At 36.6% G+C, this 72,089-nt stretch overlaps 1 protein-coding gene across 2 annotated transcripts; it reads right to left on the minus strand.

The window, feature by feature from the left end:
• Nucleotides 1-7,248: 7,248 nt before the first annotated feature.
• Nucleotides 7,249-54,656, minus strand: MMRN1 (multimerin 1). 2 transcript variants are annotated; one of them, XM_084870020.1, is made up of 8 exons: nucleotides 54,023-54,656; nucleotides 44,317-44,436; nucleotides 40,440-40,546; nucleotides 30,936-31,040; nucleotides 29,526-29,699; nucleotides 20,395-22,383; nucleotides 9,511-9,657; nucleotides 7,249-8,077 (listed from the first exon to the last, which is right to left on the minus strand). In XM_084870020.1, exons 1-8 carry the CDS (start codon nucleotides 54,568-54,570, stop codon nucleotides 7,656-7,658), a joined length of 3,612 nt encoding a protein of 1,203 aa, XP_084726146.1. In that variant the 5' UTR covers nucleotides 54,571-54,656; the 3' UTR covers nucleotides 7,249-7,655. The 2 variants fall into 2 exon arrangements, with proteins under 2 accessions (XP_084726146.1, XP_084726147.1); XM_084870021.1 differs by having other exon boundaries at nucleotides 7,251-8,077; nucleotides 9,511-9,654.
• Between the last annotated feature and the right edge of the window lie 17,433 nt (nucleotides 54,657-72,089).

Consider the following 72,089-nt stretch of genomic DNA (forward strand, 5'->3'; position numbering starts at 1 on the left):
TGTTCCCACTGCTGCTGTTCCCACCCACTGAAGGCACGGAGAATTGGGGCCAACTCCAGCAGTGGGTGTAAGGGCAGCTGCTGTCCCCATTACCCCTTATGAGCAGGGGGAGGTAGAGAAGCCCTCAAGGGTGATCAGGGCAGGCAGCTGCCACTTGCATCTGCTGAATGCCAAGTGATCAGGACCTTGCCAGGCACCAGCAGCAAGTGCAAGCTGTGGCTCTGGTGCTGGCTGTGGGTGCAAGTGGGACTAGCACTGGCAACAGGAGCAAATAATTTTCAGAAACCACCAGAGGCTTGCCTCAATGACAACAACTGGCACCCTGCCTTGGTCTGGTGCTCTCCCCCCCACCCCCCCCCCATTCAACCTCCTGCTCACCTGCTCCACCATCCCGTCGTGGCCAACACCCACCAAGTTCCGCACATATCCCCTGGTGGTCAGCACACATCATAGCAATCAGTTGTTCGGTTGTTTGGTTGATCCGCCATTTTGTCTATTTGCATATTAGCCTTTTAGTATATAAGATTATCCATCTCTCCACATCAAATCATTTTTGGAAATGGTTAGGTAAGGCAAATAAATGAATTTTTCCTACATATGTTTTCTAGCAAATTGCTGTCATTCCTAATTCACAAGTTTCATGTAGATTATGAATAGACATGTGGTCCTCTTTATACATATTCTGCACAATTAATGCTTTTGTGATAATGACGACAGCAAGGTAAACGAGGGGAAGTAAATTACAAAAAAAAATTTTTGGAAACTACCTGCAATTGTCTGTATTCTGGAAAAAGAATCTAGGGAGTTAATTTCTTCTTAGTTGCTAAAGTAAGCAAAGCAGAATAGCATTTATAAGAACATGAGCTCATCGGATGTGTCTGTCATATAGTACTTTCACTCTTGAGTGGACTTAATACAATATTTATTTTAATCAAAGACATAGAAAATTCAAATAAGTGAATCCATTTTTTTTATTTAGATTCAAATACAATGAAAATATACTGGAACACACACACACACACACACACACACACACACACACACTGATTTCTAGGTTGTGCCATGTAGCATTTTCATTGTGATCTTCAATGGGGTGGATATAAATAGCTACCTGAATCTAACTACTAATAGGAAATCACATTACAACCAGGATCTGTTCTAGACTGGTATTCTTACAACTATGGATATAACATTTTTAAAAATTCTAAATATTATTTCATTAAACACTTGGTATCTGAAAAAATGTTTGACTAAAAAGCCTGGGCTTTGATAATTTATGAAGCAATCCATGAATAAATGTAATAAAAACTTCAAAATTTGGACTTTTTCCAGAGTTTGGAGACTGTTTAATTAGGATGCCAGCACAGAGAGATGAACATGACTGTGATTGTTTTCTCTAAACACAAACGCGGTATAGCTTATTGAAGATCCTCACTGAGCTGTGGTAAAAGCTCTCAGGGGAAGGTGCTTTATAACACTCCTCAGCTCATTGACGAGACCCTGGGCTTGAAATCACTGAGGCAGCACACATCTCTACCTTTAACGGAGGAAATCAACCCAACATTCTGAGATGAGTGGGCCTATCATTTCTGCTTTAATGTGTCCCACAGGCGTGCAGCAAGGATAGAGGACAGGCAAACAGCTTTGACCATTAAGATAAATTGTTACATTAAAAATTGCCTTTGATAAAGACAAAGAATATTTGTTACTCAATTCGTTTCTAATGTGAAAAAGTTGACAAAAAGAAATTATAACATCTTTTTTAAAAAGGTACCAAGTTGTCTATTCATTTTCTTCATACTTGAATTAAAAGTGCCATAAAAAACCTTGTTTATATCATCCTATATAATAAAAGGATAATATGCAAATCAACTGAATGGCAGAATGACCGGTCACTATGATGTACACTGACCACCAGGGGGCAGACGCTCAATGCAGGAGCTTCCCTCTGGTGGTCAGTGCATTCTCACAGGGGGAGCACTGCTCAGCCACAAGCCAGGATGACAGCTGGCAAATGCAGCAGTGGTGGCAGGAGCCTCTCTTGCCTCTGAGGCAGCACTAAGGATGCCCAACATCCCCCAAGGACTCCCAGACTGATAAAGGGCGCAGGCCACACTGAGGAACACACACCCCCAGTGTACAAAAGTCATGCACTGGGCCACTAGTATAATATATAATACCATATATTACATACATTATATATCTATAATAATAAAAGCATAATATGCAAATCTGCCAAATGGCCAAATAATGAAATGACCATCTGGACAACCTTCCAGACGACCTTCTGGACAAAGCTGGGGCTGCAAGGGCCAAGCCCCTTGCACGAATTTTGTGCATCGGACCTATAGTATTATGTACATTGAGTGGCCATATTATTATGGTCTCTGAACACATAATAATCTTGCCACTCAGTGTATGTTCTATATAATAAAAGGCTAATATGCAAATTGTCCCCTTGACCAGGAGTTTGACCAGCAGGCAGGCCAGCCAACTGCCCATGTCCCCTCCCCCTGGCCAGACTGGCTGGACCCCACTCATGCAAGAATTCATGCACTGGGCCTCTAAAATATATAGAGTGGCCAGATTATTATGACCACCGCATTCATACTTTGTTGGGCCATCTTTTACCTTAAATACTGCAGTGATTCTTCTTGGCATTGACTCCACAAGATGTTGAAAGATGATGCGATGAATCTGACACCATGCCTGATGAATAGCACTGTCCAGTTCTGTGAGATTTGATGGTTGTGGAACCAGCTGCCTGATGGCTCTTTTAACATTGTCCCACACATGCTCAATTGGATTGAGATGTGGTGATTGTGGGGGCCACCTAAGCAAGGGAAAGTCTGCCTCATGTTCTTGAAACCACTCCTGCACAATACAAGCGCCATGCTACTAAGGGTACTGAGTTTGATTCCTGGATACATATGGGAGACAAATGATGAATATTTCTCTCACACATCAATGTTCCTCTCTCTCTCTCTCTCTCTCTCTCTCTCTCTCTCTCTCTCTCTCTCTCGATTCAATTTAAAAAAAAGCCTCTTAGTTATTAGAGGCAACTTGTCATTTGTGTATTTTTACAAATACTTATAATATTAATAATTAAAATTTCAAATACCAAAGCATCATTTAATGCTAAATGTTTATATCTAATTACAAAATCAATTAACTAAATTGTGCATGGCAGGGACAAATATTGTCAAATCATTTACTTCCTTATGTTATGCTAATATTAAAGAAAAAGCAGTACATTGAAATCACTGGAATCTATGTTGAAATGTATATTTGTAAGATAAAAATTCCCTTTATTCTATGGGTCTTTGAAGAAATAGAATGAAAAAACATTTTTAATTGTGATCAGGGACTACAGAAACTATCAAAACTTGACAAATATTTTGAAAATAGCACATTTACACCAAACAGAATAGAAATTGTCAGTCACTCAGCTTCCATTTGTCAGCATCCAGCTTATAACTTCCCTGGCTGCGCAAGTCTACAGAGTGAGGCTGGGGTATCAATGCCTTGCTATTTTGGCCAATATAAGACGTTCTGATGGATAATGCTAAAGATTGTACTACTCTATGGTATATTTGAACATTGCTAAGAGAATAGATCTTACAAGTTCTCATTACAAGAAAAATATAACTATGTGACGCGATGGCTGTTAACTAAACTTATTGTAGTGATCATTTCAAAATATGTACGTATATCAAATTGTCACATAGTACACTAAAAACGAATACAATATTTTGTAGGTATTTCTCTCTTTCCGTGTCCAGCACAGCTAGAGAGCAGGTCCAGTTCCTCAGTAGAGGAGGCTGGGGATTGAGAAATAAAAGAAAGAAACAGGACACAGAGATAGAAGAAAAAAGCTGGGACCGGGTGGGATCACCGTCCTCTTCTGAGACCCACAGCAAATCCAGCGAGTTTATTTTATATCCCAAATACCAGGAAGTTTCACCAAAAGGTCAAGACAAAAGGAGATTATTTGAATTCTTGAGTAGGCCTGAACATTCCTGGTGCTTGACTGGATTCACATATCAAAACCCTCTATCCAAGACACCTGGACAAAGGTAAGAGTCTGTGCTGATAACACATTTGCCTTTTTGGTAAATATGTTCCCAGGGCGTGGTTTTGCCTGTGGCCTTGGGTTCAGCTGACAATAATTAAGAATGCCCATGTGCCTTCCCAGGCGCTGTCTACAATGTTTTATGTCAATTACGTATCAAAAAATTTTTAATGCTCATCTCACACATGCCTGCAGAGGTGGCTAAGGTTTGTCAGGTTGCAGTTTGAAATCTTCTTGTGCAGTGATTACGAGTTTCCTATGTGTTGCAGGGTGTTTATTCCTCTTGATTGGTTGGCAGTCCTCTACTCCAGCAATTTTCAACCTTTCTCATCTCATGGAGGAAACAAACGAATGACTAAAATTCTGTGGCACACACACCCAGAAATATGTTATATTTTTTGCTGATCAGGCAGAAAAATAAGCATAATTTTGATTCATTCACACTGAACAGCTATTTTTTTGGTGGCTGTTGTCATTTTTAAATTTGACAATCATAGGGAAAAGAGGTCAGGACCCCTGATTAAATAGTTAGGCATTGCATGTTTTAAAAATTCTTGCAGCACACCTCTGTGCCTGATGCGGCATACCAGTTGAAAATCCCTGATTCCAGCCCTGGCTGGTGTGGCTCAGCTGGTTGGCGTGTCCTCCTGTCACAGGTTTGATTTCTGGGCAGGGCACATACCTGGGTTGTGGGTTCAATCCCTAGTTGGAACATGTATGGGAGGCAACTGATCAATGTATCTCTCTCTCTCTCACATCAATGTTTTGTTTCTCTCTCTTTCCCTTTTGCCCTCTCTGGAACCAATAAAATAAAATTTTTTAAATGTATTAAAAACCAAATAAAAATTTAAAAAGAAAAGAAAATCACTGCTCAATTCTATGAATAAACCAGAGTTTGGTTAACTGTTCATTTGTTGGTGGACATGTGAATGGTACCTAATTTTTAGCTATTACAAATAAAGCTTCTACGAATATTTGTATACAAGTCTTTTTTTTTTAATTTTAAATTCTTTATTGTTTAAAGTATTATATATAGTGTACAAGTCTTTAGACATATGCTTTCAAATTGCAGCAAATTTGAAAATTTTTCAAATATCTGCTTATAAGGAAATACTATGTTCATTTTCAAGACCGGTAACATTTAAAAATTGCGAGTTTTGATGAGGATGTGTAGGGGATGAAGAGTACTATTTTATATGAATGAAATGGAACTATGCGTTGGTAGAAATCTTTTTGGAGGGCAATTTGATAGTAGCTATCAACATAAAAATATATGCTTATTCTTTGTTCAAGAAATTCTCCATAATTTTCTCTAATATTAGAAAAATTACTCTGTATGTGCCTATTTCTCATCTGTGGAAAGCAGACAATAACATGTAGCATGTACCTCATAGGCTTAATATGTAATTCATACCATGTTTCCCCGAAAATAAGACATCTTCCGAAAATAAGACCTACTTACAGGTTTCCTTCTGAGTGAAACATAAGGCATCCCCCCGGAAATAAGGTCCCCCCTAGGCTCTGTCTCAGAATGCTATTGCTAAACATGAGAGATAGGTCCACTGATTCTGAAAGAAATGGAGTCACAAGAAATTCACCAGGAAATTCAGGAATTGGATTGTTATGATGATGTTCCAGAAGAAGATGACATGATTGTCATTGAATAAATGAGTAAATTCTTGATACTGTAGGATTCACAGTTTGTCTGGTTTGTGTTGACAACTACCGTACTACCTTACCATATACAGGTAATAAATTTCCTTTATTTTCATTTAACAATAAATGTGTACCATATTCTTCTTCATGGAAACATAAGACATCCCCTGAAAATAAGACCTAGCGCATCTTTGGGAGCAAAAATTAATATAAGACACTGTCTTATTTTTGGGGAAACAGGGTAGAAACATTAAATAAATTAGTTCATGGAAAATGCTTGCATACCAAAAATTTTTCATTATTTTTACTATTTTTTATAGGAATCAATTCTTCAGAAATACTTTGTCAAATATGTAGGAAGTTATTTTAAGGGTGTTCACTACAACAATATTGTTATAATAAGACATTGGAGACAATCTCAATGACCTCTGATAGGAGATTAGTAAATAAATTGTGGTATATCTCTAGGAGGCAATATAAGGAAAGGATAGATGTGTGTACTAGGGAAGATATAGCCTCATTCTAAATTCTGCCTCAGTCTGTAGGAGTTGTGGAAATTGGTCATTTACTAATCTCTCTCTGTCTCAGTTTCTTCAACTATAAAAATAATGACAATACCCACCTTATAAGAGTACTTGTGGGAGATCAAGGAGATATCACATATAAGTTTCTTAGAAGAGAATCAGGTCATAGTGAACATCCCATAAATCATAGCATTACATCTGAGTATTTTGTACCATGTATAGGTAAAGTTCCAGGCAGGTCTGAATGTGCTGCTGCAGAAGGACACCTAAGAGAAAGGTCTTATTTCCCCCTGTAGGGATTGTATAGTGGAGACAAGTAAAAGATCCACTTACATATGCTTAGGCTTGGGTGCAAATGTTCAAATAGTTGTCAGTTATTACTTTACTAGTGCCCTGGTGGATGAAATTCATGCACGGGGATAAGGGTTGTCACTCAACCCGGCCTGTACCCTCTCCAATCTGGGACCCTTTGGGGGATGTCCAATTGCCGTTTCAGGCTTGATCCATGTGGCATTGGGTCTAAACCAGCAGTTGGACATCCCTCTCACAATCCAGGTTTGCTGGCTGCTGAACATTCGCCTGCCTGCCAGCCTGATCACCCCCTAACTGCTCCCATGCCAGCCTAATAGTCCACAACTGCCCTCCCCTGCCAGCCTGGTTGCCTCCAACTGCCCTCTCCTGCTGGCTTGATTGCCCACAACTGCCCTTCCCTGCTGGCCTGTTCACCTCCAATTGCCCTCCCCTGCCAGCCATCTTGTGGTGGTCACCTTGTGAAGACGTGATGGTGGCCTAGGCTGTTATCGTTTCATGTTGCGTGTAACGCCACCTAGGCTTTTACTATATAGGAAACTCTAATTATAGAAAGAGAACATAGTTAAACATATTTCAAGGGTCAAATTCAACTTGCTTAATTTTGATTACAAATGAAAAATTTAATATATAAGACTGATCAACTCAACAGTAAATAGCAAATATCAAAATTAAAAAGAAACACTTCTCAATCTTAGAGTAATTTATTTGAATTTATATATGCAGAGAATAACACAGTTAATGTTTTTGGCTTTTTTTTTTTTTGGAAAGACTACTGTGACAGATAATACTGAGTGATTACCATCTTCTATTACTTGACATTGAAATGACTTCACATGAGAGAAAACATAGTTATGCTAATACATGCACTTTATTTTCTGTTATACTAAATCTCTTTAGGAGCAAGAACCCCTTCATATTTAGGTTATCTAAAAAATATATTCAAATAATTTGTGAAACAAACAGTCTTAAATTAAAAAAAGAAGCTGATTTTCATGTTAATGGAAAAACTAGAAAAGCAGTTGTGTTTGCAAAGGTAAATGAAAACACTGGCTGCTTCTCAGTCGGGGTGAGAGTCTGCCTTTCAGGCTAGTTTACGTACGGTATAACAAGTAACCACTAAAGGTAGTCGCTGGAGGAAATTTGGCGGGAATTGTTCCTTTTACAAGTCGCAGCCACACTTCCTGCCCGTAATTTAACTCTAACAAGGCATCCCCAGTCAAAACCCTATCACAATGTACGTCACTGTTAATATTTTCAGACTCAAATGTAAGCTTGTCTCTCCCATCCACCACCAAGAATCCAGAGAGATGAGCACTAAATGACTCAATGGTATACTTGAAGACATAGACCCCTAGATACGGAATTCTGAATTTCCCAGTTCTTGGAGTATATGAAGATCCGTAATTGACCTCCAAATTATTAAACAGAATAGGGCCAGGTGTAGTCATTCCATATGTATGAGATGCAAAAAATGCCACCATTGGTGCGTATCTGTAAGAACCTTTGGAAAAATCTGTAAAAGGAAATAAATGGAAAGAGTTAATTTTTATGTTTCTACCTTATATCTTTATCTTTTGTCTCAGTTACAAAAAGGGACTAGCAGAAGTAAAAGGTCATTCGTTGTATTTAACAAGGGCGGGGGTGAGGGGGGATGGGGCGGAGGGGTGTCTGGATGTCTGCCTCTTCTCTTGGCTGAGTTATCAGAAAGCACCGGCTCTGAGCCTCAGTTTCCCCCTTCAGATCAGGACAGAACTGGAATGATAATAACATTCTACCTCCCTCATAAAAATGCCTCAAAGATTAATTTGCATATTGCTTTGATCTCTCCAGGGATAAAGGAATTCAAAGCACTCGGTGATTATTATGGTATGCCAGAATGTTTTAAGGCCCCTTGAAGGCCCTGAAGCTGACATGAGGCAGAAACAATTTTTCCAGCACCTTGTCAAACAGTTTCTAGAGGCTAAACGAAAACCAAATGAAGTCATTTCACGATAGAGAAGTAGACAAAAGGAATTTTCTATGTAATTAATGCCAAATGTACTAACAAAGGCTGAGATTTAAAAATAGACTTAAAAAATGTACTCTTCACTATGCAGCGTATTAAAAGCCTGCTTTGAAGTGTTTTTTTTTCTTCTCTCATCAAAGAGAATGCATTTTAAATGTAAAAAGAAATCAGAAATGGCACATTCTTCAAGTAAATTTACAGCAACCGATCATTACAAAGGTAAATAGACAGAAAAGGTATCTTATTCTACTCAGTACATTTTTAAAAAAACATATAGTTTATTGATTTTTTACAGAGATGAGGAGAGAGGGATAGAGAGTCAGAAACATTGATGAGAGGGAATCATTGATCAGCTGTCTCCTATACAACATTACTGGGGATGTGACCACAACCAGGGTGTATGCCCTTGATTGGAATCGAACCTGAGACCCTTCAGTCTGCAGGCTGACGCTCTATCCACTGAGCTAAACCAGTTAGGGCTACTTAATACATTTGAGCATGTGCTATCAGTCCTAACCTCATCAAAAGGCACTATTAGATAGACCTTCACGGAAGATATGCTGTAGTGATAAGCGCTTATGAAAGTTTCATTTACATGGCCATGTCTGATAGGAATCAAAGGTGTACTGTATAACAACTTGTTTTAGGAGATAGAGATTTTCTTTTAGGATGCACAAGGAGGGGAAAAAAAAGTTGCCTCTATTATACCAATATCGAAAATTTCAACAAGTGTACATCAATATGAATTTATCTGACAAAAACAAAACAAAAACATTTCCACTTATAAATCATGTGCAGTATTCAGTAGGTTTCCGAAGTAAACGGAATTAATCTGCAAATGAGGCCAACTGAAGCAGGCTAAAGCGTTCCTTCTCTAAACATCTCTAAAAATGTTTGTGCAGGAGACCCTGAGTGAACCCACGGGGTGGGTGCTGTCTTACCTGGAGCTAACGCGTTTTCGTCCACCTGCTTGACGGTGCAGTTGCGACCAGTGAAGGGGTGCCTGCAGGCGCAGATGAAGCTGGTCCTCCCGGTTATGCACGTGCCCCCGTTCTGGCATGGGGACTTACTGCACTCTTCTTCTGCTACTGAAAAGGAGTCCACATAAAAGAGGGTAAATGCAACTTACTTCCTGTTGGCTTCAAGCCATAATTTGCAACAGAATCAGAAAAAAAAAAATATTGATGACTAAGAAATAAGAAAAATGGGTTCCCAGGTCCAGCCGCCACCAGTACAGTCACAGGACTTCATACAAATCCCTTAACTCTTCCAGGAGCTCTCTTTCCTGCTTCTTGGAAGTGGGAATAATTCTGCGATCCATTGAGTTTATTTGTGTGGAACTATGAATATTTGGTCAGCTGTAGAACAGTATAGAATAGCTGGCCCACAGAATCGCGTGTGTTTGGAACTGGGTGATAAAGGTAATATTTCAAGTCATCGGAGAAACAAAATGTCTATTCAATAAACTGTGTGCAGATATTTGGATATCCATAAAAACGTAAATTCCACATGTTCAAAAATACTATATGTTAAAAAAAAGAAAAACACCTCATATAATGCTATTACTGTTAAATAAAAGAAATATCTATGTAGAGATTTTAAATTTTGGAAAACTCTTTCAAAGCCAAACAAAACAAAAACCAGAAGCTGTACAGAAAAATCTTTAAGTTTGACCACAAAAAGTATTAAAACTCATTTGCAATAAAAGCCACCATTATCAAAATTCAAAGATAAGTGGCAGATTAAGAAAAAACAAAATAACAGACACAACCATCTAATGACTAATATCCATAGCATATGAAAAGTTCTGAACAATGAAAAAAAATGCAACCCCTTAAAAAAAGGGAAAAACTGGGCAAATGATCTGAACAAATCACTGAACAAAAACATGAAAGCTCACAAAAAATTCTAGAAGCTATTCGACCTTAGTATTAATGAAGAAATGATACCACCATCACTATTTTTATAACAGGTGGCAATATTTAAAAAGACAGAAAACATTCCATCATGGTGAAATGAGAGAAATTGAGCATTTTTACAAAATGCTGGCTAGAGCTTAAATTGTTAGAACCTTTGAACAGGACAATTGGGCCATATTTATTAGAATTTAAAAGGTTAATTGGCTTTGAATCAGAAATTTCTTCTGGTAAAATATATTCTCTAGACACACTTCCTAGATATACAAAGATAATTGCTCAAGAACGTTCTTTATGCCATCATTTGTAACACACCTAAATGACCAGTGATGTGGGACTTGTTAAACGAATTACAGCATCTTTTCACTAAGAAATATTAGACAGAAAGAATGAGGCAAATTCCTCAACACACTTGATTTACTGAAGACCATCAGTTCACTCATTAGAGTTTCACTTATTTAGAAAGCCTCAAATTCTGAATATGGTTATAAACATAATACATAATTATGTAAATGCAGAGAAAAGGTGGGAAGAACACATATTACTGGCCACAGTTATCACTAGGGCACCACCTTGTGGCAACAGTGTAAACACTTTACAGTCTACTCATTTCAACAATTTTTAAATTTAGGGTTATTTGCCTTGTTTAACATTTTTTTCCTCTTCCTCAAGAGTGATCTATAAATACTTTATATAGATTCTGCTTCATATTTAAATAATTAAATGTCACATAAAATGTGACTTATACGACTAGAAGTTTTTGGAAGAAAATACATATTACTTATGCAATTAGAAATTGATTTAAATTATTTTGGTATATTTTCTGAAATATCCCATAAACTACTTTCCCAACAAAGATACATATAAAAAATATTACATGTGTAATGTATTTTAACAAATGTTTTAAACCAGCCTAGACTTCTGCAACCATGTGAATAGGTTATTAAACCCTTCCATTTGCTGTTGGTTATCATTCTAAAATCAAGCCCATTATTTGCTGGCTTTAAAAATCTTTAATGACTCTCCATTACCTATAGAAATATGAATTCTTTATGTCAAAGCACTGGCTTTGTCTGTTTTCACATAAATCTATCACAGTGATCAACTCCCAGGATAGTATTCAATTAATGTATTTCACTGGAAATGAATCCACTGTGAGGTGGAGTTGAGGGAATACTGAATTATTTATGTGGCCTGATTAGTGCTGTAATTCTTATTTTCCCAGAAGGGAAAATGCCACTGTCACCTGTAGACTTGACCCTGCCCATGAACCAGGGATCCATTTCAGAAACCAAGAAATCTGCATTGCTATGAATTCTCTGTGATTCTCCAGGACCTGGGCCATTGCCTTTTCTTTAATGTTCAGAACGCACATTTCATTTTTTTGCTCTTGTGTTCCATTACCCCTAAAAAACAGGATCTTGCCTTGTTCTCCTTCCTTGAGTCATTTCAGAGGATGCCATTTTGCCTTTTTTCCCCCCTCATTTCCTCTGTAGGATCATTCATCTAGACTCTAGATTCTAGAGTAAAAATCTACTTGATCCAATTGGGGCTCGCACTTTCTCCTATTGCTGTGGAAGCTCAAACTGGCTGAGACCACACCTGGTTTGCCTTCTAGGATATCTGTCATTCTGCTGGGGTACCTCCCCCACTGCTCTGTAACCTTCTGCTGCTTGTGTTTTAAGTTGCTTTTCTTGCCTTCCTTGACGTTTTAGGTACCTCTGGTCTCTGAGCCCAATATGATCCACATTATAATGAATAAAAGTATTCCTATGCTTGCCAGAACTGAACATACTATGAGTTGAGTCAAATCAGAGCAAGCTATGGTAACTATTATCATAAAGATGATATCACACATCTGTTAATGTTCCATAAGAATTAAATGTTCCTTGTCTATTTTTGTACCTGAATCACATTGTGTCATAACAAAATGTCTATGTTCTGATGTCACAGATGGTCTTTCAAATTCCATATTTATTTAATTCATTTTAATAAGAATTCACTATTATTATTGATAATTAAATGTCTTATTACATTTTACTTACCATCTCTAGTATTTGTTCTAACTCTATATGCAATGTTTTAACCACCCCTCCCAGCTTTTTTATATTTCCCAAAGTTATGTTTTATGTGTTCATCCAAGTCATCAATACAAATACTTTATGAATCAGTGTCAAGTGCGCAGCTTTATATCACACAACGGAAGATTGGTTGGCACTGATTTGTCAATTGAAACTATTTGTACTTTGTTATACAAGCTACAAATCTATTTTTATGAATCACCTGACTTGCATTTTTCTACTTGATTTCTAAGATACTTAAAAATGGTTAGGTACCTTTATAAATTTCTGTGCATATCTATGCTCAACAGGCAACTTGCACTTGAATTAACAACAAAAATAAGACTTAAATACAGCATCATTTTCCTTTTGACATCTTCCCTATCCCAGTCAAAAGGCTTAATTATATATAATTCTCTTATCGTCTGACCTGGGAAATTTGCTTATTAAATTTGCCACACTACAGTATAATTGCTCCCATGTCCAACTTTAGTGCAAGCATTTGTGAGGTCAGGGCTCAGGTCTTTTGTTTCTTAAACTTTGTGTTACTCCTGAATAGCACAGCACCTTACATACAAAAGTGCTAAATGTCTTCCTGAAGTTGAATAAACAAAGTAATGAAAGATTAACTAGATAATCACATCAGTCATATCCAATACTTTATCCCTTCTTCAGTTTCTCAAAAATTACAGGGTTTTTTAAAACCTCCAATTAATATTTATTGTGCAATTTCAATAGTTATTTGTGGAATCTTGGTTTAGAATGAGTTTTCATAGCCATTTCAACTGCCTAGTTTAAGCAAAAAGAAACAATTTATTTAGCTATCTATAAATTTCATGATGTTTCTTCAAACATCAAAACACTAAAAATGTTGATGATTCATATTATAATTTTACAAGTATTCTAAAATTACACATTTGTTACATGTTATACATTTTATAGAATAATCAAAATTATTAGATTATCTGGAGAAAAATGACTGAAACTAACTTCTTTCAATATATCTATGATCTCTATAAAATTAGAAACCAAAGACAAAATAATGATAAAGGATTTCTCAATCGCCAGGATTGTGTGAACTTTAAGAGGAGACATGAGTTAGTGTTTTTGACATTGACACTGCCTGGGTTTCGTAGCTTACACGAAACATGATGTCACTGGCATGGTTTTCTAGAGACCCAATTCATTTCAAGAACACTACTTTCCACAACTTCTCCACCTCAGGCTTCAACCCTCTTCAACTCTTTCCAGTCCATTTATTTTCGTTAATGCAGATCAGTACAACTTGTAGAATAGTTCTGCCAACTCAACATTCTACTATCTTGTGCAAGTAGTATAACTAATCTTTCAAAATGTATTCCCCTGCTCTGAACATGACTAAAATCACATTGCCATTGTCTTAGAATGTTTTAGAAGTATCAATTTGTTCAGGCTTTTGCTTTCTAAACCTTCATATGTGCTTAAATTGCACTCTTCTATTAATCCTACTTCCATATTTCATAAATGTTCGTGTTAAATTTGAAATGATTGGAGAGCTCCCTACATTTTCAAATCACTCTGCCTTTGCTAACATTTGCCATTCTTATTATAATTACTTGCTTGATGTATGAGCTCCATTGAGAAGAGAGACTGTGTTGAATTTACCACTCTATCCACTCAGTATCACTCAATACTCATTCAGAATTTCTTCCATAGGTTTCTGATAAATAAAATGAAGGGGCACATTGTATTGATATCTTCTACTTCATTATTATTTTCATTTATATTATACACAATATTAGAGGCCCGATGCACAAAGATTCATGCAAGAATGGGCCTTCCTTCCCCTGGCTGCCAGCACTGTCTTTGCTCCAGCCAGAGCTGCCTTTTTGCTCTGGCCTGAAGCTGCCCTTCCTATGCTGCCCAAAGGCCTGGAGCAGCTGGGGTGGCTGGGGCTGTGCATCCCACCCCACTTCCAGCCACTAGGTGCCTGTATATGCAAATTAGCTCACCATCTTTGTTGGGTTAATTTGCCTATTCACTCATGACTGGTTGGTGAGTGTCACAAAGGTACAGTCAATTTGCATCTTACTCTTTTATTAGTATAGATGTCATATATAACATTTTTATATATTATTTTACTTTTATTTATTATTTATTTTAACACTTAATTTATATTTTATTGTTTAGTTCCACTTTAGCATCAAGATCATAATTTTTAAAAAATATTTATATTGTTGAAACTGGTTTGGCTCAGTGGGTAGAGCATCAGCCTGTGGACTCAAAGGTCCCAGGTTTGATTATGGTCCAGGGCATGTACCTTGGTTGTGGGCACATCCCCAGTAGGGGGTGTGCAAGAGGCAGCTGATAGATGTTTCTCTCTCATCAATGTTTCTAACTCTCTATCCCTCTCTCTTCCTCTCTGTAAAAAAATCAATAAAATATAAATTAAAAATATTTATATTGATTTTAGAGAGAAAGGGAGAGGGTAAGGGTGAGGGAGAGAGAGATAGATACATGGATAATGAGAATGAATCATTGATTGGCTGCCTCCTGCACACCTCCTCCCCCCACCAGGATTGAGCCTACAACCTGGGCATGTGACCTTGACCAGAATCAAACCCATGACCCTTCAGTCCACAGACGATGGCTATCCACTGAACCAAACTGCCTGGGGCAAGATCATCATTTTTATTTCTTCATTTAAACAATAACTTTGCAGAAGGCAGGTAACTGATCCCTACTTAGAGCAGAGCAGAGTTTCCAACAGATTAGTGAGGGAGGCTGTCATTATTTATTACAAATAAATATGTTGCCAGGCAGGACTTGAACTTAGGTTTCCTGGTTCCAAAATCAGTGCTCTTTAGTCATCCCAACTGCCTTTATGCAGAGTCACAGAAATTAGAAATGGTTTCAAAGTCATATAAAACACTTAAATATTCACTAGGCACTTACTTATTTTTCTCTCTTAAAATGCTTATATTCACAGCAATTATAATTTTAAAAGTTACATTTGGTATATGACCAAATATTTTATAGAATGTAATCTTCCTTAGAAGAGAAGATATATCTTAGGGGAAATGGTTAACATAAAAAGGCAATGGTCTCCCAGCAGGAGCCTGGTATCCTCAGCAATGACGCTGCTGATGTTATATTACAATAGGATTCAGCTCCCTTTGGAAGGCAAGCAGACAAACCTTCTCTGCAGGGACAGGTCTGCCAATTGCTATACAAACAAATCTTCAAAGATTAATTAAAACCCTCTTGGTGTCTATTGGAATATTGTTTAGAAAAAAATCCAATATTTAGACGAGAACCAACCGGAACAGCTTATCGTCATTGTCTTAGGAAGATCATAATTAGCATATCTTGAATGTAGGAATGGTTCAAATGGAAACGATAGGGATGAACACTCTAAATTTTGCCTTTCTGTGAATAATTGGTGGTGACTTGCAATGACAACTCCCTACTGGTCAAACCACAGAAAAGTCAAACTGAGAAGTAGCACCTTTAATTCTGCCTGGTCAGTGCAGAAACAAGGGGCCATATTTGGATCCTCTAGAGAAAAAATTCTCTGGGAACATCAACTCTGCTGTATGGAATATTCAGATGTGGTCCCACTCTTGAACAGATACAATGCGTCCAACAGAAGCAAAAGGAAGAGAAAGGCAGGTGAATATGCTCCACAATCTCTTTGAGAACAGAGATTGAAGACTGGGCCCTGAGTCCAACAGAGCAGGAGTCAGGCTCAATCACCTACTACGTAGCTGCATGACCTTAGATAACTTTAAGTCACCCATCGGAGGGTTAGTTTACTCATCTTCAAGTAAGAATAATGATAGTTAGCTCATAGGTATTATTAAATGAAGTAATGTGTAGAATATAATCTATACAGTGCCTGGGATATACTAAGTACTAAGTAGTATCAAATATTATGTTATTATGTTATTATCTACTCCCTGTCCTCCTCTCTTCCTGTCCTCTCTGTCCTCTTCCCTGTCCTCCTCCCTGTCCTCCTCCCTGTCCTCCTCTCTTCCTGTACTCTCTGTCCTCTTCCCTGTCCTCCTCCCTGTCCTCCTCTCTGTCCTGTCCTCTCTGTCCTAGGCTTCAAAATAAATTAGGTATTAAAATTAAGATTAAACATGTTTTGTCTTTTAAAAACATGTTTCTATGATTTTTCTTCCTACAAATTGCACATACTCGGCTATAATCTGAATAATATTATCATGAAATTTATGATAATAATCAATTATCTTGTGGTGTTAGTTATATAGGGGTGCAATGTAGCTGCATGGCATTTATAATATAATAGCAAAAGTTAAAGAAAATACAGCCAAATTTATCCAGAGTATCAGTGTGGTCCACCCTGGTATTAAATAGGGTATCAAAGGCAGTAGTTGGTTTTGCAATTTATTTATTCTTGTAGGAGAACTTAGCCTGAGTTCATTGGTTTAATCACTGTGAACAGACTTTACCTGCTCAGCTGTCTAATGAATGCCACCAGTGTTATAGCCCATGGAAACAGGGCTGGCTTAATGAACATGAATAGCTTTGTACCCACTTAAAATTACGTTGCTGGTCCTACATACAGTGACTATCTACCCAAAGCATTAAAGTGAGTCAATGTATCTTTATTGCCCTAACATTGTTTTTTGTTGCTGTTGTTATCTTTACTGAAATAAAAATAAAGAACTGTTCATTAATTTTTAACTACAAGCCAAGGTCAGGAAGTAATTTTATCAGGGCATCATTGCAAAAAAGAATCAGAGCTAGGCTAATTATTAGTCTATTAAGCCCCAAAATTATAAGCACCTAAGATGCATTCTTTACACTATAAAAGTCTACAGGTTCTTATGCCCTATTAAACTTTTTAACTCCATTAATTTTGAATTAATATTCAAAATTTTATACATACTGCGTAGATCCATGTATTTTTTAGTTTAGGGGGGAAATGATGCAGTTTGCCTGATATATGATTGTATATTCTATAGAGCTTAAATGAAACTCATTTGCAGTAATCACAGGAAGAGCAAGGATTAAAATAGTATAGAAAAAGAACAACTCATAAAAGCATTATTATAGAACATCTGAATATTGAAGTACTACCTTTCTCCTAGAAACATATACATCTAAATCATTTGTTCTGATTCCACTGCACAAGGTTAGTTCTCCTGGGTCAGATGAATTTAAAGGGAACATAAAAAAATACAATAATTTAAATAGTCAAGAGACAATTCAACTTTGTATTTTTTGTGATTTTTAATATTATTATAAAAGCTTTCAGAGATTAAATGAGTCATCTTACGTGAGGATAAAGACCACCCTTTGTAATTAAAAGGCAACAAAATTTACCCAATTGAGTATATAATTTAACAACAGATATACATGGTGGAGGCAAAAGTAGGTTTGTAGTTGTTGATATGGAAAATAATACAATAATAAATAGTAATACAAGAAAGAATTCTGTATTTCACATACTCACAACTATAAACCTACTTTTGCCCCACCCTGTTTATGAGGGGAACACTGACATTTTCTTTAGTAGGAATCAGTAGCTCTTCTTTTCACTATGGAAAGATTATTTAATATTACTCACATGCCAAACATATTCCTAAAACACTTCTTTCATCAGAGAGACTATTTGTTTATAGGCATTACACTGAATTTCTCTTTCTTCCCAAAAATATGGCCCTTCTTCAGTGTTTATAAACATCTGTTAATGGTACTGCTGCTCTCTCATTTCCCAAGTTCAAGACCTTAAAATATTCTAGCTCTCTCCTTCCCCAAGTGCCCAGCATTCAAGCCGTTAGCAGCTCACATGTTTTTGCAGTGATGCAGTCTGCAACATATTTCTACCAATAAGCTCAATAAAACATCTACTGCACTCTCATCAATTGAAAGGAAGAAACACAGTTTCTTCGGAGAATTGAACTGACTTAAGGATCTACAGAAACTTACAGGAACAAATAGGACCAGAATCATCATTGGTTGAGCCTCAGAACATTAATGTTTCTACTGTCCCTCTTCTGTTTCTGTTGATTTTACTTTCACAACATTCCTCACCACTGTTCAACTACCTCTTCCTTTGATCTGTCTCTTATTGCTCTTGCCAGTAATGTGCTAGCTAGTATTTTTAACTTCCTGTTTTGCAGTCAGGCTACACACTACTACTGCTGCTAGCTTCATGCTTCTGAGACCGTTCTTATCACACCCAAGCTTCTGTGCCACATTTTCAAAGATCACTTTGTCTAAATGCCTTGTAAGTGCTATGATCTGAGTGCCCCCACCCCCCCCAAAAAATTTAATATGTTGAAATCTTAAACCTCGAAGTTTATATTTGGAGCTGAGGCCTTTGGGAGATGCTCATGTATGCATGCCTCTATTAGGTCATTAGGGTGAAGACCTCACGAATGGGATTAAATTCTTGTTTTTACTTTGTTTTAATAGCTCTTTTTACTATTTACTGTTGTTCCTTATTTTTATTTATTTACTTATTTTTAATATGGACACTATTGTATATGTCCCATTTCCCCCTCTTTGTAAACCTCTACCCAGCCCCTGACCCTCATTTCCTCTGGCTATCACCATACTATAATATTGCCTGTGCCTATGGGTTTTGCATATCTGTTCTTTAATTAATCTCTTCTTTCTTCTTTCATCCAGTCCTCCCATACTCTTTCCCTCTGGTAGCTGTCAGTCTGCTTCTTGTATCCGTGCCTCTGTTTCTATTTTGCTCATCAGTTTGTTCTGTTCATTAGATTCCACATGTAAGTGAGATTATATGGCATTGGTATTTCTCTCACTGGCTTATTTAACTTTGTGTAATAATCTCCTAGTACAGGTCTATCCATGCTGTTGTAAAAGGGAAGATTTTCTTCTTTTTTAACTCTGTGTAGTATTTCATTGTGTAAATGTACCACAGCTTTTTACCCCACTCCTCTACTGAGGGGCACTTGGGCTGTTTCCAGATCTTGGCTATTGTAAATAATGCTGCTATGAAAACAGGGGTGCATATTCTTTTGAATTGGTGTTTTTGGATTAGAGTTCTTATAAAAGAGACCCCACAGACGTCCCTCACTGTTTTTACCATGTGAGAACACAGTGAGAAGTCACCAGCTGTGAACCAAAAAGAAGGCCCTCTCTAGAATGCAACCAGGCTGGCATTTTGGTCTTGGACTTTATAGGCTCCAAAACTGTGAGAAATAAATATATTTTGTTTATAAATCACCCAGTCTATGGTATTTTCTCATGGCAGCATGAATAAACTAAAGATACTTAGTGGGACATCCATGGTCTTCTGTGATCTACAGAAATGGAATTCCTGCTTACTTATATATTCATTCAATCAACAGAGTTCCTGTTGTATAACAGACATTTTGCCAGATAATGCCAAAATGAATAAGATATATTCTTGTCTTACTCATCAAGGAGTTCATGGTTAACAGCTTTCTTTAATTACATGTTCGAAGAAAAATGTTCTACAGGAGCAAATTTGATTATTTTACAGGTGTCTTATCAGAAGAAAGTTATGAAACATGTAGACTATATTTATACATATATATATATGTGTGTGTGTGTGTGTGTGTATATATATATATATATATATATATATATATATATATATATATATTCTGAGCACTTATTTTGTAATGAAGCCTAATTTACATAGGATAGGATCAGATTCAAATAATACTTCAATGATCTTAGAATTACATAACTATAATACTTACCCAAGTTCCAGCAACTACCTTTTTTTTTCTTCTTTTGCAACCGCCTTTTATATCTTATGGTGTTCCTAAACCATACAGATCTACTAAGTAACCTTTGAATAGAAAGAGAGATTGAAAGTGGCTTTTCAATGATAACTTACCAGGAGATAGAATGTTGTCTGTGTTTCTTTGGGTTCGGCCGATCAGGACAGTGCTAACATTCACGGCTGGTTTCTTAAGCGCATTGTTTTTCTTCAGCGATAATTTTACTTGCTTCTGAGTCTTGAAAACATTTGCAAGTCCACTAGACAATGACTGGTTTATATGCCAAGTTAAATTTGATAGAGCAATTTGAGTTTTTATTTCAATTATTGACTCTACAAATTCGGTAAGACCTTTCTGAAGAAGTTGAATATCTGGTAGGGAATCATTTATCCAATGAGGTATGGTAGCATTCAGTTTTGATATACGTGCAGAAGCATTGTGACACATTGCTAAAGCTTCATAGAGAGTTTTGTTAAGTAAAGAGAAGTTAACTGAAAGATGGATGGATTTTGCTTCCAGTGCCTTAAATCTAGAATTTAATACCTGCAGTTGAAGAGCCTGGTCTCTCTCATTTGTGGCCACATTGCCTTTTTTTAGTAAAATATAATAAGGTATGAGCAACTTGGTTACTTTAGACTCAATGTCCTGCAACCGAGTTTCAAAATTTATGGAAATCTTTGTGGCTGAGAGTACTTTTTCCTCCAAATGATTCATGTTTTCCTGGTATTTTATCAGTTGGGAAGTGGTTTTATTGACCATTTGATAAATATTTTGGAAGTTGAACTGACTTAGTTTTTCATCTTTAGGAATATCTGCAAGAGCCTTGGCAACTTGCAAAACAAAGTTATATCTCTGATTGTCATTGACCAAAATCTGAATAGAATCATTCAAGTGTTGGAATTGAGGAATGAATGCCAAAATAGTTTCCATATTTTGGCTACAGTTATCATGGAACTTGGGATTGCACTTTATTGTACTCACGGCCTCTTTTAACATATAGTTGTCTTGAACGAAATCAATGGCATTATTTATAATAGTCATTGTCTTATTTAGGCCATCTTCCATTTCTAAGGCATGTTCATTGATACGTCTGTCTAAGGTATCACTATGACTCTGTACTTCATTTCTAAGTAAGTTGTATCGTTTTGTAAGTTCTTTGACTAGAATATTTAGACTATTGACAGCCCTAATCAGATTTTCCACTTTCTTCCTTGTAGCTTTTGCTTCTTTTGGTTGTTCAAATGTTAGTGTCTCTCCAAGTGATGGTCCCTTCTCAAGCAAGGGTTGAAGGATCTGCATATCAAAAGTCAAATCATTTAGCTGCTCATTCATTTCATCCATTTTTTTGTCCATGGGAAAGATTACCTCAGCCAATGTTTGGTTTAAAACTTGTAAATTCTCTTCTGCATCCTTAATTTGAAATTTAAAATCACTTCTACACTTGGATAACACATCTTCCCATTCACTCTTGACAAATCCTTTCTTCATTTCCAAGGTGATGGTGAGATTATTAATCTTGCTGTCTTGGGTGTGCAAATCATCAAACATTTGCAGCATCATCAAACCTTGCTTCTTTATATTCTCATGTAGAGTGGACAGGTACTCAGTGACATTATTGCTAACGGATTCTGCAGCTGGAACATTCTTCTCATGTGATACTTGTTCCATTGACAGAAGATGTTTCTGAACTTCCTTCATTTTAGAAAGGGTCTTATTGAAGGATTCATAATACAGAATGTTCCTTGAGTGTTCCTGTTCTAGAGCTCCTTCTAAATGAGTCTGCCTTGCTTCTAGTTCTTTAATAGGCTTCGCATATGTAAAAGTCATTTCTTGCCTCATATTCACAATGCGATTTTTCAGATCTATTATATCAGTCAAAGCGGGTCTATTTTCCTGCATTAAAACAGACTTTTGCTGGACTTCTATTGAAACCACAGATTCATTAACTTGCTGAATTATGTGTTTGGTGTCTTCAAGGTCCTTTGAGAGTTTTGATACAGTCTTGAAGAGCTGTGCTATAGTCTCTTCCATGCCATTTTGGAAAACTTTAAATTGTTCTTTAACTATATCCTTTACCAGATCGTTAATGCTTTTAGATTTTAGACCTAGAGAAAAAAAGCAATAAACAATAATAAATGATACATGATGATTTTAACAATGTAAACTTTAGATATCTCTAAAAAAGATAAGAAGTTTGAGGCCAAACACTAACAACACATAGTAATAATAAAAAAAAATACCTCTTGACTACACTTATGTAATTTTAAAAATAATTATAGATGGTGATCATTTTCTTAATTCGTAAGTTTGAAGGGAGAAATCAATTGTGGTGTAGAACACACCAGAACCATGAATCTAAGTTCCTCTGGGCAAAAGACATGAAGGAATTACTACTGTTTTCAGTTAACAGACTCTTGTATGCAATGATGCTAGGTCTAGTTTTAATCTTGTATGAAAATAAATGACTTGCAGCTTTCTGCCTTAGTAAATAATACCTAATCTTAGGTCATGATTGTTACTAGGTTTCTAGTAATTAAACTTCAGAGTCTGTGTTTTGAACTTATAAAAACTAATAAATTGACTACAGAGAAATAATTTTATGAGATTCTCAAATGAGGAACAATATGAAACAATAGCTACACCATCCAACAATAGTTTATAATAACAATAAAATAATAGTGAGAGGTCTGGCGCTCACTAAGGCAAATGAAAACAGAAATTCAAGATATACCTTAATCTTATACCATGACACTAATTCTCAACAAAAAGAGAAGAGGCCACTTCCCACCAATGAAGTACATAATAATATATCCTGTATTAGAAAGCATGGACTGATCATAAACCAAGAATTGTAAACAGTTCTAAAAATAGCATTAAGAAAAGGAAGGAAATAAAAAGAGCCCTGCACACTATTCAGAACTGTTTAGAATATAAAGTGAATATTTTAAAATGTAAAAGTTCAAAATGAAACAAAAGCTTTGTTATAAAAACAAAAAATGAGAAAAAATAAAACATATTTTAAGGCATATTTATAATTCACATGAAGCACTTAAAATGAAAGTATGTCCATTCCAAAATATAAGCAATGACCACAATTTAAAATACAGGTAACACAATACAAAGAATTTTAAACAGCAAGGTTTGAACAATGGTATATTAAAAAAATGAGTAATAGCTACTATGAAGCATATACAAGAAATGTGATTATAGGGCTAAAATATAGAGTCTCTACATTTATATATTTTGTTAGCAAGTTTCTAAAAGTATTTATGATGCATGAAAGACTTATAGAAAAAAATATTATGAAAGAGCAATTATATTAAGTAGAATGATGGACTGCTTAAGCATCTTGATATTATTTAATCTGGTTCTAAGACAAAGCTGTAAATGTTGTTTACATGGATAAACATTTTCCTGAAAATCCTAGACCCTAAAGATCAATGAGCAATATTGATATTTAGGTTCTAGAATTTCCAAAACACATATAAAAATTATTATATGTTTCTAAATCTACTGAACACTGAAATAAATTTAAAAGGCAAAAAAAAAATTATGTGAAAATCAATTTGTATGTAACAGAAAAACACACTTATGAAGTATGGAATAGTAATGAATTATACATAGCAGCAAAGTACTAAGGAAAGGCTAAGTTAATTAGAAAATATTACATAGCCACAATTAAGAGAAATTATACTAAATAGTCCTAGCTTTTGTATTTAATACCATGAATAATTACAGCAGAAAAGTTTCAAAGTATTTTTGTTCTCCAAATTTTACACATTTAACCAGTCACGGATTTATAAAACAAATCTTCATTGAGTACATCCTATAAGCTACACAGAAAATAAAATTTGAAAAATTAAATTTCTAATATTAAAAATAAAATGTTAGCTTTACTGTGTGTAGGTGCTTCTCCATAGCGGTTATTTTCATTGAACTTTCTATAGGATTATTTAGTTATTTCCTGTTTGTTAAAATTGTCTTTAGCCCTGGCTGGGTGGCTCAGTTGGTTGGAACTTTGTCCCATGCACCAAAAGGTGATGGGTTCAATTCCCAGTCAGGTCACATACTTATGTTCTGGGTTGGATCACTGGTTGAGGCATGTATGGGAGGCAACCAATCAATCTTTCTTTCTCACATCAATGTTTCTCTTTCTCTGCATTCCTCTCTGTCTAAAATCAATAAAACATTTTTAAAAATTGTCTTTAATTCTCATGACAACAACTTGAAGAAATAAAATAAAATTAATAAGGTTAGAAATCAGACTTTCCTGAAAATTATAATCTTATAATTTTGGCTTTAAAATGTTTTTTTTAATAAATGTTTTTTCAAGATTGCACAAGTAAAACTTAAGTGTGCTTGAATTAATTAATGAATTGTGGACAATAAAAACAGGTGTTTAGTTTCAGGAGGTGAAAAACAACATGATCTGAAAGTCCAAATAAGAATAATAGTACATAAAAATATTGTAAATAGGTAAAGTTCAGTGTAGAACCTTAATCAAAGTAAGTTTAAAAAAGTAAACTATGGAAATGAAAATGAGGTCCTGTAGCTGTTATTTATTAAAAAAAAAAATATTTCATTGACAGAAGTCAGATTATTAGCTCAAAAACTTGTTTTAAGATCAAAAGCTTTTCAGGTATTCTATTTAATAAAACCCTAATATGCAAATCAACCAAATGGCAGAATGACCAGTCGCTATGATGCGCAATGACCACCAGGGAGCAAACACTCAATGCAGGAGCTTTCCCTTAGTGGTCAATGCGCTGTCACCGGGGAAGTGCCACTCAGCCAGAATCTGGGCTTAGGGCTGGCGAGTGCAATAGCAGTGGCAGGAGCCTCTCCTACTTCCATGGCAGCACTAAGAACCAACCCCTTGGCGGATGTCCAACTGCTACCTTAGGCCCGCTCCCCAGCAGAATCCCCTGAGGGGTTCCAGACTGCAAGAGGGAGTAGGCTGGGCTATGGGACCCCCTCTCTTAGTACACAAATATCATGCATTGGGCCTCTAGTATTTCTTTAATTTCCTACCAAAGAAATATCTATATAAAAAATCTGATTTTGCAAAAATACATAAAAATGCTTTATGTTAACATTTGAGTAGGCACATCATTTTAACCCAATTTGATTCTGTTTCATATGATTCATGTGTTTCTACTTTCTAAAAAAGATGATATTGTATTTGGTTAGTTGATAGATATAGTTGATATTAGACACCTTGACATGTTCCTTCCATGATTGTGGAAGGAATGTTTATAACGTTCATAACCTATTCAAATACGTCTCAAAGAGTTGGGGCATTTAATTTTGAACATTTTCTATGGCTGTTAGCAGTTAAGCCGTGTTTCTCACCTGAGAAATGGAGTAAACAAGACAAGAGGTTGTGGTTTTTGCTAGGCAAGCACAGTACCTGAGAGAATGAGTTTATTTTTGTTGCCTGTAGCAACATTCATTAACTATAAGACTTTAATTCTCATAAATGATTGTGCTCAGTTCACAGTTAATGCCTTTCAATGAGGAGGGAATCGTGGTCTTGTTATTTTTGTTGTTATGGGTATATGTTTCCTGTGTTGCTGCCAGAATTTTTGTTAGTAGCTTTACAAGAAGCAGGTGACAAGCTTAATTCTCTCAGGTTATGATAACCAAATCTTGCTAAACAAATTTTATTATGGTGGTTACAGTCAATTATATACTGTTTCTATTTGACTTCTTGTTCCTGCTATTGCTTTGGGGAAAATGTATTCCTAGAAGTAATAGCAGGCGACATGCCAGAAATGTAGAACAGGGCCTTTCTTTCAGTGACTTACTAGCATCAATTATTTACTGGTAGATGATATGGAAATAGAAACTTCCACCTTCTAAAAAAAATATCTCTTACCTGTAAACCACCAGTGAAAATTAGGAAAAACAATAATAATGTACAAGTGATAAAAATGGAACTGTACAGTGAGTATTCTTTTATATGAACAAAATGAAAGGGATCGATAATCCTGAAACTTGGGAACAAACAATAAATCCAGTGACCTGAGATGTTCCTATAACCAAAATACTGTCCTAGAATATCCATGCCCTATCAAGGGCCTACCTGAAAACCCTCTGGCTAATTAACTCCCCCTGATCCATCATTTTATTAGTTGAGATGGCTTCTCTTCATAGAAGCCTCCCCATGTCTCCTTCTACTGGATTTGTTGAAACTATCAATCAGACCCAGTGTACCAAGTGCTTAATACTACCATAGCAATTACTTGCTATTGATAAATATCTGTGGAAGGCAGAATAATCCTGCCCTGTCCAAGATGTTCACATCCTAATCACTGAACCTGTGAATATGTTATCTTACATGGCAAAGGGCCTTACAGAAGTGATTAAGGTTAAGAACCTTCAGATAAGGTGGAGGATCCAAGATGGCTGAACAGGTAAACACCTAACCACAGTCGCACACAACAATTTCAATAAAATACAACTAAAATATAAAATGGACATTACCCAGAACTACAGGAAAGTCGTCTGACTGGAAATTCTACAACGAGAAGCAAGGAGAAAACCAGAAGGAAGAGAGGAGGAGCTGTAAAAGCCTAAGGTACGGAGACACGCGGCACACGCGGAGGGGACGGAGCCGGAGAGGAGGGAGGCTGAATGCCTGGCTGGTATTCCCTAGCGAGAAGGAGATAAAAGTCCGAACTGTGCTGAGCCCCAGTTCTGACTGCTCTGAACCCCAGTTCTAGGCCAGACCCCAGGGACCCAGGCTCATCCAGAGGGAGCTGGGCCATAAGGCGGAACCCCGGGGGAGCGGCGAAAGGCAGAGCCCCCTGAGGTGCGCACATTGTGCGCAGAGAAGGGACGGTTGGCTGTGCCACGGGATTGCCCTGGCGGGAAGGACACAGGGGCTCCAGACTGCTCTGAATGCCACCTCCAATCCCACTTCCAACTGAACTGAACCCCAGTTCCGGGCCCATTGGGGGAGAAACCTGACTGTTTGGTAGCAGGCGAAACTCAAGGGCACCTCACTCTCAGAAGTGCTTGCAGCGAGTACTGAAGGACCCTGAGGAATACTGACACTCAGGAGCTGCATAGGGCGTGGCTGACGGAAGCCAAGGCTGTAGGCTCCACCCTGAAACTCCGCCCCATCAGGGAAGCTGCGAAAATGCGGAGACAAAGAAATAGATCACAAACGAAAGAAATGGAGGATACAAAGTGACTGGATATAGAGTTCAAATCTACGCTTATAAGGTTTTTCAAGAATTTCCTATAAAAGATCGATAAGACCTATGAGGATATGAAAAGAGATCAACTAGAATTAATAAGGAATCAACAAGAAATAAAGAATACATTGTCTGCAATAAAAAATATTATACAGAGTCCTAAAAACAGAATGGAAGATCGCAAGAATCAAGTAAAGATTTGGAACATAAAGAGCCAGAAGACACTCCTCCACAGAAGCTAGAAGGCAAGAGAATCTAGAAAATTGAAGATAATGTAAGAAACCTCTGGGACAACTTCAAGCGAACCAACATCAGAATTATGGGGGTCCCAGAAGATGACAGAGAGCAAGATATTGAAAACATACTGAAAGAAATAGTGACAGAAAACTTCCCCCACCTGGTGAAAGAATTAGACTTACAAGTCCAGGAAGCGCACAGAACTCCAAACAAAAGAAATCCAAAGAAGACAAATCATAATTAAAATTCCAAGAGCAAAAGACAAAGAGAGAATATTAAAAGCAGCAAGAGCAAAGAAGGTAGTTACCTATAAAGGAGCACCTATATGATTGGCAGCTGATTTCTCAACAGAAACCATGCAGGCCAGACAGGAATGGCAAGAAATATTCAAGGTGATGAATAGTAAGAACCTACAGTCAAAAATAATCTACCCAGCAAAGCTATCACTCAGAATCAAAGGCCAGATAAAGAGCTTCACCAATAAAAAAAAGCTAAAGGAGTTCATCACCACCAAACCAGAATTATATGAATTGCTGAAGGGGGTTCTTTCAGAAGAGAAAGTAAATAAAGATAAAAACTATGAACAACAAATACGTAACTATCAACAAGTGAATCTAAAAACCCCAAAAATTAAAAAAAAATCTGATGAACAATATTAACTGGTGAATATAATAGAATCAGAGGTATGGAAGGGGAGTGAACTGACGATTCTCAGGAGAAAAGGGGAGATGGGGATGTGGGAAGAGACTAAACATAAACTGTGCACCTATGGATGAGGACAATGATGGGTGGGGAAAGGGCAGAGGGTGGGGTGGGAACCTGGTGGAGGGGAGCAATGGAAGGGGGGGAAATAAAAAGAGGAACATCTTTAATAATATGAACAATAAAGATTTTAAAAAATAAAATAAAGTTTGTTAGTACAGAAAAAAAAAAAAAAAGAACCTTCAGATGGGATTAGTCTGTGTTATCTAGGTGAGCCCAATGCAATCATGTGGGTCCTTAAAAGAGGCAGAGAAAGGCAGAAGAGTGGGTCTGAGAGATGTCAGGAGGATTCAACTGTTGTTGTGAGATTTCAAAGATGGAAAAAAGACATGAGGCAAAAATGCAGTGGACTCCAGAAGCTGGGAACAAGCCTCAGTTTATAGCCACCAAGACAATGAGACCCCAGTCTTACAACTGCAAGAAAGTGAATTCTGACAACTGAATGAGCAGGAAATAGATTATCCTATAGAAACTCTAGGAAGGAACACAGCCTGCTGTTTTAAAAGGACAAAATTCAGACAAAGCTGATTCACATTTGTAAAAAAGTTATTCCTCTGACCTGAGATGTTTTAGGATATAATTTATTGATTATATTCCAGAAGCTAGATAATTTCTGGGATAATAAGGCACTCCAGATTTATCCTCAATACCTTCAGCAATATTATTGAGACAACCATGTATCTAGCTATGTGGTTAATCATTCCTTAACCTCATCTTTATCCCGAACTAAAGATCAGAATGAAAATAAATGTGACTCATAGTTAAATTTCTTTTAACTATAAAGAAATACCAGTTAGGCTACAACTAAGCACATATCAATAAATCAGATGAAACATTCAAAGATTTGACTACATGGTGAAAAATATTTAGATATTCCAAATTATTTCAGAAGTTAAGTGATTTTTAAAAAGCTTATTAAAAGTATGTATTAGACTAATAGACCACCCAATCTAAAGCAAAGAAACCAAAGTGATATGAGAAAAGATAAATGAGTGATTTGCCTTTGGTCTTAACTAAATGAATAATTTATTTTGTTTTACGTTTACCTTTCAGAAAAGATTGAAATTCCCTGCCTTTATCTTCATTGATTTTCTCTTCTAGGGAGGAGAATGTGCTCCTTACATCAGTCACAGCCAGAGAAATGTTGTCAATCTTCCTCTGTAGAAGGGTCAGTTTCACTGCCTGCTGGTTCAGCTGGTCTGTCATTTTTTGTGTCACTGCTGTAGGGAGAAGAGGGAACATTGGAAACATTGAAAAATACATATTTAAAACCTTTCAAACTTTATGATAGGTGTAAAGATAATTCAAACAAATCATGTTTGCACTGTATATTTAAAAGGTATAGGCTACATCCATTTAGCAAATGGCAACTGTATTTTACACTATTTGGGGGTAAAAATTTGTCAAAGTATTATATTAGCTTAGATTTCTAAAATCTTTTCACTATGCCCAGAATTTTTAGTCTTTTTTTTTTTTTTTTTTTTTTTTTTTTTTTTTTTACCACAAAGTTTTTGCTATAGTCTCAATAGGTGAAGTAACTTGGGTAAGGTTTCAGAGCTAATGCCTCATCTACTTTCAAATCCAAGGCTTCAGCATTAAATATGAGTAGCTGTATACATATATGTATGTAGATGCATTTACATTCTGAGAAGGATTCTCTACTGAGGTATTTTTTTAATGAGAGAGAGATTTTAGCTTAAATCACTTTATGGAGCAGTGCTACTTTTCAGGCCTTTCAAAGGCACTTCAATAATTCAAGAAGGATTTTATGATATTTTATGAAGATACTGAACTCCAATGCCTTAAAAAATTAGAGTACAGTTTCTAAGATATATTCACCTGCATTCTTAAAGAGATCACCTTAATCTGAGTGCCTGGTTTTGTATGACTACACCAAATACAGGGAAGAGATGTCTTTTATCAGTTATCAAGCTACGTTTCTAACGGATAAAGTTGAGCCTAAAATGCATGGTAAAGTATTTATGATTAGGAAGATGAGAAAATATGTAACAGGACAACTTTGGATTAGCAGGAGATTCTTGTTAGCTCTGAGTCACAATATTTTTCCCGTCAGTGATCAACACCCCTTCTTGATCTCTATCACCAATGGAAGGAAGCCTTCTCAGCTCCCTCAAAGGAATCAAGCCAAGATTCTCCCATGATGGCACTCTTCGGAGGACAAAAGTTTGATCTTATTTTGGAAACACGTGGCAGCATTTCTGTTTTCCTTCTGTGTTTGCACACGAAGTCATTATACCTGGTCCCTTCAGGCAGGGGGACCTGCATGCCAGCCAAAGATTCGCCCAACAATACAGCTCCAAGGGAAAAGGGTTCAGAGGCGTGTTAACATGTCATCAACAGACACCTGACAGCCAGGAGATGTCTGGTTTTGGAAGCTGTCCTAAATAGCCTTGGCAATAATCGGGTTAGGGAGGATAGTGATTACAATCTGTGACCTGGATCCTGCTGCTGCTGTAGCCGCTGCTGCTCGGCTGTTTCTCCTCCAATAGCTGCGTGGCTCTCAGCCTGGCTGCTGTGGATCAGCTGCTGCTGTTCCTGGGCTAGACAGAAGCATAAAAAGGGAGGAGAGAGAGAGAGAGTTAAACATTGGGGCCGCCTCATTTTCTTTTTCCAGTCCCGAGCAGGCCTGTGGCTGACATTCATTTTCCTGTCTACTGAAGCATGCCCGGGCGATTTGCAGAGGAAGCTGCTCCGCCCCCACCCACAGGGCAGTGTGCGACCTGGCTGATCTTGGAAGGGCAGGCCCTAATTGTGCTCTGAAAAAATATTCAGGTCTCCTTTCAGAACAGGGTTGGCAGTCCGGAGACGCTGTAAACTGGCAGGCCTACGCTGCCTGCATAATTGAGGAGACTTTAGAATCAGCTGTGCTGAAAGCCAGGGCAGTTTTATCATTTTCTGCCACGGGCTGCATGTTGAACAACGCCATTTCCAACTGGTGTGTCTACTTGGAAATAAGGGAGAGCTAGGATTCCTTGCTGAAAGAATATCTGCTTAAAGCAGTAGGCCACGTAACTGCGTTTTTAAGAAATGCATAGGCTCAGAACATAAGAACTGCAAGTAAAAGTAAACTATTACAGAATACGACGCAAGGGGGTCAACCTGCAAAATCAGTCCCATTTCAGAAAATTGAAAGTCTTGTAACATAAATCTCTCTGTTGAAAGAAATCACGTATAGCTCCCATAAATCAAATAATATTTTGAATGACAGTATACGTTTTTCATTGGGGAAAACAATTTAAAGGAAGATATTAAAATATTGACCATAGGAAGTAAGTCTATCTGCAATTTTCAGACTTCTAATGAACTGATTTATTCATTGAAGTCTGCATATCAGACACGAGAAAACAAGTGTTTGGTGTCTGTACTTCTTCCCATGTGAAATCATGTTCTAATGAAACTTCACCTCTGGCACATGGTAATTATGCTCTCTAGGCCTACGTGGCTGCAACAATAATACTAAAGAATCTTCACTCCATAGAAAGTGTAATATATTTTGTGTTAATTTCAATTAGTCTCTTATGTTAGATGGAATTTTGCATTGTTTTTCTTTTCAGAGCCTTGAGCTAAATTGATGAATTTCTATTTGTGTCTAAGGTTTATATTTTTATTTTGCCCACCCCTTCACCCTGCTGTGTTATAGAAAGTCCTATATAACTGTTGATATATTTGGTTGAAGAAGACAATCTACAGCTTGGGGAAAAGTGGACTTATTTGACTTATTTGAGGGCTGTGGTATGTGGTGAAAAGTATTAATTTTCACCCGGCCAGAGTGGCTCAGTTGGTTGACTGTCGTCCTATGCATTGACAGGTTGCTGGTTCAATTCCTGGCCAGGGCAAACACCTGGGTTGTGGGTTCTATCCCCAGTCGGGGCATATACAGAAAGCAACTGATTGATGCTTCTCTCTCACATACTAGATGTCTCTCTTCCTCTCTCTCTCTCTCTCTCTCTCTCTCTCTCTCTCTCTCTCTCTCTCTCTCTCTCTCTCACCATGTCTTGTAGAATACATGATGAATGGAATTCCTATTGTAACAACATCTGAGAAATATTTCCAGAGCTAACAGCTTGCTGGTCCATGTTGTGCACCGCATCATCTTTATGAAACATTCAGTGCTCTAGCAGAATCAGCAAGTTGTTTGATTATTACTTTAGTTTACTTATTAGTACATAATATTTTCCATAAATATTATTCAAGAATTTATAATAACTTATTAATATTTGTTAGTCTGGAACATCTTTTAATATACAAAATAACATCTGAATTGGTTATGAAATATTGGAATATGGCCCCTGACCCCTCCCACCCTATCCTCATAATCAAGAGGCAGATTGGCTTAGGTGTTAGTGACCCTTACTGAAGGGGAGTGGCCTCAACAAAATCACAAGAATTTTACATAGGGTTTATTTCTACAGCCTCAAAATACTTTGCTCAAGCTTTATTACAAATAGTAAGGCATTGTTTTATATTGCATTATTTTCTAATGAAATCGGGTCTCTTTACTCACTCTTTACAATGTATTGCATGTTGTCCTCTGATTGTGGAGATTACAACACTGCATATCATGTAGTTTCCTTCTGCATTAGAGAAGGACTGGCAAAGCAGGGAATCACACACACACACACACACACACACACACTTACACAAGACCATGTGAGCATTTTAAGTCTTATAGGGCAGTGGTCGGCAAACTCATTAGTCAACAGAGCCAAATATCAACAGTACAAGGAGTGAAAATTTCTTTTGAGAGTCAAATTTTTTAAACTTAAATTTCTTCTAATGCTACTTCTTCAAAATAGACTTGCCCAGGCTGTGGTATTTTGTGGAAGAGCCACACTCAAGAGGCCAAAGAGCTACATGTGTTTCGTGACCCTCAGTTTGCCAACCACAATTCTAGGGTCATATTTGAGTGGGGGCACTTTATCCTCATAATTCTCTCTATGCCACACAGTCCAGACAAGATCCTGAATACACAAGACATGAAATCAAACCTGGGTATAAGGTCAAGAATAGAAAGGAGGTAAATAAAGAATTAAAGTCTAATTTTCTATTGACCTTAGGGTCAAAAGAATTTCAAATAATTTTACTTCATGTGATCTGGAAAAATGCTACTGCATTGCAAACAAGAGAATAGAATGTGACATACTGGAGTGAATCAGCAGATTAGAAATAAAGGCTAAAAATATTAGAAAAAATAAATCAATGACAAGTCACTTTCTTTAGAAAGAAATTGGAAGGGATAAAAATAATACATAGAAGTATCAAGTGGAAGTCTTTAGTTTTTCTTGAACACTGATCTTTGGTGATTCACTCCTCATTATGTGAAAATATAATATACATGAAATAAGAAAATTTTTCTTCATAACTGTGAAATTTTAAAAAGATAGATTTAAAAGAAAATGTAATTCGAAAAATACTTTAAATATTGCATGACAAAAAAAACTAGTGTGATAGTCTGTATGCATTAAACTTTCCATTTACTCTTAGCTATAGTGATTTCTAAATTTATTGTGATAGGAGGAAATAGTGAGAAAATTGTACTCCTAAGGTAAAAGGTAAAACAAACAAACAAAAAACAAACACAGCACTTAGTAAGCACCACACAAAGATCTTTGGATACAATTGTAATATGAACCTCTTTTTTCTGGGATTCAGCAGATGGGGTCCCTGACAACACTGTTAAAAACTTTAAATGCCTGTTTAACAAATTCAATCCTTTTCGTTATCTTTTTCTAGCTCTGTTTATTGACTGGAGTTCAATACTTGCATTCATCCCAACTTATTGCCTGGGATTTAGCTGGTGGAGATGTACTGATAGAATCTCTGGCCGTGGAGTCAGTTACTCTCCTGTGATAAAGTTCCCATTTAATCGATGCACTTTATTTTTTTCATTTAGCAATCTTTCTGTCTTCCCATATGTATTCCCAACCACAAGAACTGCCACAAATTCTAGGTTCCCCAGGCAATCTATCTTATCTTGTACTTAAGCACAGACCTTCGCTTTGTCCTATAGGGCATCGATTTCTATCTTTTTTTCTTGATCCTTTCTAAGAGATAGAAACTGAGACAAAAAAGGATTTATTTATGCACTTCAGATTTTTTTTTTTAAAAATTCAATATATTTTTAAACGGTTTCCTTTTCCCCCTTCTTCTCCCAATACAATTACTCTTTTTTTCCTTGCACTGTAAACTCTGACCTTGGTGGATTAATGACTTAGAGAAGCAAGCAAGGTCAGCAAGTGTCAAGAGCAACAGCTTCCTTATTAGATCAATTTTATTTTCTTTCTTTTTAAAATTACACAAGTGTTATTTGTGGATGTTTTTCCCCGGCCTTTGAGACATATGGAGGAAGTCATTATGCCAACTTAGTAATGAGAAAGCTTGTTCTCTCTTCCTTAGGAACCTTCCTGTGTGGCTTGACAAGACCAGTGTCCAGCTGATCCTGCAATACGAAATGAATGCTTGTATGGTGGAGTTCAGTACATATATAAAGGTTTAATAAAATTTAGTAGTTAAATTGAATAAGGCAATTTGGAGGAACAAAGACTTTTTTGACAAAGTGCATCAAAATTTTATTGAGCAATATGTTTGTAGGAAGCAATCTTTTTTCTCAAAGAGGAAAGTATTAGTTCACTACTTGGAAGAATTAGATATGCAAAAATATAAGCAATATGAGGTTTTTTTCTGTTTTAAATATTATAACTCATTTCAAATTAATTGAAGTAATATTTTAAAATAATCTTATTAGAGAAGCCCCATTTAAAAATGTTAATTACAATAGCTCTTACATAATTTATTGAATTACTTCACAGCATTTGTGAAATAAAACATTTTCATATATTTATAACATATGGTAGGAATCAGTTAATTCCAATAACTGCATGACATTTTTAAAAAATATCTATGATAGATTTTATCTCTCTCTCTCTCTCTCTCTCTCTCTCTCTCTATATATATATATATATATATATATATATATATATATATATATGCCTAAATGATTGTTATGGCGAGACAACCAGATGACTGGAAGACCAGCCAATAGCTATGACGTGGACTGACCACCAGGGGGAAGACACTCAGTGCAGTGCTGTCCCTGGTAGTCAGTGTGCTCCCACAGCCCTACAGCTGGCCAACCTCCCACAGCCAACCTCCCATGGCTGGCCAATCTCTCAGGGTCCCTCTCCCAACCAGCTGTCCCTGATCAGCCCTGATCAACCCATCAGGACTGGGAGAGATGGCCACAATCAGCCTCCATTGCCAGCCATGCACAAATTTGTGCACAGGGCCTCTAGTATAAGCATAATTTTATTAAAAGGCTAGTATGCAAAGTGTCTCCTCAGGAGTTTAACTGGGAGACCCAGAGTTTGATCGCTTGCTATTACATGCGCTGACCACTGGGGGGGGAGCATAGAACATGGCAGGCAACCAGTGGTGGTGGCAATTGAGCACTGAGGGAGTGAGGGAAGGAGGAGGCAGGGATGTGGGAGGTGGGGAACCTGATCAGCCCTGATCCCAGCCAGGCCTAGGGCCTTACCCATGCACTAATTTCATGCACTGGGCCTCTAGTAATTTTATTTAAAAAAAAAACCTTTTCCCCCTTGTTACCTTTATCCTGTGTAGAGGATCTGACTAAAGCTGACTGGGTAATTTTTAACCGATTTGCAATGAAGTTTTTCTTTTCTCCTCTCAATCTAACATTATTTGAACTTAAGTTTATGTTCTTTGTGTCATTAAAGAAAGCCACAATGTCCTTATTCCACTTCAGAACATTTTAGAGACATCTACTGGAAAAGTATATTATTGCAAATTTTATAAAACTTTTAAAAAAGTATGTTGTTAATGACATCTCAAAAGCACATCTCAGGTATCATATTATAAAATTAGGTCCCTTTTTGACAAACTATTTGACCCTCAAAAAGTTATAACCAATGTAAAATATATATTAAAACTATTACATTGCCATTGGATTTGTTGTTCCTTTTTTAAACAAAGTTCTATTCACGTAGACTTTTTTTTTTTAAATTGGTTTTCTCTTGGAAGCATGATTAATATTTTTAATAAGCTAATCTAGAACTTGTTACCAGAATTTTGACATCTGAGTTACTTCAAAAAGAGTATGTGTGGAGTTCAGTAATATTATAAACAGCATGTTGCAGGGTAAGACACAGTAAGAGTTGCTCCCTTATTCTGAATCCCGACATTCCTTCCTAACAGATGGCTCTGTAGGGATAGAGGGGAAAAGAAAAAGACAGAGGGGTACCAAGTCGAGGAGGAGACGTAAAAGAGTATAGTTGCTAGCAGCTCTAATTTATTCCTGACCCATTAATCTCTTTTATATCATTTAAAAGATCTTCCTCCTAGGATATACACTTAAAGAAAGTTTTTATTTCTGTTTTATAAAATTTATTTTGCTTGTGAGGAGGAAACTTGGGGAAGCAGGGATTTGTGAAATGTATGCAGCATTTCACACATTTTCTCTGAATATTATTTCTAAAATAATCTCCTGACGTGAAGGACTAGCACTGAAGTAATTATCATGGTAGTTATACAACCAGCTTGTTCCCAACACTTCAGGGCTCTGCAGAGGTTTAAAGAATGAATCAGTCACACTGGTTATTCTTGCCATATGGGGGCAGCTTGTCATATGAGACAGCACGGAGAGTGTTGTCAAAGGAAACCTGACAATTGTTTCTCCCGTGTAAGAATATAAGACTGTTGGCACATATATAAGTGTGATAAAAGGGGAGGGGGACCTGACATGTAATTGGGTAGGAATCAGAAGGGGGGCAAAAACACACCCCAGGATAGATGAGATGATAAAGAATGGTTGAAGGGACAAAGGGACACAGTAGTTCTTGATACTACCAGTGCATCAATTGCACTAATAAAAAATTCAATAGCTTGTACTGCAACAAAACTGAAGAGTAGGATGGTCAGAATATTGTAGGGAGCAACCGTAGGTTCTTTTAGAATTGCCGTGATATTAGAATTAATTGTATGACAATCTCACACAAGGGGCATATCAGCCATCAGAAAATTATTCCTATTCTAGATTTCAATAGAAAGAAGACCTCTCCACAGCAGCTATGAGCAGCAGATACCTGAATTGTAAGTAATTCTAATTATAGTATTGTGACAGAAGGTTACAGTCAAAATGGTTCTGGGATATTTTGGTTAATGGGGATTCAAGGTAATAATTTATAAATCTAGTATTAAAGAAATCTATGGGCTGCTTCCACAAGGTGTCATTAAACATTAAAAATGAAACTATTTGAATTTAAGTATTTCATATAATACTCTGAGAGAAGGGGAATAACAGTGTATAGTAGATATTCAAAATTATCAACTAATCTTATTTCAATGTGTACATTTATAATGACGAAATTCTATGTGTGTGTGTGGTTTTTTTTTCCTTTTGGGTGTCTTTTTATTTTATATGAGTTAAACCTTGCAAAAACATGGACTTGAACTGTGTAGACCCACTCATAAGTGGATTTTTTTTCAATAAATATACAGCCGGCCCTCCAAATCCCAGGGTTTTGCATCTGCAGATTCAACCAACCCAGATGGAAAACAGCTTTTTGTGGGGGGTTTTCAGCCTCGCTACGGAGGGCTGAGCCATTTCCCAAAGAGCAGAGCCCAGTCATGGCTGGTTTGGAATCCACAGAGGCGGAGGGCCCACAGTATACATTGCAATACTTTATTTATAAAAGGGAGTTGAGCATCTGCAGATTTGGATATCTCTGTGTGAGTCCTATGACCAATCTCCCATGGAACTCAAAGGAATTTTTCCTGTGCAAGGTGTTAGCACCCCTAACTCCTGCATTGTTTAAAGGTCAGCTATAGTAGGCATAAAAAAACAAAGCCTGAAGCAACAGCAGTCCTTATCAGCTTAGAGGAGCAGACTTTGCTACCTGCCATATATCTACATCCAGCCCCTCTGTACAATGGGATGTGTAATGACATTGTAAATTTCCAGGAACGTATACTGTGAACAAAAACTCGAATCTTTAAGAAATAATAATGGAATTAATATTCCTAACAAATCCTTCTTTATATAAGAGCAATACAAAAATAATCAAAGACTTTAGAAATATAATTCTAAATACTGCCCAGAACTTTCAGCCATCTGCCAAATCTACCTAATAAAAGAGTAATGTGCTAATTGACCATACCTTTGAAACACCCACCAGCCAATCAGGAGTGAGTATGCAAATTAACCCAACAAAGATGGCAGGTTAATTTGCATACATAGGCACTGAAAGGCCAGGGGTGAGGTGGAACACTTACATCATCACCATGGTGATGACTTAGGTGTTCTGAACAACCCCAGCCACTCCAGGCCTCTGGGCAGTGTGGAAAGGCAGAAAGGCAGCTCTGAGCGGAAGTGAAGGCAGTGCCAGCAGCCAGGGGAAGGAAGGCCCGTTCTTGCATGAATCTTTGTGCATCGGGCCTCTAGTATAGACTACAAACAAATATGTTTTACCACTGTGAGCACATCTATGCACTCATGAAGTCCAAAGTCTTTTGAAAGCTGTATCATGCTTCATGCTTGGGTTTTTAAAGAATATCCTAAATTAATCTTGTTTTCAACTATTTTTGGTGGAGATATTTTGTTTGAAAGTTTATTTTACCTTTAAATAAACTTTCAAACTGCCTTTTAAATAAACTTTCAGAGCTGCCTTTCTGCCTTTCCACACTGCCCAGAGGCCTGGAGTGGCTGGGGTTGTTCAGAACATCTAAGTCATCACCATGGCGATGATGTAAGTGTTCCACCTCACCCCTGGCCTTTCAGTGCCTACGTATGCAAATTAACCTGCCATCTTTGTTGGGTTAATTTGCATACTCACTCCTGATTTTTTTATTTTACCTTTAAAATATGTATGCTGATACCATATCTTTTTTTCCAAAGGAAACCTGTATAAATATGTATTTATAAATTAAATACCTATACATGTTATACTATGAAAATGTATTAAATTTTTTTTTAACATCTCTGAAAGTTAGCCTAGACCCAGAAAAATAGCATTACAATGAAATTTCTCTTTAGATTTTCCTTGAATTGGGTTAGAAGAACCATATGTAAGTAATATCTCTAACTAAACTGCAGGCTTCCTATAGCTTCTGTATAACAATTTTCTTTTTTAAATATGAATCATAATGGTTTTTCCATACTTACATTAATTTTTAATCACAGTCTCCTACATGGCTGATTGAATTCTCCGCCACTGCTGATGGCCTTTCTTGTAATGTTCATTCATTTAAAATATGTATGCTGAAACCATATCTTTTTTTTTCAAAGGAAACCTGTTTAAAGCCATAAGCAAAATAATCGTCGCATGGATGTTAGGCCCCAGCAGGCTGCCATGTATTTGATCAGCCTTGCTACCAGAAAACCCTTATAATCTCAGTTGAAAAAAAAGGGCTCCATTAGGATTTTTTTTAAAAAGCAGAATAATTCATGCCATAATTGTGTATATTCTTTAAAACTGATTTTCATTTATAAAGACAATATTATTTAAAATAAATGAAGTGGAAATAATAGAGGGTAGTGTTTTCCTTTTTATTCTACATAGAGTCTTGTCTAATGATAATATTTTTTAAAATTGGGATTGCTGATATTTTAATAAGGCAAGTTTCTCCAGCATATCGCTAAGGAAAAAAAAAGCAAGATATTTAATGAGATCTCCATTCAACCATTATGTAAAACCAACATTAAAACGAAGGGAGAATTTAAAAATCAGATTATGAGATTTTAGGATACTATAATAGCTACCAAGTTAAGGGGCACTGAAAAGGTAAGTTCTAATCATTTGGTGACATGTTAATGAACTGATTCAAAAGGGAAAATGCAACTCTTTTCTTCACTAGAATCAGTTGCTTGTTCTTCAGAAGTTTATGCTTGTAATTGTTACTACAAAACTACCAATAGTCAATACCTTTTGGCTGACATTTTGCTCCACTGAATCCAGGACAGCACTTCCATTCCAATGAGGTAACAATTTTATGTTGCATCCTGTAGACAGGATTTGATATCCTCTGAGATCTAGAAAGGAGAGCAATTGCAGGAAATGAGTTATTTGCCTCATGTTAAATTATCAGTTGGAATAATGAATGTAAAGCTTTTGGGATGATTTCTGAAATATAATATATTTGATATTTTAAATTTATGCCTATCATTACATTTCTAAAGATGCCATAGCTTTTCTTTTTATAATGTGTTTCACTAAACCAATGTTAAAAGTGATTTTAATTTCAATTTTTAAATAGTTAATAGGGGCAATTTAGTTTTATTTCAATTCTCATTATTCCTTATATTGTTATAGTTTAAAGGATCTTTTTTACTCCTGATCAATAACAAACAACTTACAACAAATTGGATATTAGTAATCTAATCGAAATTATGATAACCACTATGATTTTCAGCCTGAACTTTCTCATTTCTCACACTTTAAAATCACACTATATATTATTTTGTTCATATAGTATTTCTCTCTGTGTAGGGTTGGAGAGAGAGGAAAAGATCTAACATGATAAAATATTTCTGAGAAGGAATCATAAAAGGGAATTATTGAAACTATAACACTTCAAGAATCAATATAACTAGCAACTAATACACAATTGTGGGCTCAATGTATGTAAATGCAAGTCATAAATAAAATTTGGCCATATTACTTTTATCCCTATGACTTCAATAGTTAGTTAATATTTATCAAATGGGTCTATGAAATGAACCTATATTGTTTTATTTAATTCTCATATAAGTTCTATAAGGAAAGTATTATTATCCCAATTTGCTAACGAAGAAGCTGAGGGACAGAGAGATGAAATAATTTGCTCAAAGTCCCATATCTAAAGGTAATCAAACTAGGGTATGCATCCATACTGTGTGGATTATCCTCCCTCGTATGATCTAGTGTTTGTCATATACAACTAGTTGGAAACACTGCAGCCACTTTCATAAATAAACCTTTTATTTATTATGCGGAGGAAATAACAGCCTGGACTTTGCTTTGGGAGACTTGGATTTTAGTTTCTGCTGCAACAATGGTAATTCAAAATGTGTAAGGTTATTCCTCAATTTTCAGATGACTTCTGAGACTCCTTTTATCTCCAAACGCAGGCTAATCATTTATTTCTGCTTATTTCAGTAAACCATACTCAGTAAATAACTTTGTCCAGTGAAATATCATCTCCAGTCCAGAAGCTAAAGCTAAACAGGAAGTAAGGCAGGTGGGGAAAAGGATGCCTTTGAGTTTATAAGGATGAACTCAGGCAGTTAGCTGCATTATTGCCAGAATTAATGTTCCCTGCTTTGGCAAACTGGATTTCTGCTGAATGCTGCTCAGATGGAATGAACAAGAAAGTGACAGACATTGCATTGGTACAGAAAGAGTGAATAAATGGAGAGATCCATTCAAAGGTAGAGAAAGGTAAGAGATGAAAATAAAGATACATATTTCTGGTTCATTTAAAGAGATTTAAAAAGCTCACCGTGAACTCAGAAGGACAGAATGATATATGTTTCTGTGGTAATATTTTCATTACTAAAGAATTAACCAGGCATTCTTTGTATCTCATGTCGACAAGGAACATGTCACAAAGGGAGTAGATGCTGAAAGCAGAACTGCAGCTCAGCTCTCCCAAATCCCTAAGATGTGCTTAGCTCTCTGGACCATGAACTGTAGCTATTCCTCAGGGACTAAGAAACACCTTGATTTTATGTATTCTTACTGCACACTGTTCCAGATTGCCAATGTGTCAGATTCATCGCCTGAGTTATCCGTATAACAATTTGCATAACATTAGCCATCATGACCTGAATAACAATGTTAGTTTTTATTGCATGTTCTTCTGAAATATCCCCAGCTAAGCTACTGTGACTGCATGAATTCAGAACATTTATCAGTTTCTCAGCCCCACATATTAGAACAATTACATGTGTTTTTAAAAAAAAATGAAAACTAAATAACATGTGTCATTGAAATAGACCCAAAAAGAAAGGTCCCACAGAGCTGCTTTACTATACGTAATTGCAATTGGTGGCTTGCCACATTGTGGACTTCTCTCTAACCTATAATGAAAGGAAAATTACCAATAAACCCTTAAAGCTGTGTGTGAATTTCATAAGGAAATAAAGGCTAGGATTGTTGATAAGGTTACAGAATAAAGGTAATAGTAGTAAAAATAGAAATAAGCACGAGAGTTAACATACATTGAAAACTAGAGACCTCCTGGTGCACAAAATTCATGCACGGAAGGGGGGTCCTCAGCCTGCCTGTACCCTCTCCAACCTGGGACCTTTTGGAGGATGTCTGACTGCCGATTTAGGCCCGATCCTACCACAGGGATCGGGCGTAAACGGGCAATCAGGCATCCTGCTCGCAATCCAGGATGACTGGCTCTTAAACCCTCGATTACCTGCCTGCCTGCTTGATTGCCCCTAACACCTATGCCTTCCTGCCTGATAGGCCCTAATTGCCTCTGTCTGCCTGCCTGACCTCCCCTAACTGCCTTTCCCTGCTGGCCTAATCTTGCCCCTAACTGTCCTCCCCTGCAGGTCTGATCTCGCCCCCAACTGCACTCCCCTGCTAGACTAATTGTCCTAACTGCCTCTGCCTCAGCCCCCACCACCATGGCTTTGTTTGGTAGGAAGTCGGACATCTGAAAGATGGCTGGTTGACCCAGTCTAATTAACGTATTATCCTTTCATTAGTATAGTTAGATTATATAGAATAGGATTGCTTAAATGGGGAGGAAGCCTTTTTCAGCAGGAGGAAGATGCTGTTTGCAGACAAAAACACATAATCCCTATATATCTGGAATGATAGCCAGCCATATACGCTATACTGCCAAACCAGTCATTAAAAAATTGAATCACTTTCTTACACCGTACACCAAACAGCTGTTGCCCTTAAAACCCCTCCTCAGCCACCACCTTAGGTTTTGCCTTCACACTTCACCCAAATTTGGCTCTAATTGGTTGGTTTCTATGCCAGTCAGCATCAAAAGCCCCGCCAACTAGGCAGCCATTGGCTCCTTGCAATTCACCCAGATTTGGTTCTGATTGGTCAGTTTCTATGCCAGTCAGCATCTCTGGGCCTGATCATAGAGGCATTGCTGATTAGCAGCCACCCCAGGCTGCTAGCAAGCAGGCTGAACTGCTGACCTCTAGGTGAAATGGATAGGTTTGGCTGCTGGTCTAGATCTAATTACCCTGCTTCTCTTTTAGGGCTTCGCCAACAGCCCCACTTCTCTCTCTCTCCCAGAGGTCAGCAGTTCAGCCCGCTTGCCTGCTGCGTGCTCAGCCTGGCATTTGGTTAAGCTTCTGGTCATTGTGGATGTTACAACCCTGGCTCTTTATATACTACCGTGTTTCCCCGAAAATAAGACCTAGCATAGAAAGATAAGACATCCTCTGAAAATAAGACCTAGCGCAACTTTGGGAGAAAAAAAAATTAATATAAGACACTGTCTTATTTTCGGGGAAACAGGGTATATAGATACTGGTATAAGTATATCCCTGCATTATCTCACATACTATACTAGTAAAAACAAAAACATACCCATATAGGCAAGTATTAGCAGTATCTGCATTTTACTTATATATATGGATATGTGTATAGCCTGGAATGTATGGATAAAGTTATATATATGATGATTATATATATGATTAATCATCATATATAAAGTTATATATATGATGATTAATCATATATATAATCATCATATATATAACTTTATCCATACATTCCAGGCTATACACAATTTTGATGCAAGCAATTACTATTTTCAAGAAAATAGTAAAATACATACCTCTGGGGACAGAATCCACTCCTCCAGCCACACGGCGCTTTCCCACTTGGAATGTGAGTGACTTGGTTGTCCAGTATCACTGTGGGAGATAATCTGGTGTGCACATAAGCACACCAATTCCTAAGGAAGAGATCACTTTTGTTAGAAAAAATCATTGTCAAAGAATTCCTTTCATCAAAATTATTTTCATAGAACTATATCTATTTCTGTGCTAGTACAGAAGAACAGATACCTTAAAATATTGATGTCTAGCTTTAAAACATCTGGAGAGGATAGAAAACCTATTTGTGACTGCATTGCTGTACTCATGGAAAGTAAAGGAACACTATAATATCAAATTAAATTAAGAGTAAATCAGAAGTAAATCCAAAACCTGTGTTGTTTGGCTGTAAGCTAAGTCAAAATCCAAGATTGCTCTTCTGGCAAGTACCAATATTAGGACCAAGATTGGAGATCCAGACCTACGTTCATTACCTCTATATCTTAATGTGTACTGAGACAGAAGTAAAGAAATAAATGGTGTAAGGATCAAAAAGAGAGAAAAAATAGCTCTTTTTGCAGATGATATGACTATGAATAAAGAAAAAAATGAAATAGTCTAGATGCAAATGATTAAAATTAATAAGAGAGTTCAGCAATGTGGTAAGATCAACATAAACATTTTTATAATTAATGAAAAGTTTAGCCACATCTTTAAGATCAGTTACAGGTCAATGTACCAATAAACAAAATTTTAAAAAATACTGTTTCCAGTAGGAAAAATAATATTACCTTGTTACATCCAACAAAAAAATATGATATTTAATATACAAATATTGTAAACTTTATTGAAAAGCCTTAAAAAAATCCAGTACCTTATGTTCATTGAAGGGAAGAGCCAATGTAAAGATATCAATTCTCATCAATTTACTCTATAGAATCAATGCATTTTTAATCAAACCTTAGTTCAATACAAGTAAATAAGCTTATTATGTAATTTCTTATGGAATAAACTAAAATCATAAATTCCAGAAATTTCTGGCTGTGGCCACAACAAAAGCACCAGATTTACCGTCTGTTGGTAAAAACTATAAATCTAGACAAGGTATATCTATATAGCTATGTCTCTATCTCTATATCTATCTATCTATCTATCTATCTATCTATCTATCATCTATCTATCTATCTATCTATCTATCTATCTATCTATCTATCTAAAAAGCTTAAGTGACCAGCCAACCGTTGGTCTGGTAACTATGACACACAATGACCACCAGAGGGCAGATGCTCAATGCACAGGCATGGAAACAAGGAACAGACTGATGAATCTCAGAGGAAAGAGGTAGGAGGGAGAGTGGGAAAAGATTAACCAAATATCTTATATGCATACTAGAGGGTCGTGGTGGGGTCTCTCAGGCTGGCCTGCGGGGATCAGGCCGAAACCGGCAGTCTCACATCCCCAGAGGGGTCCCATATTGTGAGAGGGTACAGGCAGCGCCTCTAGTATAACAATATTTTTCAGGTGTTGGACAAAGACAAACACAGTGATAGGATTCTTGAGAGAAAGGGGCACACATGCATGATTTGAATTCCATATTCAATCTAATTTTCTGCCTGGGAACACTTTCCAAATTGCAACTTTGGGTAAACACTAAAAAGAAAGATAGTACAGAGTGAAGAAAACAGAGCTCTGAGTGTGGGGCTGCTGAGGTGGTTGAATATGTGGGAAAAGTTAAATGAAACTAGGGGACAGGTCATTTTAAAGGTCATTTTAAAGTACCTTGGGGTACTCTTGCATCTTGGGCTGAATACCAAGCTGTGCTTGGAAAGAGTAGGAAAAGAGGGAGCAGCCAGTTATTTATAACTGTTGCAACACCAGTTATTTTATCATTAAAATATCCTATAGTAAACTAGAGAAAGTCCTCAATAATTATGGGTTGAATGAATCATTAGATATATTTGTTTTTTCTTCTCCTTTTCTATTTTGATTATTTTTCCATTGTAAATATGTGTCTTGTTACATTTAAGTTATATTTATTTTTTCCTCTCATCTAAGACTTTGGTTTGTTTCCTCGCCCCCTGGAGAACAGAGCTGATTTACAAAACATAGTACTGAAAGAAATGTTATATGACTGTGAAATCAAACCACTATAAGTGCAAATCAGTATGAGATGTATGTCTCTAAATCAGTATTAAAAAATCTATTCTGCTTAAAAATAAAAATAATGAAAAGAATGCAGAAATCAACCCGAATGTTAAAGTGGGAACCCAATTTTCCCAGAGTAAAGTAACTAAAGTTAGTAATCATCTGCTTTGCAATATTTAGGCTTCTTAGTACCAAATGGTCTTCTACAAATAAAGTTGACTCAGTCATTTATCTTTCTAAGACAGATAAATTAAGCACCATATATCTTATTGTGCAAGGTTGTTTTGAATGAAAAATTTAAAAAATCAGTTCCATGGAGACATAAAAAGACACTGGCACATTTTGTTAAAGTATAGCAGTACTTTAAAAAATAATGTGAACCAAAACCGGTTTGGCTCAGTGGATAGAGCATCGGCCTGCAGACTGAAGTGTCCCAGGTTCGATTCCAGTCAAGGGCATGTACCATGGTAGTGAGCACATCCCCTGTGGGGTGTGTGCAAGAGGTGGCTGATCGATGTTTCTAGCTCTCTATCTCTCTCCCTTCCTCTCGGTAAAAAATCAATAAAATATATATATATATTTTTTTAATAATGTGAAACAAAGAACTGGCAAAAGTGAAATATAAAAAGGAGAAAGATTTAAAATTAAGAGGAACACATAAAGGCATATTTTAAAAACTTAAGATTCCTCATGCAAATCCACTGATTATCCTAATTACAGCAAACGATGAACTTCAACAGATGCACAGTTGTATGTCACATGAACATTAGCTGAATGACTACTACTGAGGCTGAAATGTAAGGCAGAAAAAAAATAAGTACCACTAATTGTACATATTCCGGGTTTTGAAAATGATAGATAGATGATGGATAGATAGATAAATAAATAGATAGGTTTTTTATGGGAATAAATAACAGGGTCACCAGCTATTAAAATTCAAAGCAATAAGACAATCTCATGACTACTAGTAAACCAGCTGAGTAGTCAAAAAGCATAGCAGCAGATTGCTCATGGCCCAGCAATCTCTGGTCCAGTGTAACATGGAAGAATTATCCATAGAACCCCTGGTGTGACTTGTAATTAGGTTTATGCTATGATGTTAAAAATAGAAATACAATTTTAAAATCAAATCATCAAAAAATATGTTTAAAAATACCGTGTTTCCCTGAAAATAAGACATCCTCCGAAAATAAGACCTACTTACAGGTTTATTTCTGAGTGAAATATAAGGCATCCCCCACCCCCCTGAAAATAAGGCCCCCCTAGGCTCTGTCTCAGAATGCTATTGCTAAACATGAGAGATTTGGCCCACTGATTCTGAAAGAAATGGAGTCACAGGAAATTCAGGAATTGGATTGTTATGATGATGTTCCAGAAAATGATGACATGATTGTCATTGAATAAATGAGTAAATTCTTGATACTGTAGGATTAAAAGTTTGCCTGGTTTGTGCTGACAACTACCGTACTACCGTACCGTATACAGATAATAAATTTCCTTTATTTTCATTTAACAATAAATGTGTACCGTATTCTTCTTCATGGAAAAATAAGACATCTCCTGAAAATAAGACCTAGCTCATCTTTGGGAGCAAAAATTAATATAAGACACTGTCTTATTTTTGGGGAAACAGGGTAGAAAATTAAGCATAGTAAAGTGGTGACAGACAGAATAAGATAAATGTAATGATCCAAGACAAGCATTTTGCTTAAATCTAGAAACCCTTTGTCCTTTTCCAATCGGATTATGTGCATGGAGAGCAGGTACTTTGAAGTGGTTAGCTTCCCATGGGGTCATGAACCTCCAAGCAGCAGACTGCATCGGGGATTCTCTTTATGGGTAATAGCACCATTGCTTTTGTGCAGCAACATGTGCTGGAAAAAAGGTTGTATTGATTCTTTGATTTTTCCAAGTTAATAGATAAAAGGTCTTTTTTTTTTCCTAAGGAAAAGCAGACATCTTTGGTTATTTACAAACATGAGCCTACTTTGCAGAAATAGAAAATAGGAGGCAGAAAAAGGAGTCTAATCTGACTTATCCAATGTGACGTCTTGTAGATAATGAACGAAGAGAAGCATTATAAATACACAATCTACTATATTTTTTATTGATACATTTTAGAAACCCCAAAATATGTTACATGTATAAGTAAACATTTTAAAATTATTCAGTACAACCTTTTTCACAAAATTTATTTTATTTTAGCTAATTTTCTTTTTCTGTTTCTTTCCCTCAAACTGTGAATTCAACATATTCACTGCAAGCTGCTTCTGTTCCAGGAGGTGGCAGGCTTTCCCAGTATGCAGATCAGGAAGCCTGGGGAAAGGCTGGCTAAGAGGCTGTGATGCTTAATCCTAGGCATAACCCTGTTGTTCCTGAACATTGCCTCTTTTTCCATTTTCCCTTAAATAACACATTTTAAAACAGTATTTCCATATTAAAAAAAAAACAAGTGTGGAAATAAAATAAAAATTCTCATTTAATTACCTGCACTAAATACTTGTTAAATTCTATCACGTTTACTTATATATTGAATAGCAATTTACTGAACAAAAATGTCAAGGGAATAAAATAAAAGGAAATAATGAGAAAAATTAAGGTTCAGCTTATGCTCTATTAAGTATTAATTTTCACTGTTGTTAATACAGTGTAGCATTTATTATCTAAGGAAATAAAAAATAGTAATATTTAATATAATGGTATGATTCTCTTTTTACAGTATGTGAGAATAATTCTCTTGGGATGCTAAGAAGCTTGACAAGCCCTGACCAGTTTGGCTCAGTGGATAGAGCATCGGCCTGCAGACTGAAGGGGCCCGGGTTTGATTACAGTCAAGGGTATGTACATTGGTTGTGGGCACACCCCCAGTAGGGGGTGTGCAGGTGGCAGCTGATTAATGTTTCTCTCTCATCAACGTTTCTAACTCTCTATCCCTCTGCCTTCCTCTCTGTAAAAAAAAAAAAATATATATATATATATATATATATATATATGACTATACATGCTATAAATTGAATATTGTATTCCTCCTCCCCCAAATTCATATGTTGAAATTCATATGTGCCCAATATGATAGACTTAGAAGTGGAGGTTTGGGAGATGATTAGGTCATGAGGCCACTCCCTCATGACAGGATTGATCCCCTTATAAAAGAGGCCTTAGAGATACCCCTCACTCTTCCACTATAGAGGATACAATGAAAAGTTTGGAACCTGGAAAAGGTTCTCACCCAATGATGCTGGCAACCTGACCTAAGACTTCCAGCTTCCAGAACCATGAGAAATGAATGTCTTTTGTTTGTAAGCCTCTCAGTGTGTTATTTTGTTACAGCAGCCTGAATGGGCTAAGACAACAGATGAATTTTATTGGTGGATTTTTCATATCTACATGTACAGGCAGAATAAGATAAATGTAATGATCCCAGACAAGCATTTTGCTTAAATAGTAAAAAACTTGTAGAACTTACAATTTTACATATTATACTAGAAGTCATAATGCATTTAACTTAAGTCACTTACTTCTACATACAGTAAAATATGTAGTTTGTATTAAAAAGAATAAATAGATGAAATTCTAAAATAACCCAAGTTATTAAACTCAGCAAATAAAATATTTATGTTGTTTCATATTCAACTTTTATTTTCCTTCTGGCCCTTTCATTAACTTTTTACCATATTTATAACCATTCTGTATATAAAATAAAACAACCAATAAAAAAGTGGAAAACTCTTTGGGCTAGCCCTGGTTTTTGCCTCCTTTCTCTTGATCCATTTATTAAAAAAAAAAAAAAGAAAGAAAGAAAGAAAGAAAGAAAGAAAAAGAAAAAAATACACACAATAAAGCCTTCACAATTGAGTGTGCACATTTCTATGTTTCCCTACTTTATATCTCTAGTTGACCTCTGTTCTAAACTCCAAGTCCATCCACCATCTATAGAATTCTGTTGAGTTCTTTCTATGTACCTGGCACTGTTGTAAGCAGTGACTAGAATAGTAAATAAGAAAGGCAAGGTTCCTATTTTTATGGGATGTATGTTCTACTGTTAAAAGACATAAAATACACAACTATTTACATACATAGACCCAATCATTTCAAATAGTGCTATGAAAAAAATAAGGGTGATAAAATAAAGATGGCAGCTTTACACTGAGTAGTCAACAAGGTCTCTGATGTGGGACATTAAAGTTGCAGTTTCGTGAGGAAAAGAAGTCTTTTATTCTAAATACTGAAAGAAGAGCATTCTAGCAAGCGTGAACAGAAAGTTTCCTTGAGATGCATGTTAATTTGACATGATCAGCAACCAGAAAGAAGGCCAGCATGGCTGGGGAAGTGAAATGGAGTGGCCATGGATCCTAATGGAAGATCTATATACAGTATATAAAAGCCGGAAGACTGGAATGACCGGTTGACCAGTCGCTATGATGTGCACTGACACTCCATGCATAAGCTGCCCCCTGATGGTCAATGGACTCCTACAGCCAACCTCCCACAGCCAGCCAGCCCCCATTGGCCCCTGGTGCTAAACCTGCTTCTGGGTGGGAGTTTTGTACATAGCAGAGCAGCTCCCTCACTGAGATCTATTGAAAGTCATCCCTCGACACAAGGGTTTGTCTCACTCCAATCCTCTCCCTTTCCCGGGGGCTACACGCCGTGGTGGTGGTAGTACAGTGGTGAGGAAAGGAGGAGGGAGGAGGCAGGGAACTGCGTGGTGGTAGAGCACCAACAGTGGCATCAGTGTCTGGCATTCGTTTCTTCTGCGCCCAGCCTAGCAACCATTGCCTCCTCTCCTGTCCCTGCCCGGGCCTTCAGGCCTGGGCTGGGATGGGGAACTGGAAGTGGGCAGCAGTGGATGCAGCCCCTTTCCCAGGGGGCCTGCGGCCAACCTCCCGTGGTCCCTCCCCCACCATGTACGAATTCCAAGCCTCTTGTGAGATTATAAAGATAGGCAGGCTCATGTCAAGTAAGACCTGTGGTCCCCGGTGAGAATTCAGCATTTTATTCTAAGTGTAATAGAAAACTACTGAGTAATTTTGCCCATGTGAGCAAAGTATAAAATTCACAAACTTTAAGACACACATCTCTGCAATCAAAAACATATTTTAAAATGAATAGTATCTTTCAGTCAGTTTTGGTTTGACAGTTTCACTGATATTTTCATTTTAAATATGCAAAAAATTGATATATATAGTAAAAATATATTCTTAAGTCTAAGAGATAAGTAAATCTAAAAATTCTAAGAACTAATGCCATCATACTTTCCTTTCTTGTTAGTATATCTTGTAATAGGCCACAATAGATGAAGTCATATGTCTAATGAAATACATTAGTAAAATGATTAAAAAGTTTAAACACCTTAAATTTAAACAATGTCATATGTCAAATCTATTCAATAAAATTTTTTTTAAAAATCTCTTACTTGTGTGGAGCATGGATTAAAGAACACAAGAGTGAAAATATGGGCACGTTAAATAATAGAGACTAGGAATAGGATGGTGTAGTGAAGGTGGAGAAAAGCTGAGAAATCGAGAATATATTGGAGGAGGTACTAAGAAGATTATTCTTTTCTTTTTTAAAGGCTAGAGGGAAAGAAAATGTCAAGAATATATCCAAGAGTCCAGCTGGCATGGCTCAGTGGTTAAGCATTGACCTATAAATCAAAAAGTCATGGTTCAATTCCCAGTCAGGGCACATGGCTGGGTTGTGGACTTAATCCCCAGAGTGGGTGGGGTGTTCAGGAAGCAGCCTATCTCTCTCTCCCTCTCTCTTCCTCTCTGAAGTAAATAAAAATATATTAAATATATATATCCAACGTTTCTAATTAAGAAACTAGCCATCACTGAGAGATAGTGAAGACTTAAATTCAAGTATGTGCATATAGGAGCTGTAGTTGTGGGAGAAGTTAAGGAAGCAGTTGATGTGTACCAGTACCTCACTTCACCTATTATCCTCTCAGGGAAGGCTTGCTCACCTCCCTCGTAGGTCATGCACCCTCCCATATATTCTCATAAGCTTCATTCAGAATGCTTATCACCGTTTTAATGCAACATCAGCATTTGTGATACAGTTTTTCCTCCTCATACCCTCTGTAGAATCCATGAGAGCAGGACACCGGGATTTTTGTTCATTCTTTTACATTCAGCACAAGCACCATCCTGTGGGCAGATCAAGTCCCCAGCAAACACTTAATGCATAAATGTAGTAATCCTAATTTCTTCTTATTATCCTGCCTATTTCAAAGTGCTTGGTCACTGACAAACATCCACTCTACTAGACAGGAAACCACACAGCTCTGATGTATCCAGGAATGACTAACTACAGTACTAAGATGAGAGAGAGTGTGAACAATGACAAAATAAGCCAGAAAAAAAAATCCTATAGACATAAGTATTCCTTTTATTTAGAATCACTATAAAATTCCAAAAGCAATAGGAAAAAATGTTATTTTTTTAAATCCCAAATTACCTCAAATTAGCCCAAATCAACCAGGTTTTATTTGTACTTCTTCCACGACATCTGTATTTCACATATGAAAAAACTGAGATTCAGGGAGATCAACTGACTTGCTCAAAGTTTTGAATCTAGATAGTACGGGAGCCAGGATTCCAACCCAGGACTACCTAACTTGATCTTGATAACTGTATGCCTTCCACAGCACCAGGCTGTTTCAATTTTTAAATCTGTTCACATCCCAACTATATTGATTCCCCCCCCTCCTTTCAAGTGGTGGGTGTAATTCTGAGCACAACCAACATACCCTTGAGCTGAATGAACTGAATGAAATGAATGAAATGTCACTGTAGTGTTACATTCTTTGTCGGTAACTACCCCAGGTAAAAATACCTCTGCAGGTGACTTTGGCAACTTCAATTAAAAGAGAATTGTTGAATTGATGAACCAAAAGATAGATATAGAGACAGTAAAGCAACAAGCAGACTGTCAAATTACAGGGGGAGAGGGTAGGGAGATCTGGGGGAGATAAGAGATAAACCGAAGGACTTGTATACATGCATATAAGTACAACCAATGGACACAAAACTCTGGGGAGGGAGAGTATTATGGAGGGGGGAGGTAAGGTTAAAATATGTACACAGATAATAACTTAATAAAAAAAATAAATTAAAAAAAGAGAATTGTCGCTGAAACCGGTTTGGCTCAGTGGTAGAATGTCGGTCTGCGGACTGAAAGGTCCCAGGCTCGATTCCGGTCAAGGGCATGTACGTTGGTTGAGGGCACATCCCTGGTGGGGGGTGTGCAAGAGGCAGCTGGTCGATGTTTCTCTCTCATCGACATTTCTAGCTCTCTATCTCTCTCCCTTCCTCTCTGTAAAAAAATCAATAAAAAATATATTTTTTAAAAAAGAGAATTGTTGCATTTTGTTTGTTCATCCTTTCTCCATTCGATAAGGTAACACGTAATTGCATGTCCTAACTGAAATATGGCTCACTTTCACCTTACATATAAAATTATTTTCTGGGAGTGAGATAGTTGAACGGTTAGCTTGCAATCTTATAGACCTTATAGTTAGGGTGAGGGGGTGAGGGAGTGAGGGGGGGGGAAAGAGAAGAAAAGAATGTTTCTTACTTCCCTCTCGTTGTCTCAAAGCTTGACTTTTGATAGGTGGTCCTCTGGCTTTCCCCGGCGTCCCCTCTGCTGGGATATGTTTCCCGTGGGGACCGGTTTCCCAGGCCGCCGACGGAGTCCAGAGAAGTCCCTTGGTTGGGCTTGCTGACAAAGCTCTGCAGAAATGTCAGCGTGGAGTTGGAGAGAACCACTGACTCGGCTCCAGGATTGAACTCGAGGCTAGATTCGCTCAGAGGGGCAAGAGTTTGCAACTTCAGCACCCTCTCTTCCGTCTCCCCTGTGGATGTGAGGGTCTCCGAGGGAGGCGAGGCTGATGGCAGGAGCCCTTCTTCTGAGGTCCTCGTCTCAGTGGCCACCTCCGCTGGCATGATCTCAGCAGTGGGCAGCGTTCGGTGACTTTGTAGTTTACTTAGAGGAGCCGAAGCAGAGGCCACCCCCTGGGAGTTTGCATCCTCGGATGTCATGGTCCAAGTCTGCGCGGTGTCGTTCAGCCCAAAGCCTCCACTCCATACGCTGGAGAGCAGGACCAACAGCCTGGCTCCCTGCATCTCAGGAGCTGGAAGCAAGGAAGCTCATGAGAAACCGGGCAGTGCGTCCTGCTGGCCTTTTCCACGGCTGCTCCCACACTGGCTCCGCTACCACGGGGCTTGGCCAGGGGGAGATGTGCAAAAGGAAGCAGGTTTCTGTGTTTGGAAGCGGGCTCAGGAAGTCTGATTTCCTGTTTCTGTAGGTTCGGGGTGATCTGTGACCTCTGCTAGGATGGATCTATGGAAGCGAGAAGGGTTTCTGACGAGGCTGAGGGCGAATGGGAAAACACAGGCGACGGTTACCAGGAAAACCCGTGAGAGAAAGTGTGAAGTAACTCTGCTTCCCGTGGGCACACCTGTGCTTCACACGCTGCTCATCTGGGAGAGGAGCTGCGTGTTGACCTGGGGAGCATGGAGCTTGTTTGGATGTCCTGAATGGAAGAGGTTTCTGTTTTGTCCTCCTGTGCAAGGACATTGAGAGAAAAAAATGTGTCACCCTTCTTTCCCACTGTGCCCCATCCAAAGAGCCACTGTTTATCCAAGTGCTTACACACATGCCCCACATATAAGCAAAAACTCCTCAGCGGTGTCTCTGCCCTTTCACACATCACAGGCTGAGTAAATGGAAAAACATTAAATCCATTTTTATAAATACCCATCAGCTGTAGCATTACGTGAAGTTAATCTGAATTGTAAGGAATAAAAAAGCATAAACAATTGAATTATCCAGGTATGTAAGGAGTTCACTTTAAATTTTGCTCTCAGAACATTTACCAGAACTAATTAATGGAATGAATAATCAGCATTTTACTTACTCTGTTTTCTAATTCAGATCTTCTCAAAGTTGGGGTAATTAGTATTTTACCACTAAGGAGTGTATGAAGAAAAAGCAAAGTCACATGAGAATATGATTTTGTACTTTTTCTGTGATACAAAAGTAAACTAACTGTAAGAAACAGAGAACTAAATCGATCAAATGCTTTTCTATGACTATTTTTCTAGTAGATATGCTTTTTGGGAGTTGTGATCTCACCACTCTATCAAATCTCTGATTCTCAGACTTCTATTAAGCTCTCTCATCCATAAAAAGTTCAACAGGAGACTGGGTATATATAAATTACAACTTCATTCATTCATTCATTCAATAATTACTCAAACCCTAAGTTGGCTTCATCAAGGCAGTTTCTTAGGTACTGAGATTATAAAGGAAAATACCAATATTCTTAGCTTTTATTTGCTTATGTTCTATTATGTTTTATCTAAAAACTAGATCCATATGTAATTAATATTCCTGTCAACCTCTGTGCCAAGCATTAAATGGCCCTTGCTAAATATTTAGTCATGTAATGTTTTCTTTCAGAATTGGAAAATGTGAAACCTAGTAACCTGTTTGATTATGTATTATTATAGACATACTTTTGTTCCTAATCCTGGATACAGGTCACCAGGATTAGCAACAAGACCTTATTTTTTTCAATGAATTACCAACTACTTGGTCTTAGTCCTTTTTCTCTTCCTTAGTCTTCACCATTCATTTCTATGAGTACATTTTTAACATATTAGAGAATATGTAATATAAGGTTATTTAAACTAAAACACATTAATCAGAAGCACCTCCAATTGAATTTGATAGGGAATACAAAATATCTAATTCTCAGACATACCACAAAAAAATGCCACAAACCAAAAATGTCCAGCACAGACAATCAGGCAGTAATTAGTTACTAAAAAACAGCAAAGAAACTCCACAATTTTCAAAGCAAAAACCCAGTTTTTAGTCCTAAGAAATGGACATTATAGCTTCTTTATCTAAAAAGGTCATTATGGGGAACTAACTGCCTTTAGCTTTGAGCAGAATAGTAATTGGGAAAAACCCAAGTAAATTTTTTCTACTTAATAGCATACAATTTTAAATCCATTTTCATAGTTAAATAGACTATTCTGAAAGTGTAAGAAGCAACTGGAATAATGGTGCACATATGTTTTGAAGAAGAAAAAAAACCTTGATCCTGCTCATTACAAATGAACTTTAGTGGTAAAGGGTTACTCATTGGATTTACAATTGATAACAAATAAATATAGCTCTCAATGGTAATAAAAACTGAATTGATATATGTATAATCATGGACACAGATAATGGGGTGGTGAAGACTTGGAGTGGGGGGCGGGGCAGGCTAGAAGGGGTCAATGGTGGGGGAAGGAGGCATACTTTCAACAATAAAGATTAAAAAAAAAAAAAAACCACTGAACTGAGTTAAGTAATTATTTTGCCTCTTATAGGTATTGACCAATAATGACTTTTAGTTACCCTTAATCCAGCTTACAAGGACCTTGTGATCGAAAGACACCAGATCTCATGATCAATTCACTCAGCTCTCTTAGCTGTAACTCCCCAGAGAATCCTCAGCTCACTTGATAGATGTATGGGCTATCCCTTAATTGAAAACACAACCTATTAGTACTTCAGATTCTGTCAAAGGCCTAATCTTAAATTCTGAAACTCATTAATGCTTGTCAAATAACAATTAAGAAAAACCATATTCCTGGGATTACAGCCTGAAGAATAAATACTCAGTTTATTCTTCTGGCTACTCTAAATACTACCCTTGGATTGAACTATAGCATCAGGTTTTGTACACTTGCACCCTATCATTCTGCTGTACACCCATTGCCCACTAGATGGTTTATATCCAATTATGTTTTAACATATTGCCATTTATTCATCACTAGTAATTTTATAAAAAAAAAAGAAGTGATGAATCTCATTATATTATATGCTATCAAAAGGGGTTTTTTTTGTCACTTTTCATTGTACCATAAACATAGGTTTGAATATATATTGCAAAATGAGTTATACGTGATGAGATAAAAGTTTTCTTTTCTTCCCTTATAAAATATATGAATTAATTTTCTAATCACAAGAAAAAACAAAAAAAAATGTTTATTAAGCAGAAACTGCGCCTGGTCTCTTTGATAAGGATGATTCTTTGGCTAGGGACCTTATCCACTGGAGCAGAGTGGGGAGGGGAACTTGTGGTTAAGGCCATCTGAGGCTCTCTTATTTCACATGTCAAGGCAGTACATAATATTGCATTAATTTTAGCCCTTACACCACACAAAGGTTAGAAAGCTCTATTGTAAAGGATAAAGAACTCTCTCTGGAGCATTGCATTGCTCAGATCTCAAATTTAATTAAAAGGTAAATCCTTATCATATTCTCAAAGTATTTAAAGACTGTGGTGAGTTAAAACTAATTAAGGCTGCAATAACTTGAGTTTCAATTAGACCTATCTCAACTACAAATTGGGGTGGTTCAGCTTCTGCAGAGGAGGCCTGACAAGAAAAGAGGTATTCTCTTCTCTGAGGTAAATATTATTTACTAAAGTTCTTTTACTCATAATTCCTCTCATATACCAACAATTTATGAGGCAAATGAATAATTTTTTTCTTTGTTAATTCTCACCCAATGATATTTTTCCACTGACTTTTAGAGAGAGGGGAAGGGACTAGGAGAGAAACAGAGAGAGAAACATTGATGTGAGAGAGACACGTCCATTGATTGCCTCCTGCACACACCCCACTGGGACCAGGGATAGAGCCCGACCCTTCAGTCCAAGGGCCAATGCTCTATCCAGCCAAAACAAATAAAAATTTTTAAATTTTAGCCCATAGTCAAGAAGACATAGTTGAAAATATCCAGAAAATGCCCCAATATTAGAAGTATCAGAAAGGCAATTTAAAATAAGTATGATAGAATGGGGTGGAGAACGTGAGCTACATGTCTTGAATGCAAAGGGAATTTCAGTAGAGATGAAAACTATAATAAAATATCAAATAGAACTACTAGAAATAAAACAATATCAGAAATAAAAATATATTTGTTAAGCTTAATAGCACATAAGTAATATTTAAGAAAACACTATCAGTTAATATGGATTCAGGTCAAAAATAGATTATCCAAATTGAAACAGAGAAGATAAATATATAGACAAAAAGAAAAGTGTCTGAGATTTGCGGGACACTTTCATATGGTTTAATATACATATAACTGGAGTAAACTAAGGAAAAAAATAAAGGATAAAAGAAAGATTAGGACAAATAATAAAATTTAAAGACAATAGGTAAAATTTTTCCCAAATTGATGGAACCATAAGTTCAGAAAACTTCAATAATAAAATTATACTTGGGTATATTGTAAGTAAAATCTTAAAATGCAAAAAAATAAATAAATAAATAATGAAACCACCCAAAAAAAGAATTCATATTACATAAAGGGTATAACAATTATGACTGATTCTCCATTAAATACAATAAATAAAATAAAATAGCACAATGATATCTTTGAAATACTCAAAAAATAACCTATTAACTTATAATGCTACATATAGTAAAAATATCCTTTAAAGAAAAGTAAAATAAAGACATCTTAAGGGGAAAAACCTGAAAGAATTTGCCTCCAGAAAACTCTCATGCCAATATATTTGACAATTTAAATAAATTTGAGCAGCTGGTCGATGATTCTCTCTCATCGGTGTTTCTAACTCTCTATTCCTCTCTCTTCCTTTCTGTAAAAAAATCAATAAAATATATTTTAAAAAAAACTTGATATATTCTTTTTTTTAAAAACTAAAACTGACAGAAAAAGATATAAGAGGATAAAACCCCATTCATAATAAAACTTTCTAACAAAGAAAGCTCCTGACCCAAGTGACTTTATTAGTAAATTTTATAAAGCATTTAAGGAAGAAATATCACAAGTCTTCACAAACTCTTCAAAAATAGAAGAGATAATATATCCTGACTCATTTTTTTGAGGCCAGAAAAATACTAATAAAAATATTACAAAACCAAATACTTTCACAAAAATAAAACTGCAGGCTAATATCCATAATAGACAGGACAACTAAAAAACAGCCCTATGTAAAAGGTTACTAATCATGACTACAAGGGATTATTTCAAGAATTCAAGATTGGTTTCCATTCAGAAATCAAGCTATGTAATCCTAATATATAAAAACCCTGGATCATAACAACCAGTAATAGCCAAGGTTCAACTAATCCTAAGTCAGCTGGGTTGCCATGGCCACCCAGAGAGAGGCCTGAAGAGAGATGCAGGGACTGATCTGTTGCCTCTGAGGCAGCTTTTAATCAGTACTTGCCTCTCTCTTTCTCTCCCATTCTGGCCAGCAGCTGTGCCTCCATTTTGCTCCAGGCCTCCACTGGGGCTGCTGATTAGCTCTGCCTTTCTGATCAGGCCCCAGAGATGCTGATAGGCATAGGAACTGACCAATCAAAACCAAATTGGCCAGCAGGGGAGGGCAGTTGGGGGCAACCAGGCTGGCAGGGGAGGGCATTTGGTGGGGGGACCAGGCCTGAAGGGGAGAGCATTTGAGGGTGGTGACCATGCCTGCAAGGAAAGTTAGGGGTGACCAGGCTGGCAGTGGAGGGCAGTTAGTAGCAATTGGGCCAGCAGGGGAGTGGTTAGGCATTGATCAGGCTGGCAGGCAAAGTGATTAGGGGCAATCAGGCTAAGCAGGCAGAGGAGTGGTTGGGAGCCAGCAGTCCTGGATTGTGAAAGGGATGTCCGACTGCCCATTTCACAATGGGATCAAGCCTAAACGGGTAGTCAGACATTCCTCATGGGGTCCCAGATTGGAAAGGGTGCAGGCTAGGCTGAGGGACACCCCCCCACCACCCCACGTATGAATTTTGTGCATTGGGCCTCTAGTTAAGGAAATGAACAGCAAGTCCCCTTTTGAAGGAATATAAATTTGCAAAAAGACAGAAATGACAAAAACCTAATAATCAATCATTGAACAGCATTTCAAAATTTGTTGGTTTTTTGTTTGTTTTACCATAGCAAAGCCACTTAAGATAGAAAAACGAAGAGCCAATAATATTACCCATCTTCTAGAAAGTAAATTCAAGAAGTGTGGTCATTCACCAAAATACAAAGTAATCTTTCTGAGAAGGTTACTTTTCTTAAGCAGCAGGAAATCGGTTAATCTAATACCCTAAATTAAATAAATAGATTAAATTTAGAGATATCCTGGATATTAACAAACCATCATTAGTAATAAATTTAGGAAATGACCAGATGTTGTGAGCAAGTGTTATAATCAAAACAAAAATAGCTCACAAAGCACATTATATCCATCTGGAGTGTTCTCAGTAATTGTGATGTCTAACTTAAACTTAACGCCTTCATTAGTTTTATTATTACTGTTCAGTTCTCAAAAGCTAAATTGTACGTTGAAAGGTAACCCCTATAGAAGTGGAGTCAGTATACAATTTGCAACAATATAAACTGAATAAAAATATGAGTTGTAACAATAGTGCTGATAAGAATAAGATATCTTACATTCATCATGGGCAACTTTGACAAACACAAAACATCTGTAGTTGATATTCCTGTCTTGGCACTTCATTAATGTAGTGCCAAGCATGTAATTCATTCATACACATGTTAGCATTCACACAAAAATGAGAATACTTGCTTTTGCAATTAGAAGAAACAATGTTAGCAACACAGTACATTCAAGATTTTCAAATTGTGAAGATTTCATGTCATGTCTGGAAAACGGCCACATTCCCGTGGAGTCCTATAATACCTTAGAATAAGCAGTTCCTACATTTAAAAATGTGTTACAAATGTCTTTGCTTCTAATTTAAAAATAAAATTTTAGTTTTGAAATATGTATTTTGGCAGATTGGAGTTTTAACTTGATACTAGCATCCATTCAAATAAAGTGAAGAAATTGCCTCCACTGGCAGTTACAGTTTGTTGCTTATTTTACTGTATGCAAATCTATGTGTCACTGGTTAAATTAAAGAATCAGTAAAGGAAATGATCCACTCAAAGCATTGCTATGACGATAGGCAGAGGGATTCTTGGGTTTGCATTTCTTCAGAGCAGCCACACATGCCTTTCCCTCACTTTATCAGTGCTCTGCTCTCAAATCCCACTAGAAAATGCCCTCTCTCCTCAATATATCTACCCTTCTCCAATAAATCACAGAGTTTTTCACATATTTTTATGGGCCTCCTCCCCTCCTAACCCTTTGTTCCTTTGGAAACTAGTCAGCACAGTGTAGAAATAAGGCAGCGTAGCAAATAGTATAGGTTGGAACCTTGAACCTGAGATCTTTATTCTCATTTCTCTTCTGTCATTTACTACTGGTCTGATCTTAGACATATCCCTTGATCTCACCAAGCTTTAGTTATCTCTTCTGTATTCTTCTGATGATGATGATTACATGAGTTGGTGCATATGAGACTGTCATATTGTAAAACGGTATATTGGTACAAGCTGAGGTATTATTATGTCAAGAAGCCGGAACTCTACTTTATCTGTCCTATGCTTATAATTTGCTTTATATTTTCTCTCCTCTTGGCCAAAGTCTGGACCCACCTATCTTTGAATTTCCTTTTACTATAAAATAGAATTGCTTTTATGCTAAGCATTAGAAAGCCTTTTTGTGTGTGTCTCACCTATCATAAAATTTTTGTTGACAGATTATCAATTTTATGAGTTCTCCTTTCTTATATCAATAGAAGGATAGAATAAAACAGATTTGCCTTGTCTTAATAATTGTAATTGTTAGCTCATCATGCATTAATTTTGTGCTAAGAGTGTGTTAACTGGAATATGAAACTGTATTATTTTATGTAATTTTTCTAACAACTTGTAATATTGTGACTCATAACCCCTATTTTACCAAGAAATCTAGGGACTACCCAAAGTATGGCAACTGAAAAGTGATCAAACTGCCTGCCATTTGAACCCAGATCTGCTACCTCTGGGATGAAAAATAAACCCTGGTCAACCTGATCTCATGTTTTCATTTATATGTTTAGTTTTTGTTGACACATTAAGATAATTTCTGTTACATTATAAAACTGACAAACACATACATAGCAAATACATAGACTAGTTTCAAATGAAAAGAAGTTCTATTTGCAAATGCATCAATTACTCCCCTTCCCCCACCATGATTTCTGTACCCAGAGCAATCAGAATTTCTGTAAAAATTGAAGTAGTAACATACTACATCCCAAAGGTTAACAGTTTCACAGGATGATACAGTAGTGACTTAGCCTATCAAGTAAAGGAATAGCTGAATAATTGACTGTTCCATACGTAGTAATAACATTATAACAGTTTTCAACATAAATGCTTTTCTTCAGGCTATTTCCATATATATATTGTTAAATTCTGCCAAATTTTCTGTACACATTTTTTTCTAATGGATAATGCCAAGTGCCAATCATTTTAAAGGAAAATTAGTATTTTTAAAAATTCATTGTATGTTCCACCAACTGCTAACTAACTTAAAACAGAGCTGTAGTCTCATTAGAAGCAACAATAACAAACCTCTATTAAAAAGGTATTTCAAGCAGAATGTTAGTTTTAAAATATTCACAACTCTTACCTTAATATTCTTTGCCCATAGATCTAAGCCAGATGATAACATGTGGAAACCTCTGTGGGCCTCTCTTTAAACTGTCTTCAAACATCCACTTATTTTCAGAACCCGGAGAAACAGGAGCTTAAGAGGGGCATGGGGGAGGACCTTTCTTCTCTGCCATTATTCTTTCTGTGAATGCCTAGCAACAAAATCCCAGACCCAGAAACTCAGATGCCTGAGGGCGCTGACCCTCAGGGCCTTGTGTCCTTTTAGTGTTGCATGTGATCCTAGGGCTTTTACTAAAAAGTGTTATCCAATCTGAAGGTTTCCTTGCCTCTGTGATTAGTGTTCTGAGCAATGGGAAGGTAAACGCTTTCTCCAAAACCTTATGGCATTGCATTATGTTCATTAATATGTAAGCTAGTATTGAAAAAAGACATATTATACATCTTATGTAGAAGATTTTGCCTTAATCCTACCTGATTTAGAAACAAAGCAGAAAAAAGGAGCAAACTAGGGTCATCTGCTCTAGCTTTTAGATTAACACCATTCGTCAGCATTGGGTTGCTTTCCTGAGAGCATTTCATAGTCAGCCACACCTCACTGATAAAATCTGCTCTAAATCTTGGCTGAGGCATTCTACAGTTTCTTATTCAGCTCCTACAAGGGGATGCAAAATGAATTCTGGGGATTCTGCAGAACTTTTCTGGAGCATAGAGACATTTTAGACAGCTCACTGCCTTTGCACATGGCTTTTGCCTCTGGTTCAGCATGTGCCGCATTTCTCCTGTTGAGTAAGTAGATCTTCCTCGACAGCCCTTTGCTCTGTTGACTTTTTAATCCCCAGGCCAACTCTTGTGCTTGATTGGTGGTCAATAAATAATACGTGGTATTGCTTTTGTAGTGGAAGCTTTGACATAAATTTGTTCCCTTAAAACCTTTTCTCTCTGGTCAGCTGAGACTGCCCAAGGAAGTACACTGCTCATTTTTAAAAAGCTGTCTCCAGATGTTATCACATTCAGATCTCTGTCTGAAACCCTTTAGAAAGTTTAGAGGCATTTGGGTGGAAGAGTTCTTGTATCTAAATTTTAGTGGGTTTTCAATGTTTTATTTTTGAGAGACGAAAAAAAAATATTTAAGAAAAACAAACAAACCCTCAAACACAGGAAAGAAACGTACTTGCATTTTTCATTCCTCTTCCTCCTTCCTCCTGAATGGAATAGCCGGAGCTCTGACAATCATCTTGAATCGTGACAATAACTTAGAATCCAAATCTGTGCAGAACAAAGCAGAAGTATGGATTAGCATGGGTCCTGGACATTGTGATATATTGCATCAATTCTGGCTGCCCTGACCATGTCCATGCTTCTTGAATAAGAGAAAGAACTAAACTTCTATCCATTACAAACCACAGTTACTGGGGATTTCCAGTGATTGTCATTCAACTCAAATGCTGACTAACATAGTAACTGACACAGAATTTCAAACATTGTACACTATCTTTGAAAATAATTTTGAAAGTTGAATCAATCAATCAATAAACAATTATAGAAAAGTTAACAACTTTTAGACAAGTTTTTTACTATGAGTATGACTTAAGAGAAAATGGAAGAACAGAGAAAGGCAAAAATATTTCAACAATAGGACTACTTCTTGAATGGTATCTTAACAGTTTATATTTGAAGGCAGGAAAAATGTAATTGCAAATGTTATGCTTTGGTTTAAATGACCTTGAACAGCACTAAAAATATGTATCCTCCTTCTAATGTTCTGATTTTCCTCATTGTTTTTATCTTTACCATAAATATAATTTTATGCCTTCTTAGATATATTTTATATTGTTTAAAAAATAGGATGTTAAAGTAATTCAAATTCAAAAGAAATAAATCATGCTAAAAAGTTGACATTATTCTCTGCATTTGGCAAGAATCAATTGGTTCTTGTGTGCTAATGAAATATAACTCAAATATAACTTTTCATCTGACAATGTAAGAAAAGTAAAATTTGGTATTTTAAAAGTGTTTTATTTATATTAGACATTTCATCATGATAAAATACATCATTATTCAAGGGAAGGAAGAACAGTCCTGGTTGTTAACTCTGGAGTCAGTAAAATCCGGATTCAAATCCTGATTTTATAGTTTATTTTCTGTATTATCTTAGGAAAGATCCTTCAGGCACCTATATCTCAGTTTCTTTATATCTTAAATAGAAATGCACATAGTAGTGCTTTTTTTTTTACATATCACAGCCTAAAATAAATTAACTAGGACCTTTCAGTTTTTCCTAATTCTTGACATCATGCTACCTATTCTATATAATAAAAGGCTAATATGCAAATTGACCAAAAGGCAGAACAATGGGCTGCTATGAGGCACACTGACCACCAGGAGGCAGACACTCAATGCAGAAAATGCCCCCTGGTGGTCAGAAGCTGGCTCACAGCTGGCGAGGGCAGTGGCATGGCGGGAGCCTCTCTGGCCTCCACAGCAGCACATGTCTGACTGACGGCTTAAGTTTGCTCCCTGTCGGGACTATGCCTAAGCCATCAGTCAGATATCCCCTGAGTCAGCTATCCCCTGAGTCAGATATCCTGGACTGTTAGAGGGTGCAAGCTGGGCTGAGGGAACCCCCTCGGAGTATCCAAATTTTGTGCACCAAGCCTCTAATTTTTAAAATAATACAGTTGGCATAACCCATCTTTATGATTTCATTTATGTTTTGAGGAATTCAAACTCTCCTCTCCAGTAAGCCTACTCCACCCAGTATCATCCCATCTTTCACAGATACTTCTGCTCCTACATGACTCCAAAACACACAAAGACAGGAAGGATATATTTTTTTTTATTGTTGTTGTTTATTAATTTGAAATATCTCTCACTCTTAAAAAATTTAGATAGAATTTGTGTGTTAGAAAATGTATCCCTTTAAGTTTACAATTCACTGATTTTTAGTATATTCACAAGATTGTATAACTATCACCACTATCCAATTCCAGAATATTTTCATCATCTCACAAAGAAACCCCATATCTATCATCAGTAAGTTACTATTCTCCCCTCCCTTGAACCTGTAGCAACCACTAATCTACCTTCTGTCACTATGCATTGGTGATTTCTGAAAATTTCCCCAAATGGAATCACACAATATGTGGTCTTTGTAGCAGGCTTCTTTCACTTAGCATAATGTTTTCCAGGTTCATTTTCATTGTAGCATTCACTAGCACTTCATTCTCTTTTATGGATGAATAATATTTGATTGGATGTGTATATCACGTTTTGTCTATTCATTCATCAGTTGATAGACAATTGGTTGTTTCATCATTTTTCTATAATTCATAATGCTACTAAGAGCATTTGTGTGTAAGTTTTTGTGTAGACGTAAGTCACAATTTATTTGGGAGTTGAATTGCTAGGTCATAAAGTACCGGTAACTCTATATTTACCTTTTTGAGGAATTCTCACACTTTTTCAAAAATGGTTACACTATTTTACATTCCTGCCAGCAAAGCACAATGGTTCCCTTTTCTTCACACCCTCACCAATACCTTTTATAGTATGCCTGTATGACTTCAGTCATTCTGCTGGGTGAGGAGCTTCACTGTTGTTTTTTACCTGCTCTTAAACTTAGAACAGGAGTCAAAGAGGATGTTTTTAATTGAATTGTTACTACATTACTCCAAAATTTTTTCTCTTCTGGGAATTTTCTTTTCCATCTTACTTGCCTCTCCATATTATAGTTCACCATTATATTTTCTGCCCTAATCTTTATGGCACATATTGACTACACTGCATATTTATTTATTATTTTGCTTTATTATCTCTTACTATATACTTCTTATCTTCCCAACTCTATCTGTATGTTGTTTGATCTATAGAACCATGTCTCACACTCATAAGCATCCCCTATAACACTTATCATGTTCCTGAACATGTATACTAGGGCCAAAGTAAAAGCCTTTGGACATTGCTTTATATTACTTTACATTGCATTATTAATTTGGGAATATCACATTTCCTTGATCTTCTCTTGGCTTTTTTCTTTCTTTCTATCCTATTTTCTAAACATTGTAAGCATTACTTTTAGTATTAAAAATTATTCAAGTTTTTCATTCTATAGTATCTTAGTATGTGAAAACAAAAGTTTTTTAATAAGATAAAGTTAAATGTTTCAAGTAAATTCTTGAAATATTAAAATTGTCTGTCTATTCTAAACCCAATCTTACCTAATAATAGAGAAACATGTAAACTGTACCTCCGGTATGACTACAGCCAATCAGAGTGAATATGAAAATTAACCCAAGATGGAGGTTAATTTGCATACATACCTGGGCCCCAGAAATTTCCTCCGCACCCAGGTTACTCTCAGCCAGCCATCGGGTGGAGGCTTTAGGTTTGGGAAGGGACTGAGCCTGGAATCAGAGGAAAAGGGGGAAAAAAATCAATGGAAACATACCCTCAGGTGAGGATAAAAAGAAAAAGAAAGAAAGAAATGTCATATCCTATGAAAGACACATCTTGAAAATGCCTAAAGAAAGTTGTCATTTTTTTCATGGTGAAGGGACTGGAGTCCAAGTTGATGAAAATACCTTTGCGGCTGGGGTGACTAGCAGTGGCTGCAGCAGCGGGGTGATGGGGCTGGCATCTTTCCCTGATCAGCCGAGTTGCTCCCATAAAGGGAGGCCAGACTGCAGCTTAGGTCTGCTCCCAACAGGGAGTGGGCCTAAGCCATCAGTAGGACATCCCCTGAGAGCTCCCAGTATATGAGAGGGGGCAGGCTGGGCTGAAGGACCCCTCCCCAGTGCACAAATTTCATGCACCAGGCCCCTAGTCTATAATAATAAAAGGGTAATATTCTAATTAGACCAGATGTCCTTCTGGACAACCTTCCAGATGAAGCCAGTGCTGCCAGGGAAGCCCTGGTCCTGGATGCTAGAGAGAAGCCGGTGCTGGCAGCCAGGTAAAAGAAAGCCTTCTCTTGAATCTCTAGTTTTTAATAACCTTGATAGTTTACTATTAAACATCTGCCATTTGCTTTGTGTTCCAGTCAGCCACTGGGTAATTATAGCTAAAACAAATAGCATAAAATTTTAAAAGTTGGCCGTCACATTTTTAATTGATTTGTGTGTAAGTGTGAATATGGTAGAAAAATGAAAACTTTTCTCTAAACTCCATGTTTTTAGGTATAACCCCATTTCTGTGCTCTTCTTAACAGAACACCAGTGGATTATATATTTCCCTTGACCACTTCCTCAATCCCTAGGATCTCTATACCCAGTACCTTTAAGTAAGATTTTCGTTGCTTCTTATTCCACTTGAATCAATCATTCTCAAGATCTCCTGGCCTAGATCCATAGTTACCGGTACTTCTTTCTTGCCAAATACTAATGATTAAATTCTCAGGCCTTATCTTATTCCAGTTATCAGTAGCATTTGACATATTGATGACCCTGCCTTTCTAGAAATACTTTCTTCATTCAGAATGTGGGTAGCAGGGTTTCCCTGCATTTTTACCTCATCTCATTGGCCATTCTTTCTCGGTCTTTCTTTTTTTTGTTGTTAATCCCTCTATTCACCTGAACCTATAAAGTTAGTATGTCTCATAACTTAGCACATGGCCCTCTTGCATTCCCTATCTCCTTTTAGTACCCCAAAGGTCATCTCGGATTTGAAGATTTTTAAATACCATTATGTATATATGACTTCAGAATTTATATTGCTAACTCAATATTATCTCTTGTTCTTCTAGAGACATAGGTGTCTAATGTGTAAGTTCAAAACTGAGTTTATTATTTCCTATCACCATATTAAAATAAACAAGCCACAAACAAAAACCACCTCTCCTCTAGCTGTCTCGCCCATGTAAACTACCACAATTTAACCAATTGCTTTCTCTCCCAGTGCACATCCACTGCACAAACATATGGGACACCTCTCTCTACAAGATATATCTGGAGTCTAACCTATTTCTATGACCTCCGTTTTTTCCAAATTAGTTTAGTCCACTATTTTCTGTCTCCTGACTTTTGTGATTTTCACCTATGCTCTACAATCAGCACTGCACAGCAGTCAAAGTAAATTTTTGAAATGTAAGTCACATTATACAGCTGCTTCTTAAAACTACCCAATGACTTCTCATTATACTCACTTTAAAATCCAATTCTTTTTAATAATCTTTAAGGTTCCCCAATGACTCTCTGCCTGATCTCATTGTCTATTTTTGTCTACCTGGCTTAATCCTCTCAGCCATACAGATGTTCTTCCCACTCCAAAGATACATCAAGCAATTCCCACTTCAGGACTTTCTATTTACTGTTTTCATTGCTGTTATTTTGGTCTCTTACATTTATATCTTTTATGGCATATCACCTTTACCAAGTGTCCTTTTATGACCAACTTATTACATCTATACCTGTGTATCAGTCATAGTTCTTAGCTGCAAACAACAGAACTCACAATGGGTAGTTTAAGGAAAAAAAAAGTATAAAAAATATTAAAAGAAATGTATAAAAAATATTAAGTAACACATCACACTAACACCACCACTCATACCAATGAATCTGGGGCCCCTTTTTATATCAATATTTATGGGGACTAAATACCAGAATTGGCCAGTACTATTTCTGAAAACCTAGACTGCTCTATCTCCCATGGGTCAAGACATACAATGTCCTGAATGAAACAAATGTTATGATGTTAAATTCTTAATTGAGATCTTATGCTAGTGTGTGTGTTCTGTAGAAACCAAGATATTGTCTGTATCCCAGATGAAAGATGGCTGGGAAAGTAAGCTTTCTATTTCACAGTTTTGGAAAAGTAAAAAACCATAATGTAGAAAATTATCAAAACATAATGTGAGTGGCCAAAATATTGGTCAACCTTAAATGACAGGTTCATTAGACACTATTTTTATTTTTTCTTGCACTATCATTCTCTGTTGTTGTAGGATATATTTATTTATTAGCAGGTTATCTCCCCATTGTAAGTTCCCTGAGAGCAAAAATTTTCTGTACTTAAAGCACTGTGCATTTAAGCCTTAATATGACATTCTATACTTCTGTTGACACATAGACATACTAATACCTTTTAACTTGGAGTTGACCCTCATAAAGACTATCTTTCATTTAAGACACTGAGTTTCTTGGAAAATAGAGATGTCTATGTCTTCAAGAGCAATAAGAGCAATTAACTGACATCCAAGTTAATCTAATTTTTCAATAGTACTGGCCATTGACTCATCTGTAAAATGCAGATTACAATAGTACCTGCTACACGAGATCATTGTAAAGTGTAAATGAAATAACTTAGGATTAGCAAAGGGCTTTCCATCTAGAAAATGTTAGATAAAAATAAAAGTTATTGTCAACAATGTCTATTTTATTTCTTGTATATAGTTAAGCAAAGTATTCGTTTTTCGGGGAGGTGAGATTTAATTATCCTTTTCAAATATAAATCCTTGAGAGAATACAATAACTTATTTTTGTATTTAACACATAAGTTAGTTAAAAGCAATTTTTTTCTATGAAATCATCCATAGAACATTTTACCAGAAAGAATTCACAGACTATACTCTGCTGCTGAAAAGAAAAATATTATGAAACTACCAAAAATAATTAAGATACAAAACATACATATAATTAAAGTTTATCCATGAAAGTGGAAAATAATACATTATTTCACATGTAAAGCATAAGTGTGAAGGTGTAAAAACAATTCTAGCTGTGGGAAGCTATTGTTATAATATCCAATGTCTGTAAGAGATCAATCAACCTTCAGGAAGGAAATTTTACATGGTGACTTGTAAAAATCTTAGAATTTTTAAATCCCTTCTCTCTCAAACTTGAAGGACATAGATCAATTTACCATCATTCAGCATACAGTTGCTGGAAAAGGCAGCAAGGATAATTAATTAAGGTTGTTCGGTTCAGGTTCAGTAACATGCACTGGAAAATGACACAAAATTATATTTCTCTGTTATTTGATAAATGGGGTCATCAGCATCAAATAATTTTCTTCACTCTCTGCACCTTGTGGTTTGCTATTGAAGAGAATTTAATAAAGGAAGGCCAATCTCAGCACATATGATACATGAAGATAAAAGCATATGCTATCATTGATTTTGAGGTAAAATAAAAGGAGAGAAAATTTAATTATTATAAAAACTCATGTATAACCTTTAGGAAAATAGATGAGGGGAAATTGAAGACTATGTACAAATCCCAATAGATTTTATCGCTAAGTCTTCATGTGTCCCAAATCAAATAGCTGCTTTGTAAATGTGTGACAATAAAGTTGGAACTAAAATCTAATGATTTTAATATGTGAAGTAAGTGGGTATTTTAAAGAATGCTGGGCCTCCAATTATCCCTGCTGGGACCATTTCCTTTGTTATCACCCAGGCTGATTTTCCTCTCTTCTTTTCTCTAGTTATTTCATGTAAAATATAAAGGTATATAATCTTTATGTATGCAAGTTAAATCCTCTCTGATTTAAAAAAATTATAATAAAACAACAGACCTATGATTTAGATGATAGTATAACAAGTAGTTGTATTAGTAATAACAATAATAAAAATAGCACCAATGTATTATTTTTTAGCATCTTCACTTGAAATCAAATATAGTGTGGAATTTAGGATGCTTAGAATTATAATTAAATGTTTGATTCCCTCTAATTCATAACTCAAGAATATTAAAATATTTTAAATTAAGATAGATTCAATGCAAGACTCTATGAACAGTAAAATTGTCATTACTCTTTAAGAAGGCTGTTGGGTTTGGATATTGATTCAAGCAAACCAATTGCAAAACATTTTGAAAAACCAGGAAATTTTGGATATGGAGTGGGTGTCAGATAAATAGGAATAATCTGATATGAGTTTCATGTGATAATGATTTTGTAGCTACATAAGAATAGGGCTTTATTTGTAGAGAGATACAGACTAAAGCATAGGGGTGCGTGAGTAGGTCTGGAATTTTGCTTGAAAATGTTTCAGCAAAGGAAATATATATATAAAAACAATTTTGTCGAAATCTAATATTTTCACTTGACTTTAGGTTATATGGAAGTTAATTTTATTATTTTCCTTTTTCTAAAGCAGTTTTTAAAGGAGGATTGAGTTCAAAAACAATGA

Source organism: Pipistrellus hanaki (assembly GCF_964339955.1).
Source record: "Pipistrellus hanaki genome assembly, chromosome: 1".
In the NCBI taxonomy this organism is placed as follows: Eukaryota; Metazoa; Chordata; class Mammalia; order Chiroptera; family Vespertilionidae; genus Pipistrellus; species Pipistrellus hanaki.

Excerpts from the sequence above, each read along its gene's own strand:
- MMRN1 (XM_084870020.1), bottom strand. The coding sequence starts at position 54,570 with ATGCAGGGAGCCAGGCTGTTGGTCCTGCTCTCCAGCGTATGGAGTGGA. Across the intron at positions 44,437-54,022 it reads TTTGAGACAACGAGAGGGAA|GAATTGGTGTGCTTATGTGC; the intron begins GTAAGAAACATT and ends TCTCTTCCTTAG. Across the intron at positions 22,384-29,525 it reads ATTTCAATCTTTTCTGAAAG|GTCTAAAATCTAAAAGCATT; the intron begins GTAAACGTAAAA and ends TTTTTTCTCTAG.